A 72089-nucleotide genomic window follows, 5' to 3' on the forward strand; every position below is an offset into this window, starting at 1 on the left:
CTACTGGCCCATTCCCAAGAGATGAAGAAAGGCGATGTTTTTCCAAGTCGTATTACACCATTACAACTAAGGCTGGAATCAAATGCCAAACTAGATTGCGGGTATTGTGAGCCTTGCTGGCTGTTCGGAGATCGGAGTGCCCCTTTCTTCTCTGATGCGTGGGTGAATGGGGTGAGAGATTGGCGCCATCTAACATCTAAAATAGTGTGTCATGAGACATCCCAGATTCACATGGGTGCCTGTTTGGTATATGAAAAATGGAAGCTCAATGGCACTATTGACGAAGAAATGGAGAGAGGCGTGCAGTAACGCAGCAAATTTATGGCAACAGGTGTTGGAGCGCATAGTTAATGTAACTCTCACACTTGCACCATGTAATTTGGCATTCAGAGGGCACCGTGAAAAGCTGGGGCAGGCCAACAGTGGAATTTTCTCAGTATAATTGAACTTCTGGCATTTGCAGAATCTCAGTCCTCAAATCCAAAATGAGCTGATTTATATCTTAGGGAGAGATGCAGGAAGCCCCATTTTTTTATATTATTATGGACGCCACACCGAATGTATTCAAAGTAGACCTGTTAAGCCAAGTTTATTACTATGTGAGAGTGATAAGGGATGCAAATAATGTCGCCACAGATCTGACCATCACAGAATCGTTTTGGAGCTTTCTAGAGACAGCTGACACATCAACAGCTGAGCTTCAACATAAAATCCTAGGCAGCATAGAGGAAAATGGGCTGGATATTTCAAAATGTGGTGGGGAGGGGGTATGATGGAGCTGCTAACATCAGCTGGGTCTATTCGGGTGTACCTGCCAGAATATCCGAAAAAGAGCAGCTTGCTGTTTATGTGCATTGCGCAGAGTACAATCTTAGCCTGGATTTTAAAAAATCTGAACCTGGCTTCAACAGTTTTATGATACTGCTGAACTGTTATACACCTTCTTCGGCCATAGCATAAAGAGATGGTCAATGCTGAGTGTTCTATTTGATTTTGCATTAAAAAAAAAGTAAATGTAACTCTAAAACGACTGTGTCCCACCCGCTGGTCATCTAGATATGAGTCCCTTGCTGCCCTGAGATACAGGTATGTGGACGTAATGAAGGACCTCACCAAGATGGTGCTTTTAAGTGACAAGATGGACGAGATGGACGATGCACCAGCACTGAAAACATTTATTTTTGTCGTTCTGCAGACTAAGGTTTTAGAAAATGGGAACATCGTCTCCAAAATACTACAGGCCAAAGACGCAAACCTGCACAGGGCAGTCAGCCACCTCAAGGACATGATAGAGGTCCTGTCCGGAATCCGCTCAGAACGCATTTGAAGAAGGCGAGGCGTCATTTTGATGAGCTGTGCGAGGACGAGCGACTGTCTGATGGGTCGTTTTTAGTCAACGTCTTTAATGCAAACCTTGACATCGTTATCCACCAGCTGTCAAACAGATTTAATAGTCTGCGGGCAACAGTCTTTTTAACTCCATCCATCCCACTACCCTGGCCAATGCAGATGACGATGTGCTCTATGAGACCGCCAACCGACTGGTTGAACATTACAGCAAAGATTTATCAGCAAGCTTCCCTGGCCAATTACTCTATTTCAGGGCCTGTTTTAAGAAGGAAAAAGCACACTACAGTGAGAGAACTGGCCAAGATGCTCATTGTGGATTACAATTCAGTCACTGCTACATTTGGGCAAGTAGTTACAGCTAGTGCTCCTTTAATTAATTCATACCTGAGGAGCAGCATGGGACAGGAGAGACTGAGTGGGTTGGCCATTCTGTCCATTGAAAACACCAGGGCCAGGACCATGGATTTGAATGCCATAGTCACAGAGCGCAAGGCCCGTCGAATGCCAATCAAATGAGTGAGTAAGCTTATATTTATACAGGGCAGGCCACCCAGACAGCCTATATAAATCAAGCTTTATTGAGATGAATTTACATTGACAAGCAATCTACGACTATGCTCGTATTGTCTTTGGAACCATGTTCTGGTGCACGGCCGCTAAGCCATTTCTTTGTCATCATAGCCTACTTTTGACTAGGCTATAAATATAATAGTAAGCATACACACATCATATACTGTTAAAAGAGCATGCTGCCATTTATGCAATCTGTTTGAATGCTCCACTTGTTTGATTTGCTGGTGCTTTTGCAGATAATTTCAAATAACGGTGTGTCAGTTATGCTGCCGTGCCTAACTTCAGCGATCATGTACTGGGTCATTAGCTGTGTTTCTGTCAAGAGATTGATCTATGTATTTATGTTTTGTAATGTAGGCTATTGCCTATTATTTGCAGATAAAATAGGGTGTTTTTTTGACCGCTTTGTGCTTTCCGTGGTGCTGATCGACTTATACAGGTTCATTTCTGACCGCCTTGCATGGTGCTGAATCTATTGGCTATATTGTGGCTTCTCTGGTAACAGCTTCAAATGTGCCTTTAGATTAGATTCTGATCTGCTGTTACATTGCTTAGTAATATTAACACACAGCCTTGCCAACAAAATTATTTTAATTTTAAGGTAAATATGGGTGGTGATAGGGGCCCGTAATTTGTTTTGGCACCTAGGCCCGTCATGATTAAGCTACTGATTCACACCCTTTGCTATGAGACTCGAAATTGAGCTCAGGTGCATCCTTTTCCATTGATCATTCTTGAGATGTTTCTACAACTTCATTGGAGTCCATCTGTGGTAAATGCAATTGATTGGACATGATTTGGAAAGGCACACACCTGTCTATATAAGGTCCCACAGTTGACAGTGCATGTCAGAGCAAAAACCAAGCCATGAGGTCTGAGGAATTGTCTGTAGAGCTCCGAGACAGAATTGTGTCCAGGCACAGATCTGGGGAAGGGTACCAAAACATTTCCGCATCATTGAAGGTCCCCAAGAACACAGTGGCCTCAATCATTCTTAAATGGATGAAGTTTGGAACCCCCAGGACTCTTCCTAGAGCTGGCCACCCTGGCCAAACTGAGCAATCGGGGGAGAAGGGCCTTGGTCAGGGAGTGACCAAGAACTCAATGGTCACTCTGACAGAGCTCCAGAGTTCCTCTGTGGAGATGGGTGAACCAAGTCTGGGCTCACACATGAGGAAAAATGAGGAAAAAACATATTTAATCCATTTCAGAAAAAGGCTGTAACATGTGAAAAAAGTAATGGGGTCTGAATATTTTCCGAATGCACTGTATATCGGTGTGCCCTATGCCGCCTTCCTCTCTGGGCACGCAAGACTATTTAGTGTGGTCTCAATCAAATTAATCCGAGCCGATAGTCTACGAAGTGCATGCTCGGAGAAATACAGAGCTAAGAGCAAAGTTATATTTCTAAGATCAGTAGCTGCTGGGATGGTGTAAGTAGTAGGCACATTTAAACCATCTTCATTTTAATTAGACTTTAATAACAGAAAGAGGGCTTTGTTGGAGCCTATTTCTTCCTATTTAAGAAAGAAGAGGTAGGCCTTCCTGTTTAATAGACGAAATTAGGCTATAGGCTGCTATGTCCATAGATTTGTCGGTCAATTTCTTTACCCACCATACACTCTTCAAATAGCCTATACCTCCATGTCAGTGAAGGACAGTTAAAACCAAGACTCGCATTGAGGGGTATGAGAGGCTATGCCATAGTCTACCTATGATTAAAGAAAATGGCAAAAAGCACAGGCCTACCCAGTACTAGCGTATTATTTTAAAGAAAATAAAACTGATCCGATTATATGAAGTGATCTATAACAGCGCTTTGTTCCGCAATACTTTTTTTGCTAGAAACCAGCTGTAAAATACCCGGAAACAACGTGACTGATGCATATGGGAATATCATTGTTTAGTTTCTTTGAATATTCAGAGGCTGATCTACAATAGCCTAGGATGCAACAAATAGACTTTGCTGGGAAAGTAATCTAATTCTGTCACTATCAATTGGTTAAGTTATTCACTTTCTGTACAATAGATGTTTAAACACAGACAGCTTTTAGGGAAACACTTGTGACCTTCTCTCGTTGGGTTAAGCCACGGAAGAAGAGTAGCCAGCAGTTAAAGCTTACATGTTTCTGCGTCGGTAGGCCTAACTTTTGAAAGTACCATGCTCAGGGTAGCCTAGTGGTTAGAGCGTTGGACTAGTAATCCCCGAGATGACAGGGTACAAATCTGTCGTTCTGCCCGTGAACAGGCAGTTAACTCACTGTTCCTAGGCCGTCATTGAAAATAAGAATTTGTTCTTAACTGACTTGCCTAGTTAAGTAAAGGTAAAAAAAAAAAAAATTTGTCTCAGATTTAATAATTTGCAAACAGGGAGAGTTTCGTTGCAAACAAGACACTCTGATTTGGCATTGGTCAGGGAGTGACCAAGATCTGTTGCACCTGTCCTTGTGCTTGTTTCCATCCCCTCCAGGTGTCGCCCACTTATCCTCTGGGTATTTATACCTGTGTTTTCTGTCTGTGCCAGGTTGTCTTGTTTGTCAAGGTTACCAGCGGTTGGCCTGTCAGTGCCTGTCTTTTCTCAGCCTCGCTTTTTCTCGGCCTCCTGGTTTTTGACCCTTGCCTGTCCTGACCCTGTACCCGCCTGCCTGACCTCTCTGCCTGAACCTGCCTGCCATCCTGTACCTTTGCCCCTACTCTGTATTATATCGACCCCTGCCTGCCTTGACCTGTTTGCCTGCCCCTGTGGTTACAATAAACATTGTTACTTCACACAGTCTGCTCTTGGGTCTTACCTTAATTCCTGATAATGGGAGAATTATGATAGGCTTGTGTGTTCATCTTATATCTCTGTCCATTCTCAGCCTGTGATTTTGGTAATTAGTGTGGTATTAAGAGATTATGCTAATGCTGAATGTAAAATTACGTAGAATTGCATGAAATGTTTATAAAATAAAACATCTGACATGCAAATACGATGATAGATGCATGCAATGCTTTTACTATGAAGGAGATCTTTCCACCTCTGCTCTTGTCAACTGTGGTCTGCGAACCCATAAACCTTCTGACCTGCAGCCCTTTGTGCTATCAAAACTCCTGCATTGACATGTAATGCCTACAGGACAAAGGACAGTTTCTAAAACTGCATATCTGACTCTGGTCTGTCCAATAAGTGAGGTTAAACGCTAGACATGTTCTCTGCTATCCACTTGGTTTTAATTATTCTTTTGGGAATAAGGAAGGGTCACTTTTTTTCAAGAGTTCAGAGGGTTTAGGTTAAATATATTTTAATTTCAGAGCGACCCAATTTTCTCCATGTAACCCTTATAATAAATAACGTTCACGGCTGTTGAAGGAAGTGGACCAAGGTGCAGCGTGGTGAGGGTACATTTTCTTTTATTATTAAAAATGACGCCAACAAAACAACAAACGAGAAAACAACCGTGACACTACAGGCTATGTGCCATAAACAAAAGTCAACCTCCCACAAAGACAGGTGGAAAAAGGGCTACCTAAGTATGGTTCTCAATCAGAGACCACAATAGACAGCTGTCCCTGATTGAGAACCCTACCCGGCCAAAACATAGAAATACAAATAATAGAATACCCACCCCAAATCACACACTGACCAAACCAAACAGAGACATAAAAAGGATCTCTAAGGTCAGGGCGTGACAAATAGGATTGTGAGTTTGCTCAACATGTGGCATATAGCTATGCCAACATTCATTCTCAAGTTGAGTTGTATGTTCACTAAACTTTGAATTTTATGTTGAGTCAATATAGCATTCAACTAGAGAATTAATTGTATTTCTATCTTATTTGCATATTTTTCAGAGTGCCTTTCGAGTGAATTGTAGTTACCACCCATGACTGCATTTGTTAGCAACAGAGACATGGTTGTTGTATTCAATGCCTTTTCAGTCCTGTAGCCTTCATCAAGGGAGTGTCTAAGTGAATATATCAAATCAATTAAAATCTAAATGATTTATATAGCCCTTCTTACATCAGCTGATATCTCAACGTGCTGTACAGAACCCAGCCTAAAACCCCAAACAGCAAGCAATGCAGGTGTAGAAGCACTCTTTATGACAATACATTCATAAACTGAGTGTACAAAAGATTATGAACACCTTTCCATGGCATAGACTGACGAGGTGAATCCAGGTGAAAGCTATGATCCCTTATTGATGTCACTTGTCTAATCCAATTAAATCAGTGTAGATGGCGGTTAGGAAACATGTTAAAGAAGGATTTTTAAGAGGCATGGATTTGTGTGTGTGTGTGCCATTCAGAGGGTGAATGGGCAAGAAAAAATATTTAAGTGCCTTTTTAAACATGGTATGGTATTACGTGCCAGGTGCATCAGTTTGTGTCAAGAACTGCAATGCTGCTGGGGTTTTCACATTCAACAAGAATGGCTCACCACACAAAGGAAATCCACCCAACTGTGGAAAACATTGTCAACATGGGCCAGCATCCTTGTGGAACGCTTTCGACACATTGTAGAGTCCATGCCCCAACGAATTGAGGCTGATCTGAGGGCGAAAGGGGGTGCAACTCAATATTAGGAAGGTGTTCTTGTTACGTGTGCTCCCTCTCCGGCCTCTAGGTCACCAGGATGCTCGTTATGGGTCACACCTGTCACCATCGTTAAGCGCACCTGCGCGTCAGACTCACCTGGACTCCATCACTTCCCTATATAGAGTTGAAGTTGGAAGTTTACATACACCTTAGCCAAATACATTTCAACTCAGTTTTTCACAATTCCTGACATTTAATCCTAGTAACAATTCCCTGTTTTAGGTCAGTTAAGGATCACCACTTTATTTTAAGAATGTGAAATGTCAGAATAATAGTAGAGAGAATTATTTATTTCAGCTTTTATTTCTTTCATCACATTCCCAGTGGGTCAGAGGTTTAGATACACTCAATTAGTATTTGGTAGCATTGCCATTAAATTGCTTAACTTGGGTCAAACGTTTCGGGTAGCCTTCCACAAGCTTCCCACAATAAGTTGGGTGAATTTTGGCCCATTCTTCCTGACAGAGCTGGTGTAACCGAGTTAGGTTTGTAGGCCTCCTTGCTCGCACACGCTTTTTCAGTTCTGCCCACAGATTTTCTATGGGATTGAGGTCAGGACTTTGTGATAGCCACTCCAATACCTTGACTTTGTTGTCCTCAAGCCATTTTATCACAACTTTGGAAGTATGCTTGGGGTCATTGTCCATTTGTAAGACCCATTTGCAACCAAGTTTTAACTTCCTGACTGATGTCTTGAGATGTTGCTTCAATATATCCACATAATTGTCCTGCCTCATGATGCCATCTATTTTGTGAAGTGCACCAGTCCCTCCTGCAGCAAAGCACCCCCACAACATGATGCTGCCACCCCCGTGATTCACAGTTGGGATGGTGTGCTTCACGGTTGGGATGGTATTCTTCGGCTTGCAAGCCTCCCCCTTTCCTCCAAACATAACGATGGTCATTATGGCCAAACAATTCTATTTTTGTTTCATCAGACCAGAGGACATGTGCAGTTGCAAACCGTAGTCTGGCTTTTTGATGGCGGTTTTGGAGCAGTGGCTTCTTCCTTGTTGAGCGGTCTTTCAGGTTATGTCGATATAGGACTAGTTTTTACTATGGATATAGATACTTTTGTACCTGTTTCCTCCAGCATCTTCACAAGGTCCTTTGCTGTTGTTCTGGGATTGATTTGCACTTTTCGCACCAAAGTACGTTCATCTCTAGGAGACAGAACTTGTCTCCTTCCTGAGTGGTATGACGGCTGCGTGGTCCCATGGTGTTCATAATTGCGTACTATTGTTTGTACAGATGAACGTGGTACCTTCAGGCATTTGGAAAATTCTCCCAAGGATGAACCAGACTTGTGCAGGTCTACAATTTTTTTGAGGTCTTGGCTGATTTCTTTTGATTTTCCCATGATTTCAAGCAGAGGCACGGAGTTTGAAGGAAGGCCTTGAAATACATACACAGATTTGCTTCCAATTGACTCAAATTATGTAAATGTTCCTATCAGAAGCTTCTAAAGCGATGACATCATTTTCTGGAATTTTCCAAGCTGTTTAAAGGCACAGTCAACTTGCATGTAAACTTCTGACCCAACTGGAATTGTGATACAGTGAAATAATCTGTCTGTAAATAATTGTTGGAAAAATTACTTGTGTCATGCTTTCCAAAACTATAGTTTGATTAAGAAGAAATTTGTGGAGTGGTTGAAAAACGAGTTTTAATGACTCCATACAACCTAATTGTATGTAAACTTCTGACTTAAGCTGTACGTCACTCCCTTTGGTTCATTCCCCAGGCAACATTGTTTCTGTTTCATATTATGTTCCATTTATTTTATTAGAACACTCACACCCTGAACTTGCGTCCCTACTCTCAGCGCAACAATGTTTAGTACACTATATCATAATGCCTTTCTTTGAGAGCATAGTTACCCAGGCTTGCAAAGATGATTTATTTAACATGGCAAGTCAGAATAAAGTCTTATATACAATGACGGCCTACCCCGGCTAAACCCTAACTCGGGCGACACTATGCCAATTGTGCACCGACCTAAGAGACTCCCAATCACAGCTGGTTGTGATACAGACTGGAATTGAACCAGGGTCTGTTTTGAGACCTCTAGCACTAAGATGCAGTGCCTTGGACCACTGCGCCACTTGGGAGCACTTAAAGTGGTGTGTTATTGCTATTGGAATCCAGCTATAGTGAGGATACCCAACTTTTGGAAATTTCAATCACCCACAACCTGCATTGAGAATTACTGCCCGGGTAGGGAAGATTGATTATTGAGACTACCTAAATCATATGAACTGGAACAGCCATCTCAATAATGGGTGTGGTAATTCCAACTACTAACATATTGTTTAGTTTAGAAAAATGTATTATGTGTGTATGTGGCATAAGATTCATTAACCAATCAATGTACATCCAAAAAAAACAGGTATTGGAACAAACAAATCTGAAAAACAACCTACAATAGAGCAAGCTGGGAAATATGAGGACGGCATGGTTTTGAGTGCTTTCGAGCAAACATGAATTTGTCATTTTACTCAACAAGCTTATTAAAATTCAGCTCACTTCAAAGCAGAGTTTGTTGAGTAAACAAACTTGAACACATTAGCTAAAATTCTTGTCCTTCTGAAGTCCACTCAACTCACAGAATGGCGCTGATTAAGCAATTGGTTACGTTGGCTTTTTTACAGTGTAGTAACTAAGGCTTCAACCAGAAAAGCCATACAATCCATAATATGGTTTTCACCCACAATCTGAATTTCAGTCTTGAAACTCACTGGAATATAGCAGTCCAAACCAAACAATATTACCTTAATCTCTTTCTCTCTCTATTTCTCTAAGATGGAGCCGACAGAGATGGTCACCACTCTTCGGAGTCCTTAGGAAACTATGCAGTATTTTTTTAAATGTATTATTTGTTACATTGTTACCCCAGGAAGTCTTACGTCTTATTACATACAGCCAGGAAGAACTATTGGATATAGTTCAGGAATACGATTTTCCCGAAGCGCATCCTCTGTGGACAGTGGACAGTGGATCTAATCACAGAAGCCAACCCAAAACAGCGGAGCCACAGAAGGGGCAGACAGAGTGGCCTCCTGGTCAGGCTCTGTAGACGTGCACATCGCCCACCACTCCTGAGTATACTACTCACCAATGTCCAGTCTCCTGACAACAAGGTAGATGAAATTCGAGCAAGGGTTGCCTTCCAGAGAGACATCAGAGATTGTAATATCCTCAGTTTCACGGAAACATGTCTCTCTTGGGACATGTTGTCGGAATCAGTTCAGTGTCTCTTGAGGTTGAAGAGGCTGAATAAATTTGGCTTGTCACCCAAAACCCTGACAAACTTTTACAGATGCACAATTTTTGGCAAGGCCAAAAAGATCATCAAGGGCAACATCCACCTGAGCCACTGCCTGTTTACACCACTACCATCGAGGTCAGTTCAGGTGCATCAAAGCTGGGACCGAGATACTGAAAAACAGCTTCTATCTCAAGGCCATCAGACTGCTAAACAGCAATCACTAACTCAGAGAGGCTGCTGCCTACATTGAGACCCAATCACTGGCCATTTTAATACATGGATCACTGGTCACTTTAAACAATACCACTTTAAATAATGCCACTTTAATAATGTTTACATATCTTACATTACTCATATCATATGTATATACTGTATTTTATACCTATATCTATTGCACCTTGCCTATGCTGTTCGACCATCCATATATTTTTATGTACATATTTTCGAACTCCCCATTAGATTTGTGTGTATTAGATAGTTGTTGGGGAATTATTAGATTACTTGTTAGATATTACTGCACTGTCATAACTAGAAGCACAAGCATTTCGCTACAATCACATGACCAATAAAATGTGATTTCACTCTCTCACTCTCTCTCTCCCTCCCTCCCTCCCTCCCTATCTCTCTCTCTCACGTGCGCTCTTGCTCTCTCTCTCTTTTGCTTCCATTCAGTGTTGCAGCTATGCGTAGTTAACCTTACCCAACTAATGGGAAAGCCTATTAGCCTCGGAGCGCTGAAAGAGCTACTATGACAGAGCCATGACAGCGCTACAATACAGACAGACAAAAACGTCTTCTTCTCCCTGACCCACTTCCAAGGCACAGTCAGTCCATTCTTTCACCATATGAAATAATTACGTCCATTTGAATATGTGCTATACGGAAAAGAAAAGATTTAGAGAATGGGTAATTAAGCATAAAAAAAGACAGAATACATTGGCCTCCACTTGTCCTTTCTTTAAATGGGAGAGGTCTGTCAAGCTCGTTAATTGGAAGGTAATGAAAATGGTATAAATCATGTTCATGTTGACCTGACACCACCTCACCCCCCCCCCCCCTTGCCTTCCCCATTCTGTGTTCACGTGCCTATGCGTGTTTATTGGTACTTTTTTATGTTTATTGGTTTAGATATTGCCTTTTATTTATGAGGCAGGATATGAATGAAAAGTAATCACCAGGAAACCATTGAGAAAACGATGAATTAAGGGAAATGAGGCCTCAAACTGAATAGTATGTGCGCATGTGAGTGCGTTAAAGAGCGAGAAAGCTATAGGAGATGGCGAAATAAAGGCCACATGAAAGGTTGAGGCGACAGAGCTCTAATCAGCGTCAATCAAGATGTCTTCCCATCTCTGACTTGCTGTATCCGAAACAATGAATGAAAGGTTGTTTGGCAGTTTTTTTCTGTCGCCACAGCGATTAGCAGAGGATTAGGACAGATGTTCTCTAAATTGAAGCAAATTTTTTTAGCTCACATTTTACCCAAGCCCTTCACAATAACACGTTGCCCATCTTTAAGAGTTCTCAGATTGACCGAAGTATGGCTGTGCAATGAAATAGTTTTGATGTTAATTTTGGGATGCTTTGTTGCCCATGACATCCATACCTATGTGTGTTTGTGTCAGTGTGTTTAATTAACTGCATCCGTCTGCTTGCAACTTATTGTTTTCTGCTCACTCTAGCTGTTAAACCGCTTCATCTTCACCTGCTACTTTAACAATTGTAGATTGGTGATCTTCGGGTAGCTTGAAAAAGTATTTTGATGGTATTTACACTTTTTAAAATATATTTGCGTAAAATGTCAATGGTCATTTCACTGGTAAAAATAAATTAGCCGGACTACTGCTCTTGAACAATTTAAGCTAGACACACCAAACCGATTTTAAATGTGCTCTGACTGAACTTTTAGAATAACCCTGCTAATACTACTACAATAACGTATTCCACTACCATCCACAAACTTTTAGTTTTATTTATTTAACTAGGCAAGTCAGTTAAGAACAAATTCTTATTTTCAATGACAGCCTAGGAACAGGCTGCCTGTTCAGGGGCAGAACGACAGATTTGTACCTTGTCAGCTCAGGGGTTTGAACTTGCAACCTTCCGGTTACTAGTCCAACGCTCTAAACACTAGGCCACCCTGCCGCCCCAGTTAGAGACCTATCTGAGACCTTGCGATATCGTCTCCTTTGACCTTGAGTAGCCTACCATAAACATGCAATTTCCATAGTTCCATAATTCCTAGCAGAATAGGTCAACAAGGCTTTGCTGTGTCTCTGCTGATTTACACCATACCAGAGCTCTAGTTATTATGCATCCATGTTCTGTCTTGTAATGCTACCAATGTGAATGAACCTTCAAGAAGATACCGTATGGTCGATCTCGTCTCTTGACTATAGACTGAAAAGGAAAACCTGCACAGTGTACAAGTGCCTTCCTTATTTTGAATCTCCTGATTTAATGGAATTGACTCCAACCGTCTTCTAATTCAGTCACCTTCCCCCCCCCCCCATGGTTCCTCTATCTATGGTCCTTCCAGTCTGGACTATAGCAGGTGTGGTTGTTAACAATGTTCTTAACAGCGAGGTACAAGGAGAAAGAACATAATGTCTACGAGTGTCGCACAGCTTTAACGACACAAGCCACCAGAGAGCCCCGCTGCTAATCACTAAATTGTCACCACACACCAGCACTCTTGTAAACAGCTAGCGCTCCGGCAACAGAGGTTAGGCTAGAGCGGCTAAATTATACCAACATAATTATGATCATCAGCATCTCCCTCTGTCAGAAACACAGTCACTCTGTCTAGAGACTTGATCCAGTTTTATTAATCTATTAAAATCGAAAATGTAACAGCTGGCAGCCAATAGTCTATCAATTAGAATACATTATCATGCGCTTGCAAGTTCACTACCTGAGTTTTGTTTTTATTAATAGGAAACGTTGGCACGTCTTGTTTAGGAAGTAGTCCCTTCTGCTGCGAGTACTTTTGTGTTTTAATATTTACACCATTTAACACCACTTTTTTTATTACATATAGGGGCAGCTTCCCAGACACAAGGCAAGCCTTGACATGGAATCCACAGGGGAAAAAGAAGGGAGGACTACCAAAAATGTCACTGGAGAAGTGACATCGAAGTAGAGCAGAAAGATTGGCTACCTCTGGAATGACTTGGTTTTTAATCCAGGACTGTGCCCTCTATGAATCTCTATGCTTTTTACCAAAACGGAATATATTTACTTATAAGTGATAGGTGAAAATTGCTTACAGTACCTAATTCACATATAAGCAATGGTATTTAACCTTATATTTTGGGTTATGACAGGGTAAGACAGTCAGTTATACTGAGCTCATACAATCTGTTATTCAAGAATCAATGGGGATTTAATTACCATTTTGAAGAACTGAAAATATCCCAGATTGTGCCTTTAAATGACACGTTTACATCCCTTACATTCAGACATGTGAGGCAGCAGGAGACTTAGAGCTGGATGCTGCATGGACTTGGTTAGAGCATTAGAGCCTACAGAGGCTTTTTGAAACAAACAAAATAGCAAGAGCACATGTCCTTCCAGAGGCACCAGATGCTCTTTACCAAGGCCTCAGAAACTAACATCTCTGATTTGAGGGAAACCTTTTTGAGAAATGTTCCTTTGCCGTAATTGAGATGCCTTTCAGACTGAAATCCAATTAATAAACCCGCACAAAATACAACCCCACAGTCATGGAGTAAGAGGGGGGAAGAAAATGAACTGGCTAATTGAATGGTTCTCCGCACGTGTTCCCTGAAAAGACTAGTGTCCACCCCCCCACCCCCACCCCACCCCCCATATACACACACACACGCACAGAAACACACACATGGTCAGGCTTTGTACCTGCGTCAGAGCCTTCTACTATTCCAATACTCCTGAAAACAATTAGTTTCCTCTCTTATAGCCGTGTAGTGTAGTGTGGGGGAAGGACAGGCCACATTAACCTCCATCACTTCCTGGAGTTTGCGTGTGTGTGTGTGTGTGTGTGTGTGTGTGTGTGTGTGTGTGTGTGTGTGTGTGTGTGTGTGTGTGTGTGTGTGTGTGTGTGTGTATAGCGTACACACACACTACGGTGACTTTGTCCAAGGGCTGAGCGGAGGCAGAGGCAGTACAAGGCCGGAAGTAGTGGCTGCTGTATAACACCAGATTCAATAAGGAGTCTGAATTGATAATCAAATGCAAAAAAACGTAGAGAATGACACACAAAATGGAGATGTGTATGTCCTGCTCCCCAAAAGGTTTCATGAGTAGAAACAAGAACAACAATACATGTTGCTACTTTACTAGCACATAGACCCAGTGGACCAACCTTAATCCCCAGACCTTTTTAGAGGTTTTAATATCCAATCTCTATTAAGATGTGCATTGAACAGGACGGATACAGTAGATTGTTACCAGGTCCTAGACCCACATCCCCTCTCAACTTAAGACATTGTTCTCCCTAGCCGAAAGCATCCTAATGCATCTTCAAGGGCTCTCGTCTCTCTTATGGACACCAGTTGCCATGGTGACGTTAGTAATTCAACAGGAATATGGTTATATAGGTGCATTTTCACATTTGAACGCTTGGAAACATCTGGAATTACAGAATGCACTCCTTGTGCACTTTAAAATGCTTTTAAAATCATTAAACTGACTTTACTCCAACCAATACTTTATAGCCTAAAATAAATGATATTTTTAGACCAACTTGACCTGCAGCGCCCTTTGTAAAAATGTATACACAAAAACAACAACAAAAACCAGAGGCGTCCATAGAAGGGAACAGGGGCACGAACCCCCTCAGATTTGTCCTGTTTAAAAATGTGTTTTATTTATTCATTAAACATGAATTATTTCTGTGTCATAATACTAGCCACTTAGTCATTTTATGAAGTTGGCTTTAGCTAGCCCAGATAGATGCCCCTTCTCCCAACCTCATAACTAGCTACCAAGAAGCCATTTCAGGCTATCGATCAAGTTAGAGAAGCTAGCTTGTCTAACTCAGGGCTCTCCAACCCTGTTCTTGGAGAGCTACCGTCCTGTATGTTTTCGTTCCAACTCTAACGTAGCGCACCTGATTCAAATAAAAAGCTGGTTGGTAAGCTGAATCAGGTTAGGTACAACTGGGGTTGGACTAAATACCTACAGGAGGGTAGCTCTCCAGGAACAGGTTTGGAGACCCCTGGTCTAACTATCTTAGCTGCCTGTAGGCAAGGTTGGTAGACTTGGTAGAAAAGCAAGCAATAACTAAATGTACTGAATAAGACTCAAATGTCTTTCAGTCTTTTACACAGATTTTAGCAGGCATGCCGAACGCATATTTTGTTTCTTTAAAAAAAGAACCACCAATTCGGAGGATACAGACAGCTCAAGAGGTATGCTTCAATATGCATATAATATATATATATATGTTTTACATAGTGAAACATAATGATTATAGGGGGGCTTGCCTAACCTTACAGTAGAAAGCTGAGTGCCGGTGCATTTATAGGCAGTCAGACACGCCGTAACCCGGGCTTTGGAATACACACATCTAATCAAACTAAGGTGATACAGGGAATTGCAAATGCCATGCAGTAGGCAGAACAAACACACAGCAGTATCTACATGGGGCAAATAAATGTAAATAATTAACATTTCATATTTATTTTTATGCCGCTATATTGGCTGTCCAATGCATTTCCCCCGTGGGGACAATAAAGCATATCTTATCTTAAAATAATAATGAATAAAAACATACATTTATCTGAAATGTGGCATAGAGATGAGAGACAATCTTGACACTGAACTAACTAGACTCTTGTGTTTTGACTTACATCCATCCTTCTGTTTAGGCACATGGGATTCTCCAATATAATTTTGTATTAAGCTCCAATGCCACTGAACACGGCCATGCAATTAAGTGTCAACAACCTCTTATACATCAATTAAGGTTGGTTCAGGATAATTATGAAGTAGTAGGCACTACACAAATCATTGTGTTGTTTATCAATATTTTAATTGCCTGTTTGACAAATACAAACAAAAGTGAATAGAACAAAAAAAAGAAGGTATTTAGCCTACAATATGGTGCATAAATGTCTCTTTGCATTTGTCACCTTACCTGCACACATCACTTTGTAATGCAGCAGTATTAAAGGCCAAATGCAGTCAAAATGCTGTTTTTTGTGTGTCTATCATATTGTACAACAGTGGATGAAACTAGCACTGTAGAAGTGTGATAAAAATGTCATCCGTGTTATTTCCTGATAGTTGCTGCTGGTCACAAATCCAAACTACACAGGACCTTCTAATCAGCAGGTTAAAAGACCAATAGCAAAGAGAGTTCCTAATCTCGCTGCCAAAAACAGCTCATTTTCAGTTTCCCCCTCCACACTCAAAACACTCCCAGTCCTAGCAAAATTCTTGCTTGAGAAAGTTTTTGTTTTGCTATAAAAGCCATTTGTGCACATTTTAATGGAAATCTATTACAGTAAGGTACTTAATTGTTGCCCAGAAATGATTTAATAGTGATATAAAAATGGCTGCATTTGGGCCTTTAACAAAGAAAAAACAGTATACTTATTTAACCACATGCTGCATTTGTAATAAAAGGTAAAACCAATCAGCCAAGCAGTTTGGTAAAACATTGAAACGGTAGGCCACCCAAGGCCTTACACTTTGCCATAATGGCACCAAGAGCTTAATTGGCTTAGTTATACACTTATTATAATCCAAAATATTCAACCCCAGATACTTAGACAATAACTCATGTGGCAGGTCGCAAGTAAAAACCACGCTAAACAGTACACAACAAAATAGCCTATACAGCAAAGGTCGGATGATACCATGATAATGTAGTGTAACTACTGGCCTACCTAGACCATGTACATCTGTACCATCAGACCTCAGTCTTTTTCCTACTTCCCAAAATACACACACTGAACACAAAACTGTTGTTGCCATTTTTTTTCATCAGCTGAAATAAAATATCTCAGAAGTTTTCCATACACACAAAACCATATTTCTCTCAAATTTTGTGCACAATTTTTTTTACAGCCTTGTTTCTGAGCATTTCTCCTTTGTCTATATAATCCCGCCACCTGAAAGGTGTGACATATCAAGAAGCTGCTTAAACAGCATGATCATTACACAGGTGCACCTTGTACTGGGGACAATAAAAGGCCACTCTAAAATGTGCAGTTTTGTCACACAACACAATTCTACAGATGTCTCGGCCGCACAACCACCCAACCGCCCATTGTCGTGCCATTCATCTGTTGCCATCACCTCATGTTTCAGCATGATAATGCACGGACCCATGTCGTAAGGATCTGTACACAACTCCTAGAACCTGAAAATGGCCTAGTTCTTCAATGGCCTGCATACTTACCAGACATGTCACTCAATGAGCATGTTTTGGATGCTCTGGATTGACGTGTACGACAGCATGTTCTAGTTCCCGCCAATATCCAGCAACTTCGCACAGCCATTGAAGAGGAGTGGGACAGCATTCCACAGGCCACAATCAACAGCCTGATCAACTTTGTGTGAAGGAGATGTGTCGCGCCGCATGGGGAAAATGGTGTTCACACCAGATACGGACTGGTTATCTGATCCATGCCCCTACCTTTTCTTAAGGTTGCTTTTATATTTTTGTTCAGTGTAAGTGGCTTCTCTCTGTTCTCTGTGACTATCTTTCTTTGTCCCCGTTTCCCTCCCTTCCTATTTCCTTCCCTCATCTCCCTAAACTATTTGTACTATTCTGTTTGTCTGCATGTCCACTCACACACGTTTGTTTTACTCTCCTTGTAGGGACCAAACAATTGATTCCTATTCAAAATATCCTATTTTTCCCTAACCTCTAAACCTAACTTTCACCATAACCTTAATGGTAAACCTAACCCTGAATCTAACCCCTAAGCCTAGAATAGCCTTTTTCTTAGAGGGGCAGCACCAAAATGTCCCCACTTGTCTGAATTGTCCTTGATTTACTATCCTTGTGAATAGTTCTGGTCCCCACAAGGATAATAAAACACAAAAAACACACACACACACACACAAAATGCACACAAACAAATCCAATAACTCCAGGAAGTTATGGAGGTCAGTGTGGCCTGTCCTTCCCCCACACTACACCACACAGCTATGGGAGGGGGAACTAATTGTTTTCTGGAGAATTTCAATAGTAGAACCATATTAGGAATTAGAATACATGGGTACAAAGCCTGTCCATGGGGAACAAACAGACAGACTGACCCCTGGTCAGCTGACTTGGTCCAAAAACACACATGTATACCAAAAGAGATTGCTGTAGTGCCACCATGTGGTCACAAGCTATATAGGTCTCAGGAATGAATGAATAAAATATAGTATTACAAATAATTCATCTAAAAATAGCAGCACTCTAATGACATCAATATGAAACACACTTTCAATGCTCTGAAATATCTTTAATATCTTGCCATTTAGAAAAAAAAATGTCATTGTAAATGTCATGTAATTTCATTACAAACGTTCTCAAAATGGACAACTTAAACTGTATCAGGATCTTTACACTTGACTTGTGACAAGAAAGAGGTCAGGGTGCTTCCATTCGCCATGCTCCTCTTTCCATCCTTTTCTGTCCATCCTCTGCTCTCCATTCTTTTCTCTGTCCTCCTCCTGCCTCTCAGGGGACCAGGCTGCAGTTGAAGAGTGGGGAGGACAGGATGGTGCAACAGCCATTGAGAGAAGCCATACTGAATCTTCCTTCCAGAGTCATGTTAGAAGGGCTAACTAGCACACTGGGATACACACACACACACACACACACACACACACACACACACAGTGGTTTAGCAAGGTTGATAGTACATGGACACACACACACACACACACACAGTGGTTTAGCAAGGTTGATAGTACATGGACACACATACATACAGCACATGCCCTTTTGCACCTTGCAGCCCTCCTTTTATTTAACACGAACATTCCATTCCATTAGTTTTAGCTACACTTTCTGAATTGACCTTGTGGCAGCTTCCACAATATTGGATGATTTTTTAGATCCCGATCCCGTCCGGATGTCACAGAGTGGCTACAGATTATAGTGGGTGTATCGACAACGAAAAGTGAGCAGCTGATTGGCAGAGTGTCATGTTTCTTAGCATAAATATCGGACCAAGGTATGTTGAGTTCCACATTATTTTAATGATAAAGTGAAACTTAACAAAGACAAAAAACAAATAAACAATAAACTAACAACGAACCGTGACTACAGAGATGCTACGTGCAATAACTCAAACAATATCCCATAACACACAGGTGGACAAAATGCTACTTAAGTATGATCCCCAATTAGAGACAATGATAGCCAGCTACCTCTAATTGGGAATCATACTAAAACACCAACATAGAAAAAACAAACTAGAACCCCACATAGAAAAATTAAACTAGACTTAACCCCTAGTCACGCCCTGACCTACTCTGCCATAGAAAACAAAGGCTTTCTATAGTCATGACGTGACACAGAGTCGAGTGTTATGTGCAGGAAGTTATCCCCTTTCTGTTAAATTTTCGGATGAGCCGAGGAACCTTTCAGGTAATTTGCATGTCAAAACAGCCTCTGTGTTTTGATTAAAGTAGCCTAAATAAAGTTTATCTCAAATGATGTAGCTAGCTATCCAGGGGCGCAACTTTCACTGGGGTCGGGGGGACATTACCCCCCCGCACATTCAGAAATTGCAATAAGCCCCCCCCCCCAGTTTTATAATTGCGCTGTGATACAAAACATGACTCCGATGTGCTTTAGGACCATGTGGACGCCTAAGAGCAGTCAAGTAGGCTGTTTTCCGCCTTCAGCCATCTGGATTTAGGACCGGACAGACACCACGGAGTATGTAGACATGCTATATGAATGGCTGGCATATAGGAAAGCACAGGAGAGATGAACAGAGGCAGCTGCTGTCCGTGTTGCGCTTTTTCTCTGATTTGTAAAGCAAGCAGAGCAGAAACTGGCTACTCTTTAGTTGATCAATCTAGCTGGCAAGGTAACTGCTGTTTGACAGAAAAGTACAGCTTGTACTGTAACTGACATACTACGTTAGTTAATGTTTCATACCATCTCGACTGATGTGAATTAACTACTAGCAGCTAGTTAGTAGCAACCACAGCCAGTTCAGCTCTAGCTAGCCTCTTGGTATTTGTCAGGTAGCAGTATCTATCAGCTGTTGTGTGTATGGAAATGTTTTGTAGTCTTTGTTTTGTCCTGTTTCAACAGAAGTACATTTGATTATGTATCATGGTACCATTAGTTAGCAGAGCTAGTCAAAAGTTAGCTAAGGTTAGCTAGCTAGCTCACTAACTTAAGCTATTATTTTTGCCTCAATCACACGAGACCTGAATCAAACAATGAAATCAGCAGCCAATTGACTGAAGACTGATGTTTTCTGTTGTTTTTTTCAGCTCAATGTGAGTTTTTATTAGTCAGTATAGCAATGTAACGTTAGTGATCTGTCAGTTTCCCTAGCTAATTCCCTACATTTCACACAGACACAGTATAAACAGCTCTACAGGCGTCACTGTCATGGTGCACATGTCTTAGCAGGATGAGATGGTGTCCCTGCAGGGTCAGACTGCCAGGGATGACCACTCTACAGAGCTCAGTGTCACGCTTGGTCTTAGTATTTTGTGTTTTCTTTATTATTTTGGTCAGGCCAGGGTGTGACATGGGTTTATTATGTGGTGTGTTTTGTCTTGTTTTTTTTGTAGGTATTGGGATTGTGATATAGTAGGGTTATCTAGAATAGTCTATGGCTGTCTGGAGTGGTTCTCAATCAGAGGCAGGTGTTTATCGTTGTCTCTGATTGGGAACCATATTTAGGCAGCCATATTCTTTGAGTGTTTTGTGGGTGATTGTTCCTGTCTTTGTGTTTGTTTGCACCAGATAGACTCAGTCACTTTGGTTTTTTCTTTTTTCCTTGTTTTGGAAGAGAAGAGAATGTGAGCCGGGTGCGCCATTCTCCTTGCGGAGATGGTGCAAAATACATCAACACGGTCGGTCCCTGGGATTGGGCTGGCCAACACGATTCGGTTTGCTTGGAAGGAAAAGGAGTTGGAGCCTTTAGGACGGGAAACTTTTGGAAGGACAATATTGATGGGGATTCTAAAGCTGACGGTGAAGGACGTGTTTTGTTTCCAAGGCAACTCGTTGGAGGGTCCATACGACGTGGCACTACATACAGAGGAGAAACACGATGATATCCTGAGAAGGGCAAGAGCAGTGGGAGGTGAGAGGCCGATGAGCCACTATGAAATAACAAGCCTGGCGAGGAACAACTTTAGGGTTGTAACTGTCAACATTTACAACCCATACGTTAAGGACGAAGAGGTGAGGGCCTTTCTGGGGAGATACATGGATAACGTCTCCTCAGCAAGGCACCTTAAAGACCCCCTTGGGTTTTGGAATGGGAGGAGAGGCTTCCAGGCCCTCCTCAGGGAGGACCCAAAGGGACATGGTGGCTACCTCCATCCTCCTGCTATGTTCTCCCTGGGGGCTGACAGGGGGACGTTGTTTTATGCACGTCAGCCTCCATTTTGCAGGCGCTGTATGGCCTATGGCCACATCTTCGCCTCGTACAGCGCAAGAAAATGCAGATTTTGTGGATCTGGGGAGCACGAGGCGAAGGATTGTGACGAGCCTAAGGCGTGCCACGGGTGTGGCTCGTTAACACACCTGTGGCGGGGGTGCCCGGCTTGTCAGAGGTCATACGCGTCTGTGGCTGGGGGGGAGCAGGAGCGGGGGATGGGGGAAGAAGAGGAGGGGAAGGAAGAATGCCTCATGACCAGAGTACAGGTCCAGAGGGGAGGGTCGCAAGGAAGGAGGAGGAGCAAGAAGTGGCGGATGGAAGAGAGAAGGAAACGGAAGGCACGGGAGTAGGAGAACCAGGAAAAGCGGCGGAAGAAGGCAAGCGAGTGGAGGAGCATGAGCAAGAAGAAAGCGAGGGAGGAGTGGTGGAGATGGTGGAAGAGCAAGTGGAGTGGGGGGAAAGTGCCCTGGTGGAAGAGATGAGGGGTATGGTGGAGGAACTGGCGGGGGGGAGGGTGGTATCTTTCCACTGTCGCCATCACCAAAGAAGAGAATGAAGAGGAGGGTGCGATTGGCCGACAGTGAGAGGGAGGGGATGGTCAAGAGAGTGATGGGGGTGGGAGAAACCTCTGGGTTGTTGCTGGTTTCCCCAGGCCCTCAACTTCTGTTGGGTGGGGACACACCTAACAAGTCTCAGGACTGGGTGCAGGAGGAGGTGGGGAGTTTTTTGTTTGGGGACTCAGCCTCCCCTATTTTTTTCCAAAACAGCTGCAGCGCTGGGTTGGGGGAGGAGTGTGGGGGTAGACCCAGGGTGGAGGGCACCCCGGAGCCAAACACTATTCCTGCATCCTGGGTTGGTGAGATGGAGGAAGAGGGGGGGGACGTCGGGTGTACGGATGGTGTTATCACCGGTAGATATGGAGCAGGGGAGCATCGGGTGAGTCTCCTGTTTTTGTTTTTTTCTGTCTGGGTTTAGTATTTGAGTGTATTACATGTTTTTTTTTATTCTTTCATGGGGTCTAATTTTACTTTTGTTAGTTTAAATGTAAGGGGTTTAAGGGATTTTGTTAAGAGGAGGGCGGTTTTTAGTTATTTGGAGGGTGTGGGGTTTGATTTTTGTTTTTTACAAGAGGTTCACCTGAGGGATGGAGGGGATGTTAGTAGGTTTAAGAAGGAGTGGGACAAAGGGGAGTCGGTTTGGGGTATTGGGGGGGTGCACTCATCGGGGGTAGGGATTTTGTGTGGGCACAGGAAGGTAAAAGTGGCGGGTTCTTTTGTGGTGATGCAGGGGAGGGTTATAGGGGTGGATGTCACGATAAGGGATTGTAAATTTAGATTAGTGGTGGTGTATGACAGACAGGAGGGAGATGGTGTACTGTCTGGTGCCCCTGTGTGTCACAAATAGGAAATTAGTGATAGGGGAGGATTTTAATACAGATTTAGGAATAGGGGGGGATAGCAGTGTAGGCGCCATCACAGGGCTAATGGCTTGCCATGGTCTGGTTGATGGTGGTCTGCACACTACTCCGAAAATGGCCGGTCCTACATGGCGCAACTCCAGAGGGAGTTTTTTTGGGGGGGTAAGTTGTCTGGGCGGCTGTTGCCTGTTTTCTTTTCGGATCACGACGGGGTGCTCCTGCAGGTGGGGTCGCCAGTCTGCCTCTTTGGTAGGGGGTACTGGAAGTTAGATCGGGATGTGCTGGAGGAGCAGGCTTTTGTTGACGGGTTTTTTGGTTTCTTTTGGAGGCTTGAAGGCCTCCGGTCCATGTGCGAGGGGATGTTAGAGTGGTGGGAAATAGTTAAGGTGAGGATTAGGGCTTTTATAATAGGTTATTGCAAGAGGAAAAAAAGGGAGGAGAGGAGGGAGGTGGATCGTATCCAAAGGTTAATTGAACTCGAGTACGAGGCAGGCAACCTCGGCGGGTCGTTTGACTGGGAAAGATCCGCAACCCTAAAGGCGCAGCTCAGGGAGTTGCAGGAGCGGAAGGCTCAAGCTTTCCTGGAGCGTGCGCATAGTGGCTTTCTAGAACACAATGAGACTTGTTCTGCTATGTTCTTTAAGTCGGTTAGGGCCATACAGAGTAGGAAGGTAATGCATGGTGTAAGGGAAGAAAATGGTAGTATAGTTAGAGAACCAGAGGATATGGTCAGGGTGACAACTGTTCATTTCCAAGGTTTATTTAAGGAAAGGGAAATAGATGTAGAGCAGGGAAAGTGTTTTTAGAACACTTGTCCAGGTGGTTGCCGGAGGACATTATAGAAGTGATGGAGATTTCACTAGAAGAGGTTGAGAGCGCTCTTAGGAGGATGGGGAAAGGGAAGGTGCCTGGGATGGATGGGCTGCCGGCTGAGTTTTATCTCAAGTTTTGGGGTATACTTGGACCAGTGGTCCTCGAAGTCTTGAAGGCCATCCTTGAGACGAGGGTCCCGGGGGGATCAATGGCTGTTGGTGTGCTGTCACTTTTATATAAGAAGGGGGAAGTAACAGACCTTGGCAACTGGCGGCCGTTGACCATGCTGTGTGTAGATTACAAGCTACTTGCAAAGGTTTTAGCAGACCGGTTGCGCACAGCCCTTCCCTACGTCATCCATGAGGATCAGACGTGCGGGGTAGAGGGCCGCTCTATTAGATGGAACCTACAGTTAATCAGGGACTCCATCGCTTGGGTTGAAGATAGAGGACTGCCTTTAATGGTAGCAGCGCTAGATCAGGCGAAAGCCTTTGATCGCGTGAATAGATCCTTTTTATTCAGAGTGTTAGGTCGATTAGGATTTGGGGAGAAGTTCATAGGATGGATTCGTACATTATATGTCGGAGCGGGGTGCCGAGTTAGTGTAAATAGTCACTTGGGTGACGTTTTTGACCTCTCGTCTGGGGTCAGGCAGGGGTGCCCACTCTCGGCTCTCCTCTTCGTTCTGTACATGGAGCCTCTGGGGGCTGCCATTAGGTCAGACACAGGGGTGGAAGGCTTGTTGATCCCTGGAAGTGGTGGGCTGCGTGTTAAGATGACGCAGTACGCCGACGACACTTCCTTACTGCTGTGCAAGGACTCGTGCCTGACAAGGTCCCTTGCCATCTTTGGGGATTTCACCCGAGCGTCGGGAGCAGTTCTGAACCATGCAAAGTCTTCCGTCAAGTTTTTCGGAAGATGGCGCGGTAGAACGGATGTGCCTCTGTGAGGGGACCCTGAGGATTTTCTGGGTCCATTTTGAGACCTCCGGCTCAGCGACGCTAAACTGGAACATGCGTATCGCAGTGGTACAGAGGAAGCTAGCAATGTGGAAGGCTAGGTATTTGTCTTTTATGGGCAAAGTCCTGGTCCTAAAGGTGGATGTGTTGCCGTCTCTTTTGTATTTGGCGTACCCATTGCCGGCTTGACTGAGGAGGCCTCTAGTGAGGCTTGTGTTTCAGTTCATGTGGAGTGGCAGGTGCGAGTGGGTCGCCAGGGCACGCATGCTCTGTCCCATCGGGGAGGGAGGTAGGGGGGTACCACATTTCCCCCTCAAGCTGGAAGCAATTTTTGTTTCTTGTTAACGGAGCTTGCTCATCCAGTGATACACCCGTCCGGTTACCTCCTGCGGGTGTTCTTCTCGTATCAGGCGAGAAGCGTAGTGGTGTGGTCTAACACGGGTCCTCGGGCGGAACAGCTGCCGTGGCACTTTGGTCATGCGGCCAAGTGGCTGCGTGCGCACCCTGAGGTTGAAGTTGCCCGAGTAGGTTTAGATCACAGGCACCTGTACGAGGAGGTCAGAAAGGCAGGGAGTCCGGCGCCTGTAGTGGGCATCTCGAAAGTGGTCTGGGAGGGAGTGCAGGCGCAGATTGTGACAACAGGCTCAAGGACCTGAATTGGTTGAGCCTCCATAAGTGCTTGCCGGTACGTTCCATCATGTACTGGTATAGTTTTGTGCAATCCCCCACCTGTCCAAGATCCTCTTGTGGCAGGGAGGAGACTGTGCGCCATGTCTTTTGGGACTGTGCCTTTGCCGGAGTAGTATGGGCTAGGGCACGGGTGTTGTTAGGTTTGGTAAGGGGGGATTTTGTATTGACGTGGGCCAGGTTAGCGAGAGGTGTAGGGAGAGCGAGAGGGACGGATAGGGACAGGTTTCTGCTCTGGCTTCTCATGAGTCTCTTTAAACGGAGGCTGTGGGAAGCCAGGCAGAACATGGTGAAGACAGGGAGAGATTGGGGGGTGGAAGGGATAGTGAGGAGGGTGGAAGGAGATTTGAGGGGGAGGATGAAGAGGGAGGAGAGGAAGTGGGGGCAGCATGCTGCCCGGGAGAGGTGGAAGGGGGGTTTAGGGCTGGGTGTCATTTAGATTTGTAAAGGGATAGATTAGGGACGGGGAGATAGGGAAAGGTAGTTTGTCGGATGACGGGGCGGGAAGATGCTCCCCTGAGGTTTTGTTTTGGGTTTTTGTTTAGTTAAATTAAAATACCATTATTGAAGTATGAATGAAAATTATGAGTTGTAAAGAATGAATGGTATTGAATGTAATAAATTATTTTTTCTAAAAAAAAAAAATAAAAAAAAAATAGGTTTCGGTTTTCACATTACGTTTATTGTTTTTGTAATGTTCGTGTTTATTCGTTTATTAAACATGTATCAAAATGACCACGCTGCATTTTGGTCCGATCCTTGCTACACCTCCCCTTCAGAGGAGGAGATACAAGAAAACCGTAACAGAATCACCCACTACAACAGGACCAAGTGGCGTGGTGACAGGCAGGAGCAGCGAATTCCGGATTTCTGGACATGGGAGGAGATATTGGATGGAAAAGGACCCTGGGCACAGCCTGGAGAATATCAAAAGAAGAGGCGGCGAAGGCAGAGAGGCGCTGGTATGAGGAGGCAGCACGGCGACGCGGATGGAAGCCCCAAAAATGTATTGGGGGGGAGGGCTCACAGGGAGTATGGCTACGCCAGGTAGGAGACCTGCGCAAACTTCCTGTGCTTACCGGGGGGCTAGAGAGATCGGGCAGGCACCGTGTTATGCTGTGGTGCACACGGTGTCTCCAGTGCGGGTGCATAGCCCGGTGCGGTACATACCAGCTCCTCGTATCGGCCGGGCTAGAGTGGGCATCGAGCCAGGTAAGGTTGGGCAGGCTCGGTGCTCAAGAGCTCCAGTGCGCCTGCACGGTCCGGTCTATCCAGTACCACCTCCACGCACCAGCCCTCCGGTGGCAGCTCCCTGCACCAGGCTTCCTGTGCGTGTTCTCGGCCCAGTACCACCAGTGCCAGCACCACGCACCAGGCCTTCAGTGCGCTTCACCTGTCCAGCGCTGTCAGAGCCTTCCTCCTCTACACCGCTGCCGGAGTCTCCCGCCTGTCTAGCGCTGCCAGAGCCTTCCTCCTCTACAGCGCTGCCGGAGTCTCCCGCCTGTCCAGCGCTACCAGAGCCTTCCTCCTCTCCAGCGCTGCCGGAGTCTCCTGCCTGTCTAGCGCTGCCAGAGCCTTCCTCCTCTCCAGCGCTGCCGGAGTCTCCCGCCTGTCTAGCGCTGCAAGAGCCTTCCTCCTCTACAGCGCTGCCGGAGTCTCCCGCCTGTTCAGCGCTGCCAGAGCTGCCAGTCTGCATGGAGCAGCCAGAGCTGCCAGTCTGCATGGAGCAGCCAGAGCTGCCAGTCCGCATGGAGCAGCCAGAGCTGCCAGTCCGCACGGAGCAGCCAGAGCTGCCAGTCCGCATGGAGCAGCCAGAGATGCCAGTCCGCATGGAGCAGCCAGAGATGCCAGTCCGCATGGAGCAGCCAGAGATGCCAGTCCGCATGGAGCAGCCAGAGATGCCAGTCCGCATGGAGCAGCCAGAGCCGCCAGTTCGCATGGAGCAGCCAGAGCCGCCAGTCCGCATGGAGCAGCCAGAGCCGCCAGTCAGCATGGAGCAGCCAGAGCCGCCAGTCTGCCAGGATCAGCCAGATCCGCCAGTCAGCCAGGATCCGCTATTCAGCCAGGATCTGCCAGAACTGCCAGTCAGCCAGGATCTGCCAGAGCTGCCAGTCAGCCAGGATCTGCCAGAACCACCAGTCAACCTGGATCTGCCAGTTCCATTAACCTGCCTGAGCTTCCCCTCAGTGCTGTGCTTCCCCTCAGTGCTGTGCTTCCCCTCAGTGCCGAGCTACCCCTCAGTCCCGAGCTACCCCTCAGTCCCGAGCTGCCCCTCAGTCCTGAGCTGCCCCTCAGTCCAGTGGGGTCCTTGGTGAGGGTTACTAGGCCAAGGTCGGCGGCGAGGGTCGCCAATCAAAGGACGCGATACAAGGGGACTAAGACTTTGTTGGAGTGGGGTCCACGTCCCGTGCCGGAGCCGCCACCGTGGACAGACGCCCACCCGGACCCTCCCCTATGGGTTTATGTGTGCGGGAGTCCGGGGGGGGGGGGTTCTGTCACACCCTGGTCTTAGTTTGTGTTTTCTTTATTATTTTGGTCAGGCCAGGGTGTGACATGGGTTTATTATGTGGTGTGTTTTGTCTTGTTTTTTTTTGAAGGTATTGGGATTGTGATATAGTAGGGTTATCTAGAATAGTCTATGGCTGTCTGGAGTGGTTCTCAATCAGAGGCAGGTGTTTATAGTTGTTTCTATTTGGGAATAATATTTAGGCAGCCATATTCTTTGAGTGTTTCGTGGGTGATTGTTCCTGTCTCTGTGTTTCTTTGCACCAGTATAGGTTGTTTCGGTTTTCACGTCACGTTACGTTTATTGTTTTTGTATTGTTCGTGTTTATTCGTTTATTAAACATGTATCAAAATGACCACGCTGCATTTTGGTCCTCCTCTCTTTCACCGCAAGAAAACCGTAACACTCAGGTACATTTTGTAGTATATTATAACAATCCGTGAATGGATACAAAGTTCCATCTTGAGTTGAAGGTGACAGGAGTCTCATCAGGGTCAGGCAGCCAGGGAAGACCAGTCAGTGATGGAGCTGAGGTGAATTTTTGTAGATACAACACTTTATTTTCTCTGTGCAGCAAACACCGGACAAGCAAGAAGCTTCAAACTATTTTAAGGCAGTCTGACAAACCTCTAAAGTTGATTTCCAAACTGTAACAAGGGTTGATATAGGCTTTTCCTGATGAGACACAACAAGTAAAACAAAAATGTGAGGAAGACCTAGGAGATGCTATTGCTATTGATGATGATGAATGGATAGAGAGATATGTTTGAATTCCCAATCATGTTTATATCATCCCAGACATAAATCACTGCAGTTTAAGACCATCCATAGAACGTACTATATGCCAGTGAAACTGAATATCATGCACACAAATGTAACTATTCTGCTGGAGGTGTAAAACATAAACACGGGACCTATTTGCAGACAGTGCATTTGGAAAGTGTTCAGACACCTTGACTTTTTCCACATTTTGTTACGTTACAGCCTTATTCTAAAATTGATTGAATTGTTTTTTTTTCTTCTCCTCATCAATCTACACACAATACCCCGTAATGACGAAGCAAAAACTGTTTTTGAAATTTGTGCAAATATATAAAAAATATTACATATGTATTCAGACCCTTTACTCAGTACCATAAACAATTAATGAACATGCACCTGTGGAATGGTTGTTAAGACACGAACAGCTCACTGACAGTAGGCAATTAAGGTCACAGTTATGAAAACGTAGGGCACTAAAGAGGCCTTTCTACTGACTCTGAAAAACACCAAAAAAAGATGCCCAGGGTCCCTGCTCATCTGCGTGGATGTTCCTTAGGCATGCTGCAAGGAGGCATGAGGACTGCAGATGTGGCCAGGGAAATAAATTGCAATGTCCGTACTGTGAGACGCCTAGACAGTGAGAGGACGTGTCTTTTTTTGCTGAGTTTATATTATTCAGAAAGCCCCTTATCTAGCAACAGTTACCACAAAGGGCAAATAATCCAAATGTAAAAATGTGAAAGTATGATGTAAAAGCACAATGTAGTCATTGTGAACAGTAAGCCCATGATGAACAATACACAACTGTATCGTTGCTAATTGCCTCTGTGTAACAGTGGTGAAGGGCAAACCTGTAAGATGACAGAATCCAATATTTCTTTGTTTTTCAGATATTGTGTGAGGAACTCAACCCTCTGGTTCCCTGCAGAGGAGAACGCCTGAGGGATCACGTGTTGGCCTCTCTGTGGCTGTTGGCAAACCAGGAGAGTTTTTGTGGTGTGGCCTACCGCATTGGCCCAAACGCAGGACAACGGGCTGATTTCGTGAGACATTTGAAGGACAGTGTGGCACAGCCATCAACTGATAGGCCAAACCGGCCGGATGCTACAGATGATTTTGTGAGAAGGCAACAAAAAAAAACGTACATAGTTTTTCGCTGGGATTTTTTACATTATTATGCTAATTAGATTTCTGCGGGCCGCAGACATCGACTCTAGGGTATATTATTAAGGCAGACTTCTAAAACGGAATTGAGTGAAGTAGCAGCGAATAGGGCTGTGTTGAATGATGAACAACTAATGAGCACGGAGAGCTTTTGAAGTTTGAAGAAATTAACTTATAGCCTTTCTTTCAGTCTAATAATGGCCATTCACTTAATTTTTTAGCTTTTCGCTAGCTTTTTGTAAGTTGTTAACTGCTCTCCTCCAAGTTCAGCTGGAATTTAGCCCGAAATGATATGATTAACGTCATTGGTTAAAGATATGACATTGACATATCAGATCTCAACAACAATTGAAGTGTTTAACCCCACCAGTACCACATCTGTATGTTGTCATGACTGCAAAAAATACAGTGACTGAAATACTGGACATATCCATTTTGTTGTTTTAATTTGATAAAATGCGGGACATAATTGTTTGGTAGTGGGACGTGGGACAAAGGGCCAAAATGCGGTACTGTAGCACACAATCTGGTGGTCACCCTACCCCCGCCAACAAACATGCACACTGGTTGTACCTGTGGTAGAGCTCAGTACAGCAGGTGAGGAGCTGAGTGCTGTTAATGACTAATGTGGAGTTGAACTCTTCCTTCAGGAAGTCTTCACACAGCAGCTCTGGGATATACAACATACCTGGGAAGACACACAAACACACATACAACCATGACGTCACCACCGAGGATAATGCATGGTGACAAGTTTATAACGCACACTGTTTTTGGGGTTTACCTGCGATGCACGCTGCCATGAAGCATGCCACCGTGCCTGAGATAAGAGCTCTGATGGCACACCTGGAAATATCACCCCTCCGCTCTGGGGCCATAGCCGCTATAGCAGGTAACGTTACAAAAACGTTTGAAGAAACACTACATCAACCATTCTGCCACAGTACAGCCACGACACTCCAATGAACAGAGACCGTGTTACAGCAGGACAACATTGCAATGGTTTAACATACAGTAAAATCTTTGAAGAACCTCACAAATGAAACCTAATTCTTTCAAAATCAAAGTGGTGTCTCAACAATACTATAATATCAATAGGGACAAAAACACACTGCATTTGGAGTGCCCAGGGGCGAGGTGCTAGAGGTTGATTTGAGATCCAGGATAGGACAGATGTGGCTTGACTCACAGAGGCCTCCGATCATCACACCCACAGAGCTGATGTTCGCGAAGCCACATAGAGCATACGTCACTATGGTTTCAGAGTGGACCTGGGGAACAGAAAACAACCTGGGTCTAAGTCTTTAGATATATATTCAATATGCAACAGCCAATCGTCATCCATGCAATACGCAACAAGCCATTAACATTAACATTACACGTGCAAAAGTGAAATTACCATAAATGATATGCACAAAATGTATCTGTTACTGAAGCACACAATGTTTCTTCACCAAATACAAGCAAATGCAACAATAAATCCTTGATACAGAGAGCACTCGTAATATCAGATCGGACTTGATAATATCAGAACTGATTTAGTGATTTAGTGGTCCAAAAATATTTCCACCATTTATGGAGAGTTTGATGTAGACCAATCATATTTGAAAACTTGAATAAAGAAAGTAGTCTGTGTGTGTTTGTCTGTCCGTCCATCTGTCTATCTAGGAAAAAACAGATATCAATTCAGATATCAATTCAGTGCCCGTATTACCACTTAGTGACCCCTGACATCACTCACAGATAGGTACTGCTTAACGTCATCCACGTACTCTGGGCCTCTGTCCTCTCTCCTCTTGATGAGTTTTGCCAACCTCTCATAGGCCACAAACTCATTGAAGAAGGTCTTGTAGCCAATCAGCTCACCCACCATGAAGCTGTCCTCCCAGGCCACACCCATCAGGAAGGAGAAAGGCATGAATACGTACGAGCAGATGATCTGTCAATCAGAGAGAGAGAGAGAGAAAGAGAGAGGGACAGAGTGTCTTAGAGAATCATTGATTTCTATCCAGCTTGTATTTAGTGTGTCTCTGTGTCTGAGTGCTTCTATGTACATGCACACTTGTGTGTCCTCACAGAGAAGCTGAGCTGGGGGTAGTTGAACATGTTTCCCAGCCATGACAGAGCGGCATTGAGGAAAGTGAGCAGGGCCAGGAAGGCAATGAGGTTGACAGCGATGTTGGCCACCAGGACAATAGAGGAGGACGCTCCGCGAGACGCTGCCTCCAGCAGGTTACTGCCCTCCCTATACAAAACCAGAAAAGACACTCAGGCTCATATTCATTAGGCAGACATTGGTTCTTGTGTGCATACATGCGTGTATGTAGGTGTGTCAGTGTCTCACCCTGTCTCCAGTTTGAGGCCTTTCTTGGCTGTGACTTTGGGGGTCTCTGTCTCTGGCCAGAAGGTTTTGGCGATAGCCAGGGAGGCCGGGGCTGACATTACGGAGGCTGTCAGCAAGTGGGATGCTTCAATCTGTATGTGTGTGTGTGTGTGTGTGTGTGTGTGTGTGTGTGTGTGTGTGTGTGTGTGTGTGTATGTATGTGTGTGTGTGTGTGTGTGTGTGTTGGGGGGTATATGTGTCGAATGTGAGGGGTAAGGAAGAGGTGGAGCTCAGCATTTTAAAGGCCCAGTGCAGTCAAAAACATGAATTCCCTGTGTTTCATATTTTCTATAAATAATAATAATAATAATTAAACAATTTAATAATCAATCTACACGCAATACCCCATAATAACAAAAACAGGTTTTTAGAAATATCACTTTTACATAAGTATTCAGACTGTTTACTTCTGAAGCACCTTTTGCAGCAGTTACAGACTCATATCTTCTTGGGTATGACACTACAAGCTTAGCACCCCTGTATTTGGTGAGCTTCTCCAATTCTTCTCTGCAGATCCTCTCAAGCTCTGTCAGGTTGGATAGGGAGCGTTGTTGCAAAACTATTTTCAGGTCTCTCCAGAGATGTTAGATCGGGTTCAAGTCCGGGCTCTGGCTCTGGGCCACTCAAGGACATTCAGAGACTTGTCCTGAAGCTACTCCTGCATTGCCTTGGCTGTGTGCTTAGGGTTGTTGTCCTGTTGGAAGGTAAACCTTCTCCCCAGCCTGAGGTTCTGAGCGCTCTGGAGCAGGTTTTCACCATGGAACTCTCTGTACTTTGCTCTGTTCATCATTCCCTCGATCCTGACTAGTCTCCCAGTCCCTGCCGTTGAAAAACATTCCCTCAGCATGATGCCGCCACCACCATGCTTCACCGTAGGGATGGTGCCAGGTTTCCTCCAGACGTGACGCTTGACATTCAGGCCAAAGAGTTGGTTTCATCAAAGAATCTTGGTTTCATCAGACCAGATAATCTTGTTTCTCATGGTCTGAGAGTCCTTTAGATGCCTTTTTGGCAAACTCCAAGCGGGCTGCCATGTTAATTTTACGTCTGGTCACTCTACCATAAAGTCCTTATTGGTGGAGTGACCATCGGGTTCTTGGTCACCTCCCTGACCAAGGCCCTTCTTCCCCAATTGCTCAGTATGGCCAGGCTGCCATCTCTAGGAAGAGTCTTGGTGGTTCCAAACTTCTTCCATTTAAAAATGATGGAGTCCAGTGTGTTCTTGGGGACCTTCAATGCTGCAGAAATATTTGGTTACCCATCAATCCTGTCTCGGAGCTCTACGGACAATTCCTTCAACCTCAAGCCTTGGTTTTTGCTCTGACATGCAGTGTCAACTGTGGGACCTTATATAGACAGGTGTGTGCCTTTCTAAATCATGTCCAATCCATTGAATTTACCACAGGTGAACTCCAATCAAATTGTAGAAACATCTGAAGGATGATCAATGGAATCTCATTTTGATCAATGGAAACTCAAGCTCAATTTCGAGTCACATAGCAAAGGCTCTGAATACTTAGGTAAATAAGTTATTTCTGTTTTTAATTTTTAATTAATTTGCTAAAGTGTAAAAAAAAAAGAATGTTGCTTTGTCATTATTGGGTATAGTGTGTAGATTGCTGAGGATTTTATTGTATCCATTTTCTATTAAGGCTATAACGTAACAAAATGTCAAAAAAGTCAAGTGGTCCGAATACTTTCCGAAGGCACTGTATTTCACAGCTATAAGGAAGGTGAAATCTTAGTGAGTCATTATATAAGTGGATTATTCTACATTTAGAAAAAAATATAAGTAATTTCAAGCCTTATTCATACAGTTCTGTTGATTTGGAAATGTCAAATTTGAAATTGTATTTCCTATTTTTACTGTGTACATGAGCTTGTTTGACTACACCAGAAAGGTGAGATTTTAACCTTTCTTGGAGTATGCAGCCTTACTAATGATTGTTTATGGCCCTCTCCTGATAAATATTTACTTTTGGCGATTACATAGATTACATTTAGTTACATTTAAGAGACACACAGTATGGATAAGCAAAAGGTCAATTGGGTGAGAGTTCAGTTGTGTCTTTGGTAGAAAACAAAGGTTTGAAATTGTTTATTGACTTTCCTCCTCTTCTCTCTCCTCGTGCCTCCCCTCCTCCCCTCCTCACCCCTCTTCCACCTCACCCCAAAAGAGATGAAGGCTCCCAGTACACTGCCAGCGATGGTGGAGAACCCTCCTGTCATCACGGCATGGATCTCTGACAAGGTCAGCTGGGAGATGTACGGACGAATCAAGAGTGGAGATTCTGTCTGTGAGAGAGAGAGAGAGAGAGAGAGAGAGAGAGAGAGAGAGAAATACTCCTTTGCTTGACTGTCATGGATTTCTCTTTTGCTGCCTAGCACATCTGTCACTCATACTATTCTCACCTGTCCCACAAATATGTTGCCAGCGGCGACCATTGACTCTGTGGGAGAAGTTCCCATAGTAATCTGCATTATGAAGCCCACCTGGAGGTATGCACAGACAAACATAAACAATGGTGCGAACGTTTCTGTGCCAAAATGATACTAAGGTATGAAATAATAATGCTGGTTACATGAGCAGATATCGGGGGGAACGTGCCCCCCTGTCCCCGGTAAATTACAACCTTGATACAGTACTATGTGGAGGCTGGATCATCCTTGTCTAATTTAGTCACTTGTATGATGACTGAACATGATTTTAACGTATGTGATGTTATGAATACCTTGAGGATGAGCCACTGCATGAAGCCAAGGTGGTAGAGCATAGAGATGACAGTGCTGAAGAACACTACAATAGGCAGAACCTGAAAGCAGAGAATAAAAAAATAACGACAGTGTTGGGTTTCTGTCTTTTCTTTTCTCTTCATGTCATTTTCTCACAGTCTCTCACGTATACAGACATACTCATATGACCCTGTACCTGGAACGCAAAGAAGTGGTCTGTGTATTTGTCCCCGAACACAAACCTAGAGCCGGTGTCAGCGTAAGACAGAAACACCTGGGTGAGAGAGGAGAGATGTTTCAACACAGACTAATGAACTAATGAGGTCACTTTCTTAACAGGTCTACTCTACTGTATATCTGCTACGGGTGCTGGGACAGGGGACAGGGTAATGTGATTATGCTGATGAGAGTGACATTAGGAATGTGGTCCAAATGAAAACGAGGGCCTTTGTGCTGGCTAATATTTGTAATATCAATGATCCAATTGATGTACATTTTGCCCTCTGCTTGACTTTCCCTGGATAGTACACAGTAGATGTATATTATACCTCTACTTGATGGCCCAGCCAGTCTACAGCGGTGAATCCTGCTTTGGTTCTGAGGATGATGAGTCCAAACAAGAACTGTAGCGCCACACCCCACAGTAAAGTTCGCCATGACACCTATAACACACATACACACACACACACACACACACACACACACACACACACACACACACACACACACACACACACACACACACACACACACACACACACACACACACACACACACACACACACACACACACACACACACACACACACACACACACACACACACGGGTAGACACATGCACAAGCATACAGGCTTGCAGGGAAGCACACACATAAACATACACCCACCAGGTCACTCAGAACTATAGCGAATGGTCTTTGGAACGATACAGCGTGGACGCATTAGGGGTGTTTGTGTTTTGTTGGTTTGCCATACCCTGAATGGGTTCCTTGAGAACACCAGCATGAGCATTACGAAGCAGAGGAGTCCGGAGAAAGAGACTAGCTGCCGCGACCCCTGTTTGGCCGTGTCAAACACCAGCCAGCACACCACTGCCACCAGCAGCAGCACACACACCACCCTGCACCGACAGACAGACCAACCGGAGGTAAGAGAGCAGAGGGACAACCACAAGGATCACCAAAAGGACCACGCATGCAGGAAAATGTTCATATTATACGGAAAAGAGAGAGTGAGAAGGAGAGAAAATGCAGTTCTCCCACCATTTGACCCAGAGCCAGTGTGTGTTGAGGGTGTCCCTGGCGGGTTGCAGGGCGTCCCAAAGGCGTTGTCCGTAGCGGCCCATCAGCCAGTCCCACAGAAGAAAGAAGACAGCCAGCAAGGTCACCACCAACAGGGCCAGAGCACGCTGCAAATTCAGCACGCATGCCGCGATCACCACGGCAAAGTAACCTGAAACACATACAGGCTGTGTCCGAAATTGCACCTTATTCCCTATTGAGTAGTACTTTTTATCATTCGGGGTATTAACATACTGTAAGTATAGTAGAATACACAACATGCAATTTAAAAACTTGTTAGCGCATCAGGTGTTTTCCTTGACCTTTTAACAGGCACTCTTATCTGGAGCAACTAGGGTTAAGTGCCTTGCTCATGGACACGTCAACAGATTTTGACCTTGTTGGCTCTGGGATTCAAACCAGCTACCTTTCGGTTACTGACCCAACGCTCTTAACAACTAGGCTACCTGCCACTCTCTTGATATGTCAGTCACTCAGTTAGCCTGTGTCAGCTAACATTTGATTTACAATGTGGTAATTAATGAAAAGATTGTCTTCAATAACTTTAATTTCACAGAAGAGTAGCCTCGATAGGCATCATTGGGCTGCCATTAAACGTGTTAACTCAATCATCGTAATTTACACAGGCAACATTTCCAGTCAATTTAGTGAGCTAGTAGCCTACCTGTCACGTCCTGACCTTAGTTCCTTTTTCATGTCTCTGTTTTAGTTTGGTCAGGGCGTGAGTTGGGGTGGGCATTCTATTTATTTCTGTGTTTGACCTGGTATGGTTCCCAATCAGAGGCAGCTGTCGATCGTTGTCTATGATCTCCAGGTTCTCCCGCCTGTCCGGCACTTCCAGAGTCTCCCTCCTGCCCGGAGCTGCCGGAGCCGCCCGTCTGTCAGGAGCTGCCGGAGCCACCCGTCAGTCAGGAGCTGCCGGAGCCGCCCGTCAGTCAGGAGCTGCCGGAGCCGCCCGTCTGTTAGGAGCTGCCGGAGCCACCCGTCAGTCAGGAGCTGCCGGAGTCACCCGTCTGTCAGGAGCTGCCGGAGCCGCCCATCAGTCGGGAGCTGCCGGAGCCGCCCGTCAGTTAGGAGCTGCCGGAGCCGCCCGTCAGTCAGGAGCTGCCAGAGCCGCCCGTCTGTCAGGAGCAGCCGGAGCCGCCCGTCTGTTAGGAGCTGCCGGAGCCGCCCGTCAGTCAGAAGCTGCCGGAGCCGCCCATCAGTCAGGAGCTGCCGGAGCCGCCCGTCAGTCAGGAGCTCCCGGAGCCGCCCGTCTGTTAGGAGCTGCCGGAGCCGCCCGTCAGTCAGGAGCTGCCGGAGCCGCCCATCATTCAGGAGCTGCCGGAGCCGCACGTCAGTCAGGAGCTCTCGGAGCCGCCCGTCTGTCAGGAGCTGCCGGAGCCGCCCGTCTGTTAGGAGCTGCCGGATCCGCCCATCAGTTAGGAGCTGCCGGAGCCGCCCGTCAGTCAGGAGCTGCCAGAGCCGCCCGTCAGTTAGGAGCTGCCGGAGCCGCCCGTCAGTCAGGAGCTGCCAGAGCCGCCCGTCTGTCAGGAGCTGCCGGAGCCGCCCGTCTGTTAGGAGCTGCCGGAGCCGCCCGTCAGTCAGGAGCTGCCGGAGCCGCCCATCATTCAGGAGCTGCCGGAGCCGCCCGTCAGTCAGGAGCTCCCGGAGCCACCCGTCTGTTAGGAGCTGCCGGAGCCGCCCGTCAGTCAGGAGCTGCCGGAGTCGCCCGTCTGTCAGGAGCTGCCGGAGCCGCCCGTCAGTCGGGAGATGCCGGAGCCGTCCGTCAGTCATGAGCTACCGGAGCCGCCCATCTGTTAGGAGCTGCCGGATCCGCCCGTCAGTCAGGAGCTGCCAGAGCCGCCCGTCTGTTAGGAGCTGCCGGAGCCGCCTGTCAGTCAGGAGCTGCCAGAGCCGCCCGTCTGTCAGGAGCTGCCGGAGCCACCCGTCTGTTAGGAGCTGCCGAAGCCACCCGTCATTCAGGAGCTCCCGGAGCCGCCCATCTGTTAGGAGCTGCCGGAGCCGCCCGTCAGTCAGGAGCTGCCGGCGTCGCCTGTCTGTCAGGAGCTGCCGGAGCCGCCCGTCAGTCGGGAGATGCCGGAGCCGTCCGTCAGTCATGAGCTACCGGAGCCGTCCGTCTGTTAGGAGCTGCCGGAGCCGCCCGTCAATCAGGAGCTGCCAGAGCCGCCCGTCTGTCAGGAGCTGCCGGAGCCGCCCGTCTGTCAGGAGCTGCCGGAGCCGCCCGTCTGTTAGGAGCTGCCGGAGCCGCCCGTCAGTCAGGAGCTGCCGGAGCCGCCCGTCATTCAGGAGCTGCCGGAGCCGCCCGTCAGTCAGGAGCTCCCGGAGCCACCCGTCAGTCGGGAGCTGCCGGAGTCGCCCGCCTGTCCGGCGCTGCCAGAGTCTCCCGGCCCGCTGCAATGGTCCCCAGTCCGAGGGCGGCGGCGAGGGTCGCCGCTCTAAAGGCGCCACTTATGTGGGCCAAGATGGTGGAGTGGGGTCCACGTCCTGCGCCACCCAGACCCTCTCCTATGGGTTTAGGTTTTGTGGCCACTGTCACGTCCTAACCTTAGTTCCTTTTTTATGTCTCTGTTTTAGTTTGGTCAGGGCGTGAGTTGGGGTGGGCATTCTATGTTTTGTAGTCTAGGTTTTGTATTTCTGTGTTTGGCCTGGTATGGTTCCCAATCAGAGGCAGCTGTCGATCGTTGTCTCTGATTGAGAACCATACTTAGGCAGCCTGTTTTCCCACTATGGTTGTGGGTAGTTGTTTTCTGTGTCTGTGTTGTACCATACAGAACTGTTTTGGTTTTCATTTATTTCTCTTGTTCTTTTGTTTTCAGTGTTCATTGCGCATTGGTCCGATATTTCCTACTAAAAACCGTTACACTACCAAGCTGGCTTGACACCATACTAACGTCAGATCAGCTGGTCTGATCAGTTTATTCCGCTGTTCTTTTTGTTGTAAACACAGTTCTTTTCACTCGGAGCTCCCGTTAGTTGCATGTTAAGAAATCCGGCAGTAACCGGCAGGTGAGCGTTATGTTCTGCCTGTTCATTGCAATGCACCCATTGTTATTATACAATTGTAGGCTGCTTCACGGAAGGATGATGACTCCCTATAGAGGCAGGAAATATCCTCCTTTATGTCATGGTGCAGCTAAAACCACTTGGTGCTGAATGGGTCTAAAACTAAAAAGCTGGTGGTAGTCTTCAGGAGGAAGAACGAAAGCACATCACCTGTGATCAATAATGGGGCTCACCTGGAGATGGTGATAGATGACAAGTTGCAGTTGAGAGAGAATACCAGCATGGTTTTTAAAAAGGCTCAGAAAAAGGTTATTCTTTTTAAGGAAGTTCAGATCCTTTGATGTCTGCCCAAAAACATTCAAAATGTGTTTTTGATAGTGTTGTGGCTAGTGTTCTGTTCTACAGTGTGATCTGCTGGAGGGGTGGGTAACATCACTCGGGATGATGCCAACAGTTTTAACAAAATCTTGAGAAGGCTGGATGTGCCATCGGCACCCACCTGGACAATCGAGGACCCGCTTACCCAGGATAAGCGGATCCTCGAGAAGCTCAGGAGCATAGAGGCCAACATTATCCACCCCCTTCACAGTACTTGCTTGTAGAATCACAGTGCGATGACAGATTTATTTGACCTAGATGCAAAACAGACGTTTCCACAGATCTTTTTTTACCGATTTTTTTATACGGAGTGGATGCGGATCCGACTTTTCCTTGACCTTTCTTCCCGATAACTAAAGGTACAAGAGAGCCTGCGCATGTGCAAGATTGTTTACGTAGCTACTGCTCACTCTGCTGCCACTTTCCCCTCCTTCCTCCCCACGGGGATGATCAGACGTCTTTGCCTGGTGTAGTTTGACATAGACATGATCGACATGTTGAACAACAAAAACAAAGAAGTTATGTAACAGTAGGCTATTGCAAACATAAAAACAACACGAACAGGCAGTTTAAATAAGAATCCAAGCCTTTTTTTCAATTTTTGCCTAAAATGACACCCAAATCTAACTGCCCGTAGCTCAGGACCTGAAGCAAGGATATGCATATTTTTGATACCATTTGAAAGGAAACACTTTGCAGTTTGTGGAAATGTGAAATTAATGTAGGAGAATATAACACATTAGATCAGGTAAAAGGTAATACAAAGAAAAACAGTTTTTTTTGTACCATCATCTTTGAAATGCAAGAGAAAGGCCATAATGTATTATTCCATCCCAGGCGCAATTTAGTTTTTGGCCACTAGATGGCAGCAGTGTATGTGCAACGTTTTAGACTGATCCAATGAACCATTGCATATATGTACAAAATGCTGTATCAAGACTGCCAAAATGTGCCTAATTGGTTTATTAATAAATTTTAAAGTTCATAATTGTGCACTCTCCTCAAACAATAGCTTAGTATTCTTTCACTGGAATAGCTACTTCAAATTGGACAGTGCAGTTAGATTAACAGTAATTTAAGCTTTCTGCCCATATCAGATGTTCTGGGAATGTTTTTTGTTACTTACAACCTCATGCTAATCACATTAGCTCAACCGTCCCGGTCAGGATCACCGGTCCCGTAGAGGCTAAGTAGCGATTCATGTTATTTTTTCAGGAGGGAGTAGGCTACATACAGCTATTGAGGCAAGCGATTTAGATGGCATATCAAAACACAAGCAAGACACAGACAGGCAGTCATATAGAGATGTATGTTCTTTCTTCCCCATCATTTCAAACATTGGCAAAGAAGTGGGCGAAAAGCAGTCAAAGTAGTAGTGTTATTTTTCAGCAACTCAGGTGAGGATATGGCAGTATAAAGATGACATCACAAATGGACAGGTGTTTAGAGCGTTGATTGACTATGCCCTGCTTTGTGCTACTCCAATATCCTTAGTTACAACAGACAGAGAAGATCCTAAATGAACCTACAAAATGTATTCATTTTTGCAATGTCCGTTCAAATAGCCACCGGCTTTTTAATTCTGCTATTCAGACATATGAGGCAGTTTGCTACTTGATCATGTCACACAAATTGGTTGAGAAGAGGGTGAGCAAAGGGAGAAACGTGAAGGGGTTGAGCAACAGATGCTTAAGAAACATGAAGGGATGGGGAGTGTGAGCAGCAGCTACAGTGCCTTCAGAAAGTATTCATATTGCTTAACTTATTCCACATTTTTGTTGTGTTACAGCCTGAATCCAAAATCGATTAAATATATATTTTTCTTATTTATTTACACACAATTCCTCACAATGACAAAGTGAAAACATGTTTTTTGAAATTTTTGCAAATGTATTGATAATAAAATACAAAAATGTATCATTTACATAAGCATTTTACAATATTTTGTTAAAGCACCTTTGGCAGCGATTACAGCTGTGAGTCTTTCTGGGTAAGTCTAAGAGCTTTCAACACCTGGATTGTGCAACAATTGCCCATTATTCTTTTCAGAATTCTTCAAGCCCTCACAAATTGCTTGTTGACAATTGCTAGACAACCCTTTTGAGTACTTGCCATGGATTTTCAAGTAGATTTAAGTCAAAACTGTAACTCGGGCACACAAATCCAATGTCTTCTTGGTAAGAAACTCCAGTGTAGATTTGGCCTTGTGTTTAAGGTTATTTTCTGGCTAAAAAATGAATTGGGGCCCACCCAATCAGATTGAGCAAAAACTTTAAAAAGATACATTATTATTTAAAAAAAAATAGTCCTCAGTATTGTGTATAACTCCATTCCATTTATTTATTTTTATCTTGAAAAACTCCCGTCCTTAACCATTACAAGCATACCCATAGCATGGTGCAGCCACCACTATGCTTGAAAATATGGAGAGTGGTACTCAGTAATGTGTTGTATCAGATTTGCCCCCCAAAAAACAACTTTGTATTCAGGAATAAAAAACTTCATTCCTTTGTAAAATGTTTTGCAGTATCAATTTAGTGCCATATTGCAACAGGATTAACGTTTTTTATTCTGTATAGGCTTCCTTCTTTTCACTCTGTCAATTAGGTTAGTACTGTGGAGAAACTACAATGCGGTTGATCCATCCTCAGTTCTCTCTTATCAGAGCCATTAAATTCTGGAACTGTTTTAAAGTCACCATTGGCCTCATGGTGAAATCCCTGAGCGGTTTACTTCCTCTCCGGTAACTGAGCTAGGAAGGACGCCTGTATCTTTGTAGTGACTGGGTGTATTGATGCACCATCCAAAGTGTAATTAATAACTTTACCAAGCACTAAGGGATATTTTTTCTTTGCAAGGCATTGGAAAACGTCCCTGGCATTTGTGGTTGAATCTGTGTTTGAAATGCACATCTCGACTAAGGGACCTTACAGTTAATTGCATGTGTGGGGTACAGAGACGAGGTAGTCATTCAAAAATCATGTAAAAACCTCTAAAAGTCTAAGCCTATATGGAATTGTTTTAAAATGGTCATACCATGGATCATTTAGCAGTTTGATTTGGAATTTTAGGACCCGTAGGTATAAAATATATATATACAGTATATAACTCAGCAAAAACAAACATCCTTTTTTCAGGACCCTGTCTTTCAAAGATAAATTCGTAGAAGTCCAAATAACTTCACATATCTTCTCTGTAAAAGGTTTAAACACTGTTTCCCATGCTCCGTTTGGTCGGACAGCCACCTCTTGGCAGAGTCTGGGAAGTTGTTTTTACCCTTCACCAGATATATGCCAGCTTTAACATGCACGGGGAGCAGCATGTTAAAGCAATTCACAACACACACAAGGTCAGCAAAAAAAGAAACGTCCTCTCACTGTCAACCACGGTAATTTCAGCAAACTTAACATGTGTAAATATTTGTATGAACATACAATTCAACAACTGAGACATAAACTGAACAAGTTCCACAGACATGTGACTAACATAAATGGAATAATGTGTTCCTGTACAAAGGGGGGGGGGGGGGGGGGGTCAAAATCAAAAGTAACAGTCAGTATCTGGTGTGGCCACCAGCTGCATTAAGTACTGCAGTGCATCTCCTCCTCATGAACTGCACCAGATTTGCCAGTTCTTGCTGTGGGATATTACCCCACTCTTCCACCAAGGCACCTGCAAGTTCCCTGACATTTCTGGGGGGGAATGGCCCTAGCCCTCACCCTCCGATCCAACAGGTCCCAGACGTGCTCAATGGGATTGAGATCCGGGCTCTTCGCTGGCCATGGCAGAACACTGACATTCGTGTCTTGCAGGAAATCACGCACAGAACACGCAGTATGGCTGGTGGCATTGTCATGCTGGAGGGTCAGGATGAGCCTGCAGGAAGGGTACCACATGAGGGAGGAGGATGTCTTCCCTGTAACAACAAGCTCAGTCCGATGATGCTGTGACACACCGCCCCAGACCATGACGGACCCTCCACCTCCAAGTCGATCCCGCTCCAGAGTACAGGCCTCGGTGTAACGCTCATCCCTTTGACGATAAATAAAAATCTGACCATCACCCCGGGTAAGACAAAACCACAACTCGTCAGTGTAGAGCACTTTTTGCCAGTCCTGTCTGGTCCAGGGACGGTGGGTGAGTGCCCTTAGGCGACGTTTTGCCGGTGATGTCTGGTGAGGACCTACAAGCCCTCAGTCCAGCCTCGCTCAGCCTATTGAGGACAGTCTGAGCACTGATGGAGGGATTGTGCATTCCTGGTGTAACTCTGGCAATTGTTGTTGCCATCCTGTACCTGTCCCGCAGGTGTGATGTTCGGATGTACCGATCTTGTGCAGGTGTTGTTACACGTGGTCTGCCACTGCGAGAATGATCAGCTGTCCGTCCTGTCTCCCTGTAGCTCTGTCTTAGGCATCTCACAGTACGAACATCGCAATTTATTGCCTGGCCACATCTGCAGTCCTCATGCCTCCTTGCAGCATGCCTAAGGCACGTTCACGCAGATGAGCAGGGAACCTGGGCATCTTTTTTTTGTGTTTTTCAGAGTCAGTAGAAAGGCCTCTTTAGTGTCCTAAGTTTTCATAGCTGTGACCTTAATTGCATACCGTCTGTAAGCTGTTAGTGTCTTAACGACCGTTCCACAGGTGCATGTTCATTAATTGTTTATGGTTAATTGAACAAGCACGGGAAACAGTGTTTAAACCCTTTACAATGAAGATCTTTGAAGTTATTTGGATTTTTAAGAAATATCTTTGAAAGACAGGGTCCTGAAAAAGGGATGTTTATTGTTTTTGCTGAGTTTATATATAGAATTGGGCCTTTAATACTTTACCCTATAGAAACACATTGAAAAGACATTCATGAAATGCAAAACAGACCGTCAAAAAATAAATCATAAGGAATAAGGTTTTTAAGTGTCTTTCCTATATCTAGGATATATAAGAAAGCTAAGGAAATATTTTAGTTTTTTTTGTTGACATATTTATCCCCCTGTTGGCACAAATCTACCTCCATACTTCCAATCATTTAAAAAAACTGGTTACCTTCAGACGAGAACCTTGCCACTTGTGGGAGTCAGAGCAAAACGCACCAGAGCAAAATGGAGAACACCATCGTGTTTGTTAGAGTCTCATCTTTCCATAGAGTGGTCAAACCCTTCGGACGCAACGGATGTTGTTTTCTTGAGAAGACCGATTTTCTGGATGTCTCATGGTCTGACTAACAGCTGTCGTTCGGCCACCTTCCACTGCAGAAGGCCAACATAGGTGGATGCCTATTGTATGCAGTCCATGAAAAAAAAACATTTGTTACAGTTTATTAATATATTACTTAGATTGACGCACTGGTGCATCAATAGACACTTAAGGACACTATTACAGCACACCGAGTGTGTCCACGCAACTTATGTGACTTGTTACGCAAACGTTTACTCTTGAATCTATTTAGGCTTGCCATAACAAAGGGGTTGAATACTTATTGACTCAAGACATTTCAGCTTTTCATTTGTAATACATTTTTAATTCAGGCTGTAAACGCAACAAAGTGTGGAAAAAGTTGAGGGGTGTGAACGCTTTCTGAAGGCGCTGTAGGTAAAAAAAATGTGAAAGTGATTCCGATCTTTAGCTCTGCGGGGGGGGGGGGGGGGGGGGGGGGGGCAAGTTGTTGAAAGGTTTCTTTCTCTAAATACATGTTTGCCAAGGAGTAATGTGGAGCAAGTGTGAAAATCGCAGCCAAGTCTTTGAAGGGCTTTGTCTCCTACTTGGGTTTACAAGTTGATAAACTTTCCAAGCAGTATCCTCAAATTGCAGTGTAATGATACACCCTACTCTGAATCTGAACTTTTATAAACTGTAAAAAAAAACGTATATTGAATTTTGGATGATAAGCTGTGTTAGACGTGTTGAGTCACATTTATTGATGGATGACTGTAGCAGGAAACACCCAGACTCCACATTGAAGTGATAGAAATTCACCCCCCCATGTAATTACAGGAAATGTAACCATCAAACACAGTATCCACTAATAACTATAGTGTTTAAACAGCTCATTACATGTCAGACTGGTCAGAGGCCTGTATTAAATTTTTTACCTGCAGCCAAGACAATGCCCAACACCAGCCTGATCCTAGTCCTGTGCTCCTCCAGATATCGTTGGATCCCTTCCATTCTCTTTTCCAAGAACCTGGAGGGATATCAAGCAGTACACACACTGTCACTTAGGGCTGACTTAGTGTAATTTTGAGGAATTGCTTGAAAATAAATTACAATTGACAAAACCATAGAGACCTTTTCTTTAGCTCCTCTGATGGCGGATGAGCAACTTCTACATAAATGCAGATAGAGTCCTGTGACAGGCAGACAGACAGACAGACAGACAGACTATAATACCCAGAACTTTGTATGTCAGGTGCAAAAGGTATATTGTTAATGATGTGCAAATAGTAGGGTTATTGTAGCTGGTAAATTACATTATGGGCCTGTGAACTCCAAATTTTAGAGGTGCAGCGCTTGCGCTTGGCAACCTTGTAGGCAATTCAAGTCATGTAAACAGACTTGGATATAGGGAAGTATAGTCTGTCTGAATGTTCACTCTCACGGTGTATGTGAAACAGGTAAAACAAATATTATGCAATCACAGGTGTGATTTGTTTGCACATTGTAAGTTTAATCTCGTGTTGAGTTTATTATTAATCTGTTCAAGAAAAACTTCACTGTTTTTCATCGATTTCTCGTAATGATTTCCAGTAACTTTGGATGGGGAGAGCACATCACCTTCTGTCCACATTCAGAACCCACATATTTTAGGCAGAAGTTGTTCTCCCTTAGTCTGTTTCTGCTCTCTTGTCAATTGTTGTTCACCAATTGTTGTTCTGCAAGAGGTAGCAGGTAGCCTAGTGGTTAGAGCGTTGGACTAGTAACTGAAAGGTTGCAAGATTGAATCCCAGAGCTGACAAGGTAAAAAGCTGTCGTTCTGCCCCTGAACAAGGCAGTTAACCCACTGTTCCTAGGCCGTCATTGAAAATAAGATTTTTTTCTTAACTGACTTGCCTAGTAAAATAAAAGAGAGCAAAACAGACTGGCACCCAGGCTATTTCTTCTATTGTTTGAGAACAAACCCACACTCCTCTCTATCAGAGTTTATCTCTTTGAAATGTAATTGATTTCAGACAGTGAATGGAGTGTCACAGGAAGTGAAAGAGTAAACAATTGAACATGAGTGCATGAAAAACCTCATTTTAATCATCCACACACTCATCCAAGGATTGCACACACATAGCACCAGAGTAGTACATTATATTGAATGAGAGAAAGGGTCAGCAAGTGAGTAGCATTTAAGTCTACAGTGAGTGGATATCGAGAATTGTGATTGTGCATTTGTCTGTGTCTGTTTGTGTACCTGCACATCTACCTGTGGATGTATGTTTCTAGTGTGTTTGTCGAGTATGAGGATGTGTGTACCCTTACCTGAGAGTGGAAGGCCTGGTTGTCCAGCCCATTTCTCTGGCTATTCTCTGATAAACCATTCAGCTCCATAGTAAACACCGACTGACTGCAGGTAGGCAGGAATCTCTCTTATAGGAGACCTGCGCCCGCCTATTAGAATTCTTTACTGCAAACAGGGGTGCTTGCGTGTATGTGTGTGCGCGCGTGTGTGTTTCAAGTTCAGTTAGCTTTAGTTTAACTACCAGATTTATTTATTTTTACTTTCAGGATTTTATATAAAATAAATACAATAATAAAACATATATATATATATATATATATATATATATATATATATTTTTTTTTTTAACTAGAATGACGAAGCTGTAAAACATTATCCAAAATAGAATAAATACTGTTTGTGTTCAATATGAGGGTTTCAGCATGAAAGATTCTACCAGCTCTCACAGTCTCACGTTAGAATTAGAAGTTGTTCCAAATGTCACATTTTGAAGTGTCTAAAGTTGAGTTTAGGCATTAACTCCACATTTTTATGGTTATGGTTAAGATCAGGCATTAACTCCAAATTCTTAAGGTTAGACATTAACTCTAATTGGTTAAGGTAAGGGTGAAGGTTTGGGATAAAATATAAAAAACAACTTTCTACAGCTGGATTTGAACTTACAACCTTTGGAATCAGAGGCAGAAGTGTATGTCTATTAGAGGTCGACCGATTATGATTTTCCAACGCCGATACCGATACCGATTATTGGAGGACCATAAAAGCTGATACCGATTAATCGGACAATTTTTTTATTTATTTATTTGTAATAATGACAATTACAACAATACTGAATGAACACTTATTTTAACTTAATATAATACATCAATAAAATCAATTTAGCCTCAAGTAAATAATGAAGCATGTTCAATTTGGTTTAAATAATGCAAAAACAAAGTGTTGGAGAAGAAAGTAAAAGTGTAATATGTGCTATGTAAGAAAGCTAACGTTTCAGTTCCTTGCTCAGAACATGAGAACATATGACAACTGGTGGCTTCTATTAACATGAGTCTTCAATATTCCCAGGTAAGAAGTTTTAGTTTGTAGTTATTATAGGAATTATAGGCCTATTTCCCTCTATACCATTTGTATTTCATTAACCTTTGACAATTGGATGTTCTTATAGGCACTTTAGTATTGCCAGTGTAACAGTATAGCTTCCGTCCCTCTCCTTGCTCCTCCCTGGGCTCGAACCAGCAACACAACGACAACAGCCACCATCGAAGCAGCGTTACCCATGCAGAGCAAGGGGAACAACTACTAGAAGGCTCAGAGCGAGTGACGTTTGAAACGCTATTAGTGCGCGCTAACTAGCTAGCCATTTCACTTCGTTTACACCAGCCTCATCTCGGGAGTTGATAGGCTTGAAGTCATAAACAGCGCAATGCTTGGCGCACAACAAAGAGCTGCTGGCAAAATGCACAAAAGTGCTGTTTGAATGAATGTTTACACGCCTGCTTCTGCCTACCACCGCTCAGTCATTTCATTAATAAGGCAATTTTTTTCTTGAACTAAAACTCATGGACAATATGGACACAGATACACATTGAGAATTTTTTTTTTATATGCATCATTTTTGTAAAAGTTATTCAAGTTTAAATTAGCAAAAATACCATATAGATTGCCAATTAATTACCATAATTACAGATAATGTATTGTAACTTGGATAAATTACAGGTAGTTTTGCAACCCTAGTTCCATTGTTTTAAGAGGGCCTTTCCTTCTATAGTCAAGGGGTCTGAATCCTTTCCGAACGCACCGACTTTTTACACATTTTGTTACAACATTATTCTAAAATGTATTAAATAAGAAAAGTCCTCAGCAACCCATAATGACAAAGCAAAAACAGGTTTACAAATTTGACAAAATTAATTAAAAATAGAAAGCAGAAATACCTTATTTACGTAAGTATTCAGACATTTTGCTATGAGACTCAAAATTTAGCTCAGGTGCATCCTGTTTCCATTGACCATCCATGAGAAGTTTCTTTAATTGAATTGACCATAGGTAGAATCCAATCAAGTTGATTGGACATGATTTGGAAAGGCACACAACTGTCAATAAAAAGGTCCCGTAGTTGACAGTGCAAGTCAGAGCAAAAACCAAGCCATGAGGTTGAAGGAATTGTCTGTAGAGCTTCGAGACAGAATTGTGTCGAGGCACAGTTCCAGGGAAGGGTACCAAAAAAATTGAAAGTCCCCAAGAGCACAGTTCCCTTCATCACTCTTAAATGGAAGAAGTTTGACACCATTAAAAATCCTACAATGTGATTTTCTGGATTTGTTTTCTCATTTTGTCTGTCATAGTTGAAGTGTACCTATGATGAAAAGTACAGGCCTCTCTCATATTTTTAGTGGGAGAACTTGCACAATTGGTGGCTGACTAAATAGTTTTTTGCCCCACTGTACATGGCTGCCCCAGGGAGGTTTAGGAAACCCTCCGGGCCAGTCAATTATTCATGTCAAAATATTGTCATAATACTATTTTTAATCTAATTTCAATATAATTAAAGTAAGAACATAATTTCCAGAAGCTGTTAGTTCGTTATGTAGGTTATCACACACACAGCACAGCCTGAGCGGAATGGGCTATTATCTGTCGAGGTAGCTCTCGACTGGTTTAATTTAGGTTTTTTTAAATAAAATGTTTTATCAGTTATATTTGTATTGCATTGTTCAATAAATCCCTCTTGTAACTAAGGTATTGTATTTTGTCATGCATATGACAGTCTTAAAGAGAAATGCCAACATTTTTCTACTTCATATTCATAATCTCCAGCCTCACAACAACATATGTGAAAATGGTTTCTATGTTTTGTAGTAAAAAAAATGAGAAGGCAAGTTTTTCCAATGACACCATCGGTGTGTATCATGTGATTTTAACCAAATTGGTTGATGATGTCAATGGAAACATCCATCTCCATCCTTCTCCTTTTGTAGATGTTGAGGTGGTGCTGGTGTTGGAAATGTCTCTAAGTAGCCTTTATAACAAGTTTTGTCATGTGCACAAGTACAGTGAAATGCCTTACTTGCAAGCTCTTTCCCAACAATGCAGTAATCAATATCAGTAGTATTATAAAATACAGTAAAGTAGGACAAAAACACACAAGAAATAGAAATAAGAAGAACACAAGAGTGTATGTAAGCTACTGTACATACAGTGTCAGTTCCAGGGTCATAGTCAATACCATATTTACAATGTGCAGGGACAGTAAGACCCCTTGACCTCCTACACATCCCGCAACGCCACAGCCCCACTCCAAAACTGATCAAAATACAAAAAATCAATAACCCTAAGCACACAGCCAAGACACCTTAGGAGTGACTCCGGGACAGGTCTCTGAATGTCTTTGAGTGGCCCAGCCAGACCTCGGACTTGAACCCGATAGAACAACTCTGGAGAGTCCAGAAAATAGCTGTGCAGCAAAGCTCCCCATCCAACCTGACAGAGCTTGAGAGAGGACAAACTACTCAAATGCAGGTGTGTCAAGGTTGTATTATAATGTATTTATATTCTTGGCCATGTAGTGTAGTTCACACACAAAAATCCCCTCGCTGTCTCAGATATTCTAATATATTTATATGCGATTGGTCCATCAGTTTATTATAAAGCCATTATGGTCCCTAATGCCAGCATCTAATCGTAATGTGCATCTAGATTAGTCATAGTTTTACTATTGAAAATGTTTCTGACATATCTTTCCGACCTGGTAAAGGGAATGTAACGAAAGAGGTCTATTGATGGAGGAGATTTCGATCACTGAATTTCTACTGTACCTTCGGGGGGGTTTCGGACACTTGGACTTTTTCCACATTTTGTGGGGTTGCAGCCTTATTCTAAAATGTATTAAATTTGCATTTTTCCTCATCGATCTACATGCGGTGGCCCATAATGATAAAGCAAAAACAGGTTTAAAAAAACCCACTGGGGTATTGCATTTGCATGGGTGTTCCGACCCTTTACTCAGTGCTTTGTTGAGGCACCTTTGGCAGCGATTACAGCCTCGAGTCTTCTTGGGTATGACGCTCTCAACTGGTTGTCTGTTGAGCAGCTCACAAAAGAACGACAGTGGTCGGGTAGGTAGGAAAGACGTTTCAATTTAAGATATCTAACAGTAAATGCTAAGTCAACAATGGGTATGCAAACCAGATATTTTAAAACGTTTTGTCTGAAGTCTTGGTTAAATCTTTGCGATGCGCAATTTAGTCATGCGCTGTTTGAATGACATTTTGAAAATGCTTTCCCAAAAAACCTTCCCGGTTAGGCTACAGTAAATGTTGACTGCAAAGTAGACCTACCTGGCAGAATGATATCATTTTTATGTATTGTAGCCTAGGCTACAGAAACACCACTAGCCAAACACAACTGTCTCTAGCTAGGTGTGTAATTTAATTAAAGGGCAGCTACAGTCTGTGATTTCTCTCTGAGGTGCACTGTCTGTCAACAAGTGGTGCTGGCAGGCTTAAATAATACATTAATGTCAAGTCAATTGCACTAAATTGTTGTTCTTTTTGTTTTTACTGTCACAGTTTACCATGAGGTGTAAAAAATGACCAACCAAAATCTGTAAGTAGTACTTAAGTAGTTTTCTGACCGGATATTATTATGAATGTTTTCTACAATACAAACCTTAAACCTACAAACCACAGCATACAAACAAGCATCAACGATATCACACCAGCCCAGACCCAACCGCTCACACCCTCATCTCCAGCGCCCGCATCAGCGTTGGGCAGAGATGGGTAATAAGCTAACACAAGAGATCCACATAGCACGTTGGGGCGATAAAACAACGGAAGCCCATTCATTTTCAATGAAGGAAGTGAAGTGAGTGATGCAAGCATGGGCGAGGGACGTAAACAGGGCGGGACCCAAGTTGGAATAAACTGAACTTTATTATAATACTCTGCGACATCGCATCTTGATTGACCAATCGAAGCTCCCTATAGTTTCCAACCCCTGCTGGATTGGCTGTTGATACCTAGCACTACCTATCTTGCTTGATATCTTGCTAGCACAACATGAGGGCGAAGATGGGGTGGCTATTCGATATGGTGGCTTTCCCGCAGTCAAATGACCAAATCGTCCTCTAGTGGCCTCATGGGTGGAACGTTTTTAATATTTTTCATAATTTATAGTTAATCAACATTATAGATTAAAAAACAGCCCAAAATCTGGTGTGTCTATGTCAAAGGGTTCAGTTATATTTCAGTCTTCAGTGATTTATATAAAGTGTAATATTAGGATGCAAACTCAAAATGTAATACATTTCAACTCTACATTGGACATGGTGAAGGTTTCTTTTTCTTCAGCCCATAACCATGTGTATGAGGTGTATACTTTTGTTTCAAAGTATATTTGTTTAAGACTAACAAGAAACACTGTGTGACCTTGATTTAGCCCACTGCAATAAAAGGTTGTCATGTTTTTGAGGAACTAGTACATTTCTAGTTACTCTAAGTGGGCTGTACTTGTACTCTTAATCAAGTAATTTCACAAGGAAGGAACTGACTTTTTACTGGGTTCATTTTACCAAATCACTTCAGTGACATAGATGTATATTATTATATATTATGTCACAGGGCTTGACATACAGGGCTGCCTACTGACCCAGGGAGATTTAGGAATCCCTCTAGGTCAGTCAATCATCCACATCAGTGACCCAGTTGGACCGTAATGCTGTTTTAAACCTAGGCTTCATAATTGATGAAAAAACAGATGGCTTCCCGAAGCTGTTAGTTCGTTATGCCGATTATTTAGGCTATCACACACACGCAGCACAGCCTGAGGGGAATAGGCTATCATCTGGCAGGCAGCAAGAGAGCGCAACTCTTAACTGGTTGTCCGTTGAACAGCTCACAAAAGAACGACAGTGGTCGGGAAGGTAGGAAAGACTTTTCAATTTATGATATCTAACAGTCAAAAAAATGGGTATGCAAACCAGGTATTTAAAAAGGTTGGTCTGAAGTCTTGGTTAAATCTTTGCGATGAATAATTCAGTTGTTCATGCTCTGTTTGAAGGACATTTCCCCCCCCAAATTATGATTTGATGATGATTCGTATCAATCATGTCAGCATTTATTTTGCAAACTCTGCCAGGTTACGTCTGTAGGCTCTGTAGGCTACGTCACTGTACATTGTAGCTTTGGCTACAGAAACACTACTAGTAGAGGGAGGCAAGATGGCATCGCTGTGAGAGGGAGTGTTTTCTCGCTTGTCCAAGCAACTTTGAGGGTTAGGTGTTTAACAGTCTAATATTGGCTATCAATGTGGCGAGAAACTAACAATAACTTGTTTTAACTACATAGGTCAAGTTTGGAGTTAGTTTTGGTCAAGTTGAATGGGAAGAACTTGGTAGAAGATGGAATATCCAAGTCTCACTGTCACGTCTACTCCCGCTCCTCCCCTCCGGTGTTCTACGTCGCAGGTATACTAACCACAGGTCCTGGGAACAATCATTACACGCACCTGCACATCAGTCACACCTGGACTCCATTACCTCACTGATTACCCCCCTATATCTGATACTCCCTTAGATTCTTTCCCCGGTCAGTATTGTTTTTGTGTTTCATGTCCATGAGCTACTCGTGTTTGTTATATTGTTCGATGTTCCGTTTATTATTAAACTCAACACCTGCACTTGCTTTCTGACTCCCAGTGTATACGTTACAGAATACTGACTCCAACAATGGAAGCAGCAGGAAAACAGAATATCTCCCAGACGGTCGACGAACAAGGACACCTTGTACATCAACACCCTGACCAGCTGGCACAACTGGAGACGGCTATGGAGGAGGATCTTCGCAGTGTGCAACGTCTCAAACATGCCCGGGAGGCGTTGTCATCAACTAGCGGAGGATACTCTACAACCAGTCGACCCAGCACAAAGCCCATTCTGCAACCCGCTCAGGTCAGCGATGCCTGTTTGTCCCTCCTGGATAAATATGACCGTACCCCATCTAAATGCAGTGGCTTCCTACATCAGTGCTCCCTCTACTTTACACACCAGACGGAAGCCCCCACCACCCGAGAGGTCCAAGGTCGCCACGGTTAATTCTCTGCTGACTGGGCGGGCGTTGGAATGGGCCACGGCCGTCTGGGAGAGAAGAGAGGAGGAGCTAGATTCATATGAGGGGTTCATAGCTCTGTTCAAATGCATCTTCTATCATCCCCCGGAGGGCAGAGAGGGGGTGGGCACTTACTTCAATTACGGCAGGGGGACCAGACGGCTGCCGAGTATGCGCTCACTTTCCAGACAGTAGCAGCATCCAGTGGATGGAATGAGCCGGTGCTTCACACATTATTCAGAAGAGGTCTGTGCGAGGAAGTCCTGGTCTGTCAAGACCACTCCTTGGATGCACTCACTGCGATGGCCATCCGTCTGGATAACTACTTCAGGAGCGTCGGTACTCTCATTGCTTCTCTCCCTCCCTCAGTGAACACTGAATCAGAGCCTGAACCCATGGAGTTTGGGGTCACGCGTCTACCCGCGACGGAGCGGTGCAGACAGAGACAGCTGGGGCTCTGTCTGTCCAACACTTCCCAATCCGGCATCCACAAGAGCAGAGGGACGGTCAGGTGATCTTCCACCTCCTGGGGCAGGAGTGAGTATTCCCTCTTCATCACTTTCTGCTAAGCTCTTTTTGGTGTCCATCACACTAGTTGACTGTCCCTTATATACTGTCTTCAGCGTTAGTGGATTCCGGTGCCACGGGGAACTTTATTTACCAGACCCTTGCCTCCGCTCTTAACATCATTTCATACCCTCTCTCCTCTCCTCTCCTTTCCCGGTTCAAGCCTCGATAGTCGTCCATTAGGATCCGGAACTATCACCCAACCACTCACCCTCACCGTGGAGTCCATTCATCTGGAGAACATCCCCTTCTTCATCACCAGCGCACCAGTACACAAGATCATCCTTGTGATCATCCATCGCCCTCCCTTTGCTCATCCTCAACGCCATAACCCCACCATCTCATGGTCAAGTATAAGAATCACAGACTGGTCACCTGAATGCCGGAGGACCTGCTTCCCCATCCCCTGTGGTTCCACATCAGTAGAGAGTCCCAAGACCTGCGGGAGGTATTCTCCAAGACCCGCACCACCTGTCTTCCTCCTCATCGCCCCTGGGACTGTGCCATCAACCTGCTGGCTGGGTCTGCGCCTCCGTGCAGACGCATCTACCCTCTGTCTGTGGCTGAGACCCAGGCCATGGAGGATTACATCCAAGAGGCACTCCAACAAGGCTTGTCCACACGTCCACTTCTCCTGCGTCGGCTGGTTTCTTCTTCGTGGCCAAGAAGGATGGAGGGTTACGTCCATGTATAGATTACAGAGGACACAATGAAATCACCACGAAGTACCATTACACTCTCCCGTAGGTGCCGGCAGCCATAGAACAGCCCCGGGCGGCCCGGTTATTTATCAAACTGGACCTGTGGGGGATGAATGGAATACTGCATTTAGCATGATGCCTTGGTGATGCCGAGTTCTTGGTGATGCCATTTGGTTTAGCCAATGCTCCGTCAGTGTTCCAGGCATTCGTTAACGAGGTGTTCAGGGACATGTTTGGACACCAGGAGGAGGTTGTGTACATCGATGACATCCTGGTCTACTCGGCTACCCTAGAGGATAACATCACTCATGTTCGAGCAGTACTGGAACGACTCTTGGCTAACCACCTGTTCCTCAAGGCTGAGGAGTGCCAATTTCATCAGAAGGCTGTCTCCTTCTTAGGCTACCAAAAATGTCCCCAGGGAGTGAGGATGAAAGACAATAACCTTATTGATGCGGTCAGGTCATGGCCAGTGCCAACCACCTTAAAGGGGTTACAACGGTTTTTGGGGTTTTCCAACTACTACCGCCGTTTCATCAGGAACTTCAGCTTAGTCGCCGCCCCTCTCACCTCTCTCCTCATGGGTGGTCCCCGTAGGTTGGTGTGGAGCCCAGCAGCCGACATGTCCTTCCGTCTACTCAAGGGATGTTTCACCTCTGCCCCATTGCTCAAACACCCAGGTCCCACGATCTCCTTTGTGGTGGAGGTGGATGCTTCAGAGGTGGGCTTGGGGGCAGTTCTGTCTCAAAGACGGGGTAATCCACAGAAATTGTATCCGTGTGCATATTACTCTAAGACACTGTCCCCTGCAGAGAGGAATTACAACGTCAACGAGGTGACGTGTAGGTTACAGCTTCCCAGTGACTACCGTATCTCACCATCTTTTTATGTCTCCCTTTTCAGGTCGGTGGTTCCTGGTCCCCCATCAACTTGGGAAACGAAGATCTGATGGACCCCCTCGCAATGTCATCCTGCGCTTCACTATGCGCCACCATAGGGACATCATCTGGAAAATGGCCAAGGGCAACAAGTTTCTGGACGAGAAGAAGCTCCGCATCAAAGAGGCTCTGATACCGCAGGATCGGACAGCCAAGGAGAAACTGTGGCCGCTTATATAGAAGGCACGACAAGAGGGAAAGCAGGCTGGGTTCAAGGGCCCAAACGCGTTCTTCGAAGGAAGAAAGATTACTGGTTACTGATTACTGATGACATGAACCACACTTGAACTGTAAGTACTGCCAAAAGTACATTTACTGTACTGCCATGGGTAAATTTACAGTTTGAAATACAATTTATGAACACTTGCCAACTAAAAAATGGAAAAAAGGGATTTGTTATCCTGTTAAGCACCGCTACATCAGCTGAGCATTGTTGACCACTGTCAAGGTTCACTGTTTTGTTGTTCACATTACTACATATGTTATCTAGTTTTTGTCTTTCTTTTTTTAATGCAGGAGTTTGTTTTCAACTCACTCAATATCGTTAGTCTGAATGCTAGGGGTTTGAGAGATCTTACGAAAAGATTTTTTTTTACATTGTAAACGCAGTAACTTTCATGCCCTGACCTTAGAGAGCCTTTTAATGTCTCTATTTGGTTTGGTCAGGGTGTGATTTGGGGTGGGCATTATATGTTCTGTTGTCTATGTTTTTGTATTTCTATGGTTCTCAATCAGGGACAGCTGTCTATCGTTGTATCTGATTGGGAATCATACTTAGGCAGCCTTTTCCCCTTTTGTCATTGTGGGAAGTTGACTTTTGTTAATAGCCCTGTAAGCTTCACGGTTGTTTCTCCGTTTGTAGTTTTGTTGGCTACATTTTAAATAAAAGCGAAAATGAAAATGTACGCTCACCATGCTGCACTTTGGTCCACTTCTTTCGATGGCTGTGACAGTAACGCAGATTTAGTCTTTATTCAGGAAACTAATTCATGTGAAAGTGACGTGAAATTTTGGAAGTCACAATGGGGAGACATGACCTATTTCAGTCATGATTCAAACCATTCTGCTGGTGTTTTGACACTTATCCACAAGGTTAAAGGTGACATTCTAGAATCCACATCTTCACAGGATGGGAAATGAGTCGTAGTAACTGTTCAAATGTGTATTTTATAATGTGTATGGACATGCTCCAAATAAGACCCTTTTTGCCCAACTTACCAGAAAATGACAAGATTTACCCAACAAATACTCAGAGGCTTTTCTAATTATTTCAGGGGATTTTAATGAAACATCTGACTCTGCTGATCGTTTTCCTCCTAGAATGAGTCAAAGCTCTCAAAATAGCAATATTGTCACAACATTATGCAAGGATCTCTGTCTGATGCCTGTCGTGATTTCAATCCGGATCCAAAGGGTTATACCTGGACCAACAACTATGTCACGGAAATATAGAATAGATTTATTCCTAATTTCCCCCATTTTGTTACAATTTGTTAGAGATGTAGATCTTCAGTTGGCTCCCTTTTCTGATCATCGTTTGATTTCCCTGAATTTCCAGGCTACTAAAAAATCAAAAGGTATTCGAGGATAATGGAAATTTAGCCACACACTACTTAAAGATCCTATTCTCTTTGGAAACATCAAATTGTTAGCCAAAGATTTTTTTGCAAGAAAAGACTTGGGTCATGGAAGTAGATGGGAATTCTTCAAATATAAAGTCAGAGTTGAAGCAATTAAACATGCTGAAGCACCTAAGAGAGAAAGATTTAATGAGCAAGCTTGACAGTTTTCTAAAGAAAGATAATCTCTCTCAAGAGTCTGTATTTAAATCTTTAGAATTAGAACAGCTTTACATGGATTTGGCAAAGGGTGCCTTTGTCAGATCAAGAGCAAAATGGATTGAAAAAGGGTTAGAAACACTAGTTATTTTTTGCACTTGAAAAGAGAAACCAGAAAGTCGGTCCCTCTCCTTGTTCAGGCGGAGTTCAGCGGTCACCGGCTTTCTAGCCACCGCCGATCCACTTTTAATTTTCCATTTGTTTTGTCTTAGTCTTACACACCTGGTTTCACTCACCTAATTACCTGTTTATTATTTAACCCTCTGTTCCCCATGTTTGTTTGTGAGTGATTGTTTATTGTAATTCGGTCCGTGTTTGTGGGCTATCATTGTTGCCTTGTGTATTTGTATTTTTTTAGTAAAGTACCTTATTACTCATACCTGCTGTCCTGCGCCTGACTGCCTACACCAGCTACACATAGGACTGCTACAGAATCACTCACCCGAAGAATGGAGTCAGCAGAAGCAGACGCCCTCCCAGTTGCAGTGGAGGAACGCGTTCAGCAGCACGCGGCCATGTTGCAACGTCTGGGCACAGCCATGGATCGCGTGCTGCAAAGGATGGATCGTTGGGAGAGAGGAGGAGGTTTTCCAGCGCCTCCACCAGCGCCACTACAACAGGTCCCACTGTCCACCCCTCTTCCACCTGGTCCCAGCAGGATTCGACTTGTGCTCCCGAGGGAGTATGATGGGACGGCTGCCGGATGTCAGGGGTTTCTACTACAGCTGGAGCTCTACCTGGCGACCGTCCACCCGGCTCCTTGGGGGCGTGAGAGTGTGTCCACCCTCGTCTCCTGCCACTCAGGCAAAGCCCTGGAGTGGGCCAACGCCGTATGGAGTGAGGGAGACCATAGCAGAGTTCACCCGCCGAACGTCTGTTTCACCTGAGGCAGGGAACGAGGAGCGCACAGGATTTTGCCTTGGACTTTTGGACCCTGGCCACCAGCATGGGATGGAACGACAGGGCCCTGATCGATCATTACAGGTGCAGTCTGCTCGAGGACGTCCGTGGGTAGTTGGCCTGCCGAGACACCACCCTCAAATTGGACCAGCTGGTGGACATGTCCATCCGGCTGGACAACCTGCTGACTGCCCGCGGACGTCCGGATAGGGACCTGTCAGTTCCATCCCCCAGCACCTCCGCTCCGACGCCAATGGAGCTGGGAGGTGCTGCACGTATGGCGACTGGAGGAGGGGCCATTCCCTGCACCATCTGTGGCCTCAGAAGGCACACTGCTGGTCGGTGCTGTGGGGGTTGCTCAGGGAGTCGAGGTAGCAGGCAGGGCACTATCGTATCACCCCAGGTGAGTCGGCACCAGGCTCACCCAGAGCCCCCTGTTGCTCACATGTATGTGTTTATTTCATTTCCTGAGTTTTCCCCGCATTCCCAGCATAAGGCGCTAGTAGATTCAGGCACACCTGTGGATATGCCCTTCCCTGTGCATGCCCTAGATAGTCGACCATTAGGGTCAGGGCTGATTAGGGAGGCCACCGCTCCACTTAACATGGTTACGCAGGAGTGTCACAAGGAGAGAATCAGTCTCTTCCTTATTGATTCTCCTGCGTTTCCCGTGGTGCTGGGCCTACCCTGGTTGGCCTGTCATAACCCCACTATTTCGTGGCAACAGAGGGCTCTCAAGGGGTGGTCACGAGAGTGCCCAGGAAGGTGTGTGGGGGTTTCCATCGGTGCGACTACGGTGGAAAGTCCAGACCAGGTCTCCACCGTGTGCATCCCCTCAGAATATGCCAATTTGGCTCTCGCCTTCTGTAAGAAGAGGGCGACTAAATTACCACCCCATCGACGGAGGGATTGTGCGATAAATCTCCTGGTAGACGCAGCACTTCCCAGGAGTCACGTGTATCCTCTGTCACAGGAGGAGACGGCAGCTATGGAAACATATGTCTCCGAATCCCTGGGGCAGAGATACATTCGCCCCTCCACTTCACCTGCCTCCTCAAGTTTATTATTTGTGAAGACGAAGGATGGGGATCTGCGCCAGTGTATTGACTATCGAGGGATCAATCAGATCACAGTGAGGTATAGCTACCCGCTGCCTCTCATCGGCAGTGCGATCGAGTCAATGCAAGGGGCGCGCTTCTTCACAAAACTGGATCTCAGGAGCGCTTACAGCCTGGTGCGTATCCGGGAGGGGGACGAGTGGAAGACGTCATTTAGTACCACCTCAGGGCACTATGAGTACCTCGTCATGCTGTACGGGTTGATGAATGCTGCATCAGTCTTCCAGGCCTTTGTTGACGAGATTTTCCTGGAACTGCATGGGCAGGTTGTAGTGGTGTATATCGACGACATTCTGATATATTCCGCTACACGCGCCGAGCATGTGTCCCTGGTGCGCAGGGTGCTTGGTCGATTGTTGGAGCATGACCTGTACATCAAGGCTGAGAAATGTCTGTTCTTCCAACAGTCCGTCTCCTTCCTAGGGTACCGCATTTCCACTTCAGGGGTGGAGATGGAGAGTGACCGCATTTCAGCCGTGCGTAATTGGCCAACTCCCACCACGGTAAAGGAAGTGCAGCGGTTTCTAGGGTTTGCCAACTACTACCAGAGGTTTATCCGGGGTTTTGGTCAGGTAGCAGCTCCCATTACCTCACTGCTGAAGGGGGGACCGGTGCAGCTGCAGTGGTCGGCTGAGGCGGACAGGGCTTTTGGTCACCTGAAGGCTCTGTTTACCTCGGCTCCCGTGCTGGCTCACCCAGAAGAGGCTCAGCCCGGCGGAGCAAAACTATGATGTGGGGGACCGGGAGCTGTTGGCTGTTGTCAAGGCTCTGAAGGTGTGGAGACATTGGCTTGAGGGGGCTTAACACCCTTTTCTCATCTGGACTGACCACCGCAATCTGGAGTATATCCGGGCGGCGAGGAGACTGAACCCTCACCAGGCAAGGTGGGCTATGTTTTTTACCCGTTTTGTTTTCACTCTATCCTACAGACCAGGTTCCCAGAACGCTAAGGCAGACGCACTGTCCCGGATGCTTGACACAGAGGAGCGGTCCATGGATCATACTCCCATACTTCCAGCCTCTTACCTGGTGGCACCGGTGGTGTGGGAGCTGGACGTAGACATCGAGCGGGCATTACGCACAGAGCTCACTCCCCCCCATTGTCAAGCTGGGCGTCTGTACGTTCCGTCTGCTGTCCGCGACCGGTTGATCTATTGGGCCCACACGTCACCCTCCTTTGGTCACCCTGGCATTGGGCGGGCGGTGCGTTGCCTTAGTGGGATGTACTGGTAGTCCACCTTGGCCAAGGACGTGAGGGTTTATGTTTCCTCCTGCTCGGTGTGCACCCAGTGCAAGGCTCCCAGGCACCTACCCAGAGAGAAGTTACAATCCCTACCCATTCCACAACAGCCGTGGTCACCTGGCGGTGGACTTCTTCACGGATCTTCCTCCCTCACAGGGCAACACCACGATTCTGGTCGTTATGGATCGGTTTTCTAAGTCCTGTCGTCTCCTCCCTTTGTCCGGTCTCACTACGGCCCTACAGACTGCGGGGGCCCTGTTTACACACATCTTCTGGCACTACGGGGTGACTGAGGACATAGTTTCTGATCGGGGTCCCCAGTTCACGTCCAAGGTCTGGAGAGCGTTCATGGAACGTCTGGGGTCTCGGTCAGTCTCACCTCAGGCTTTCACCCCGAATGTAACTGGCAGGTGGAGAGAGTAAACCAGGATGTGGGTAGGTTTCTGCGGTCATATTGCCAGGACCGGCCGGGGGAGTGGGCGGCTGTGAAAGCTACCTTTGCCACATTCAGAATTATATCCCTGTAATTGAGGATGATTTCCACTCAGTTTGTGATTCACCTGTGTCAATGGAAGAAATTAGAGAGGCCCTGAATTCAATGAAAAATGGGAAATCACCTGGCCCTGTTGGCCTGTCAGTTTAATTCTGGAACTTCTATCACTAGATATTCTGAATTATGCAAATCTGCATGGCTTATCCATTTTTAACAGACTGGCTGTGAAATCTTATGTTTATATGACTCTGATGATAAAGAAATAGAAAATATTTCAATTTTTACTAAAATGTCATTATATTCCTGAAGATTACCCACTAAATTGCCTAGGTGTAAAGCTCTGTCGGCCTCTTTGGGTATAGCAAGCCCATCCCCCTCTCCCTGCCTCCCTTTGCCTCCTTCAACTAGGCTGCTGTGGTCAGAGGTCGTAAATTCCTGAGAAGACCTCATGGACACACAGTTATAGAGAGTAGTTTTTCATGGAGACAAAGGAAATCCTTCTACCTCACAGAACTTGAGGTACGAACACATTTCATGTTCCGGAGAAAGTGTAAAAGATCGGTGAAGAATCCAGCTACGAACTGGTCCGTTTGTCACAACTTGGGAAGCTCATGGGAGACGGTGTGGCCACATTACCATAACGCTGTTTATATAATAGCCCCAGATATAAGGTTTACATCTAATTGTTGTGTAAGATGAATGAGTGAGTATGATACTGTTTACACAATTTTACAATGTGATTTTGGACTGTTTAATGAAGGAAAACTCAAAAAGGGAATTGGATTTGAACTAAATCAGAGGACCGCCCCTGAGCCCAGTTGGGGTCAGACATCCTGGGACAGCCCTGCCATTCGGAATAAAACACAACTTTGAGAAATTATCACCAGACCAAGCTTACCTCAATTACGAGATTGCTAAAGGACGGTTGCTGAATCTTTTTAACCATACCATGTGGTTAAACTCTTAGACTATCGATACCGACAGAATAAGAACAAGTCTTTGATACTGATTACTAGTCTGCAGCTAGGAATTCGGCATCATTGAACGCAAAGAACGACAACCACCGAAACATCCATTCTATAACGAATGTCACTCTGAACAATCCCCTATAAACACAACCGAGAGAGAGAGGGAGAGAGACGGACAATTCTACAAAAGAAATGAACTTTTCACCAGCGATCAAGACGACACACTGAGCGTAAATATATATATTGATTGCAATTGTTCCCGACTGAGTGAGCGTTCATGTGTAAGGATTAGCATTTCAATTGTTATAGTTATCACTTTGTAGTGACTTCTTAGTCGACCCCCACTCCACTCCCCCTCTTGTCTAACAAGCCGCCATGCCGATTCAGCCCACTAGGGCACATTCTCCTATCATTTCATGTAACCCCATTTACCATGTTTGTTTGTTTGTTTATGCATTTCTGTGAATTACTTAGTTAGTAATAAATAAATTATTTAAGACAATTGATGTATGGATGACGAATAGTGAAGACTGGGTTCGTGCAGATAACCAACAATTTACGACGTTTGCAATGAGACTAACGTGAGGTACAGTAAATAATTCATTAATTCAAAGACTAATTGATCAGATAAAATATCTGAAAGTTATTTTAGGAAATGATAATGTCACGCGGGACTAGGTGGGTGCAGGAATCAGACGCAGAGAGAGTTTCACTGGGGTTAAGTGCTTTTACTAAGGCACACAAAATAATAAGCCTAACAAATACAGGGCGCGGACATACAACGAGACAATCCAAAAACCACAGGGTGCCAACTTTAAGAGAAGAAAATCCACCACTACCTGTGACTGTGACTTTTACCCAGCCCCTCTGTCACCTACGGTGTTCTCCACTAACAGAGGACACTGGCAGTTCAAGGTCCAGTGCTTCAGGCCTGTGCAACGCTCCAGATACTTTTGAGCGTATAACGGACAGGGTGCTGGATGGCATTCCCCCATAGGAGTGTCTGGTATACCTTGACAACATCCTGGCCCATGACATCTCCTTCCAGTCAGCCTTGGGGGCGCTACGGTGTGTGCTGGAGAGCATGGCTGTCGCAGGCCTGAAGCTCCACCCCGAGAAGTGCCACTTCATGAAGAGAGAGGTGTCCTTCTTGGGCCACCAAGTGGGTGAGGAGGGTATCCGCACCATGGAGGACAAAGTGGGGGCTGTCTGAGACTGGCCCACCCCCTCCGACCAGCGTCAGCTGAAGAGCTACCTGGGCCTGGCCTCGTACTACAGGAGGTTTGTACGGGGCTTCTCAAGCGTCGCTGCTCCCCTGAACCGCCTGCTGCCGAAATACAAGGTCTTCACTTGGACAGTAGAGTGCAAGGAGGCTTTCAACACCCTCAAACATGCACTGATCGAGGCCCCTGTGCTCACCTCCATTGACCTCACCTTGCCCTTTATCCTGGACACAGATGCGAGCAATGTGGGCATGGGTGGGGTGCTGGGCCAGAAGGGGAGAGAGCGGTAGCGTACCTCAGCAAAACAGTCAACAAACATGAGTGCCACTAATGTGTCACCCGGCTGCTCCTCGCTGTTGTGGCTTCCATCAAACACTTCAAGTACTATCTGGATGGCCTGCCTTTTACTGTAAGGACTGACCACTCTGCTCTCCAGTGGCTCATGTCTTTCAAAGAGCCAGAGGGGCAGGTGGCACGCTGGTTGGAGGAGCTTCAGCCGTTCGACTTCACAGTGGTGCACAGGGCAGGGGCACGTCACTCCAACGCCGACGCCATGTCCCGTTGGCCCTGTACTGCAGACGGGTGCCGTCCCTGTGAGCGGAGAGAGGCCCGTAAGAGAGAGAGCTGTGTGCGCAGGAGATGGGTCTGGGCCACAGTATGTCGGGGGAGCGGGCTTGTCTGCTGTGAGCGGCAGACTGTCGACGTGGCTGAATGTGGGCAGCAGCAGGGACGGGACACAGACCTACAGCCAGTGCTGTAGGGTAGAGCCAGTGAGGAGAGGTTCAGCTGAGACCACCGCTCTCACTCGCAACCAAAGTTTAGTGGTCAAAGTTTGAGAAACTGTGGCTGGCTGATGGCATGCTACAGCGGGTATGGAAGGAGCCAGCTACGGGAGAGGAAAGGTGGCAGGTGGTGGTCCCAAAAGCACTGCGGGAGGCTTTGCTCTAGGGCACTCAAAAATCCTCCGCCGCCTCTGTCAGGGCTCTTCCTGGGGGCAGCACAAGAGGGATGTGGAGGACTTTTGCCCCCCGCTGTCACAACTGTACAGCGAACAAGGGCCCTCCAGGCCATTCTCATGCTCAGCTCCAACAGCTCCCATTTGGGGCTCCCATGGAGAGGGTGGGAGTGGATGTGGTTGGGCTGTTCCCCACCACAGACAGTGGAAACTGCTGGGTGCTCACGGCCATGGAATATTTCACAAAATGGACTGAGGCCTATGCTCTGCCTGACCAGGAGGCAGAGACCATCGTCGACGCCTTGACAACAGGGATGTTCAGGAGGTTTGGAAAAACGGAGTCCATCCTCAGCTACCAAGGTAGAAACTTTGAGTCCTGTGTGTTCGCCACCATGTGTGAGAGGCTGGGAATGCACAAGACCCGCACTACTCCTCTCCATTCTTTAAGTGATGGCCTTGTGGTGCGCTTCAACAACACACTTGGACAGCAGCTGGCAGTCGTCTCTGCCAAACACCAGCGTGACTGGGACAAGCACCTGCCCATGGTCCTCATGGCATGCCGCCACGATGTCCAAGACTCCACCTCCTGCACGCCTGCCCTCCTCATGCTGGGGAGAGAGATCCACACCCCTGCAGAGATTCCCAGGGGGAGAAAGGTGGCACTGCACCGGGACAGGTTAGCCCCATACAGAGGGGCCTCTTCTGCCTAAACCCCAGGGACCCCCACAATCCCCCCCTCTGGCAATGACATTTCCCAAGCACCCACACTCAGGCACCGCAGACAAGGCTCCAGACAGCCCACTCACCCAGTCTTCCTTCCTATGTCACTGAGTGGTTCCCCAGAGCCACGGGCTGTATCCCCTGTTTCCTCATCCCTGTCCACCAAGTCCCTGCCTTCATACCCTGGGCCCCAGAGGAGCATCCATTACCCTGGACTGAGCCCCCTGTTCCACATCTGGACACCCTGCTCCCATCACGGCCACGCAGGCAAAGGAGACATCCAGGTCGCTTCAGAGACTTTGTTTGTTCCCTTTGTGGTGGTGGTGGTGGTGGTGGTAGTGGGGGGGGGGGGGGGGGGGGGGGGGGGGGGGACGACCCGCACAGACAACTGTGTGTTATGAGTTATGCTGTTCGTTTGTTGTGTTGTACTTACCAGTACCCAGTGTTCATGGGGTCCGACATGCCAGTCAACCTGCTATCTGCCAGCCTCGGGAGGGGGGGCACCGCAAGTTTAAGACCATGCTTAGCCATTGTTCTCTCTCCTACGTTTTGTCTTGACAAGGGATGGTCATTGTGGTTTTATACTGGGATATTTGATTTATTCGGCATGGGCTACAGCCAAACAGTAGCCTGTGTTGGGTTGGGTTAATAAACCGGGAATTCGTGAACTCAAGCCTCTGTCTGACATTTGTTTATTTATTACCTAGCCAGATCCTTACAACATGTTACTATTGTTCCACTTTGGTGCATTTAACTATATGTCGCAAGTAAAAGCCCTGGGTGGCGAGTTGATACAATTCCAAGTCTGGAAGGTTAAAACCACCGTCAGACTTAGGGAGATGTAAAACTTTCCTTTTTAATTCTATGAGTTTTATTTGCTCATATAAAGTCTGTTATGACCAAGTATACTTTTTTAAAGAATGTCTTCAGTGGGGTAATTGGTATTACTGAGAATAAATATAAAGACTTTAGGAGCCATGCCATTCTGAATAACTGTATTCTACCTGTAAGATTTATGGGAAGATTGTTCCATTTAATTAGATCTGCTTTCATATAGTTAAGTAATGGGATTAAGTTATCTTTATATATTGTTGTTTATTGTCACTTACTGTATTAAGACCCCTAGGTATTTGATATTTTTTTGGTCCACTGTAGATCATGAGTTATTATTTTTCTTATTGCCTTTATTTCATTTTTATTTCCACGTTAATCTTATATCTTGAGATTTTAGAGTATTCTGAAAATATTTTTAGACGGGCATTGACTTTTCAATATTGGTCAGGTATATCAGGAGATCATCTGCAAATAGGTTTAGTTTATATTCATGTTTACCAATACTGATACCTGTTAAGACGCACCCATCCCGTTAGCGGGATCATTTTCATCAACATCCTCTGAATTGCAGCGCGCCAAATTCAAATTAAATTACTAAAAATATTTAATTTTCATAAAATCACAAGTGCAATATAGCAAAACACAGCTTAGCTTGTTGTTAATACACCTGGTGTGTCAGATTTCAATAAAGCTTTTCGGGCGAAAGCATAACAAGCGTTTATGTAAGAACATCTCTCTCAGTAGAGAAAATATTACAAACAGCTAGCAGCCAAGTAGATTGGTCACGAAAGTCAGAAAAGCAATAAATTCAATCGCTTACCTTGGATGATCTTCAGATGTTTGCACTCACAAGACTCCCAGTTACACAATAAATGTTCCTTTTGTTCCATAAAGATTATTTTAATATCCAAATATTTGTTTGCCGCGTTATGTTCAGAAATCCAGAAGCTCGAGCGGTCACGACATCGCAGACGTAAATTCCAAATAGTATCCGTAAAGTGCGTAGAAAGATGTCAAATGTTTTTTATAATCAATCCTCAGGTTGTTTTTACAATGTATAATCGATAATATGTCAAACGGAATGTAGCTTCTTCCATAGGCGAGAGAGAGAAAATGGCTGTTGCGCATGAAAAACTCTGCTGGCACCCAGCCATCCACTGACGCGATGGGTTCTTTCTCGCTCATTTTTCAAAATAAAAACCTGAAACTATGTCTAATTCACATTTTGAGGAAGCCATAGGAAAAGGAATCTGGTTGATATCCCTTTAAATGGAGGCAAGGCATCCAATGGAACAGAGAGTTTTCAGGAAAAACAGCACTTCCTTGTTGGATTTTCCTCAGGTTTTCGCCTGCAATATCAGTTATGTTATACTCACAGAGAATATTTTGACAGTTTTGGAAACTTTAGAGTGTTTTCTATCCTAATCTGACAAGTATATGCATATTCTAGTTTCTGGGCCTGAGAAATAGGCAGTTTCAAATGGGTACGTTTTTTAGCCAAAAACAAAAATACTGCCCCCTACACTCAATAAGTTAAATTTGGGTCCTGTCTAATTCTTTGGGTCCTGTCTAATTTTGGCATGCAGTTCAATTGCCAGCTCAAACAGGAAGGGGAAGAGAGGACATCCCAGTCTTGTTCCCCTTTCTAAAGCAGTTAATCAGATAATGTATTATTTGTGTATTTTTTTGCTTTAGGACATTTATATAAGATTTGTATTTAATTTAAATGATTTCAGCCGGAAAGTTGAAATCTTTCAAGATTTTGAATAGAAAGGGGCATTCAAGATGGTCGAAAGCATTTTCGGCATCAACAGCCATTATTAATATATCTATATTTAGTTTTTTAGCGTATTAAATTGAAACATGTTCTTGTATTTGTTTGAAGTTCTAAATTGAGTGACGTGTGTTGTCTTTTGTATAAATAGGGGCACCTTGTCCCAAAATGTTAATTAGAATTCTATGGGAAAGCCGTCCGTTCCTGGGGCTTTTCTCCTCGTGAATGTTTTAACAGTGTCTGATATTTATTTTTGGGTGATCTCTGTTCTAAATTATTATTTTTTTGTCCTATGATAACTCTGATGTATATACATTTTCATAGAAGTTTTTAATATTGTAATTAATCGCATTGGACTTCCTAATTAATGCATCTGTATTAAATTATAACTAGTTTGGCGTGTATTTGTTTTGTGAGGGCTGCGAGATGTTTACCAGGTTTATTTGCCATTAAGTAGTATGCTTTATTTGAGTTCAACATGTAGTTGTTGACTCTTCAAAAGTAAAGTATCATATTCCTGCTTAAGTTCTGACATTTTATTTTCTTCTTTACCTAGTAAAGATTTTTTATGGGCTTTTTCTAAGATATTGATTTATTTTTTATTTCTAACACAGATTTAACTTTTGCTGAGTATGAGATTATCATTCCCCTAATGTACGACTTAAAAGCATCCCACATTATATTGGAGTTCGGCTTTTCTCTGTCCTCTATGTTTACATTTGTAATGGTTTTTATTTTTTATTTACATATTTAAAACATTTCGGGTCTTGAATATGGCCTGTTTATTCTCCATATTCTGTCGTTAAGTGTATTTTCTGTTGGTGTAATTAAGCATGATACCGAAGAATTATCAAATATCACAGATATTTTTGAACACAGTAAATTCTTGAGTGCATTTTTCGATAATGTCCATTATTTATGTCCAAGTAGCTATTTTTGTTAACGCGTTTAGTACACAAATCCAAAAGCTCGTGCAGGTCCATCCGAACGTCGGACGAAAACTTCAAAAGGTTATATTACAGGTCGAAGAAACTGGTCAAACTAAGTATAGAATCAATCTTTAGGATGTTGTTATCATAAATCTTCAATAAAATTCCAACCGGAGAATTCCTTTGTCTGTAGAGAAGCAGTCATGCAATCATGTGAATTGCGCATGACCAGGACCTGGCTCTTTGCCAGACATCTGACTCATTCAGCTCTCATTCAGCTCGACAACACAGTAGAAGCCTCATTCAAGTTTCTAAAGACGGTTGACATCTAGTGGAAGCCCTAGGAAGTGCAACTTCATTCATATCCCACTGTGTGTTCAATAGGGGCTGGGTTGAAAATCGACCAACCTCAGATTTTCCACTTCCTAGTCACGTTTCGTTGTTAGTTTATTGATTTTTAGTTTTGCTTTTGCTAAGTTTCACTTTATAATAAATATGTGGAACTCAACATCCGCTGTGCCGGATCCAGCAGAAGAAGACTCCGACCATGGAGCAGGACTGGACGCCGTGTTTGGACTGGACATGGCCGGATCCACGGGATGAGCGCTTTCTTCGTCCCGCACCAGAGCCGCCACCGATGCTGGCGTATCTGCAAGCTGAGTGGGTACTTCGCCCCGCACCAGAGCCACCACCGACACTAATCACCCCCCCTACCCTCCCCATTTGGTTTCAGGTTTTGCGGCCGGAGTCCACACCTTTGGGGGGCCTGACCATAGAGAGCCTTTGTTTCTCTATGGTGTAATAGGTCAGGGCATGACTGGGGGGTATTCTAGTTTATTATTTCTATATGGGGTTCTAGTTTATTTTTTCTATGTTGGTAATTTGTATGATTCCCAAATAGAGGCAGCTGGTAATCGTTGTCTCTAATTGGGGATCATATTTAGGTAGCATTTTCCCCATCTGTGTTTGTGGAATATTATTTTGTGTTTTGTGCATGTGCACAACGTAGTCACATTTCGTTGTTAGTTTATTGATTTATTGTTTTGTTTTTGCTAAGTTTCCCTTTATAATAAATATGTGGAACTCAACATCCGCTGTGCCTTGGTCCGTCTCTCCACACGAACGTGACAGGTAGTTAGAGGTCGCTTTGTGAGCCAATGCTAACTAGTGTTAATGCAATGGCTGGAAGTCTATAGGTATGTGCTAACATGCTATAGACATGCTATGAAATATGTACAATATTAACAGAGCTCTCTTCCTAGGCTACCTCACGGTGTCATGGCAACCACGAAACCAATATATACAGTACCAGTCAAAGGTTTGGAAACACCTACCCCTTCCGGGGTTTTCCTTTATTTAACTATTTTCTACATTGTAGAATAATAGTGATGACATCAAAACTATGAAATAACACATATGGAATCATGTAGTAACCAAAAAAGTGTTAAACAAATCAAAATATATTTGAGACTCTTCAAAGTCGCCACCCTTTCCCTTGATGACAGCTTTACACACTCTTGACACTCTCTCAACCAGCTTCCTGATGAATGCTATTCCAACGGTCTTGAAGGAGTTCCCACATATGCTGAGCATTTATTAGACACCCAGTGATGATTTAACAATGAAAAGACTCCTTGGGGGCTTTAAGAAGTGATCATTTCAGCAACAAGTCTGACTGTTGTTTAGATAGTATTGGTTGACTGATACTGAACCCAAAACATGACCAATTAATAATTTATTCCAGATCATAAAGTTAGTACATCATTCCTGAGTCGACCTATTAGAATAAAGGTCAAGCTAAAACATAATACATTAGCCATTGTGCCATCATTGCTGTACAATTCACTTCCTCCCAAACTTTTTAGCGCTGTGACCCACCTAAAGCTTTGGGAGTCTCTCATGACTCAACATGTCAACACAACCACTGCCATAATGCCATAGTGTCTAATATGCAACAACAACAATGCTTCTAGGCAGGACTGGACTATAACCAGCGGGTCCCCTTCCACCATTTGTGAAACGGTGAAGTAAGCACTGGAGAGCTATATTTACCATTGTAAATGGTTAAAAAAAACAGACTGAAACAGTGAGGGACTTCCTGGTATTGTCCTCAAAATATATATTTTTTTTTTACATTTTCCATTGTGTGCCCTTATGAACACTGCCCTGATCTGAAGGGATTAGAGAAGTGAAAGCAACATGGCTGAGATCCAGCTTGTTTCAGAGGCCAGGAAAGGAAGATTGGCATAGACAAACCTTGACAGATATTGATCTGTAGTATCATGAGTAGTTAAGTATGCCTACTACACCCAAGTTTATTTTAATAACACCACATCAAACACCAGAAGGTTTAAATAAAATTTGCTGCAATGGATAATTGGGCAAATATCAACTTAAAGTCTGCATAGAAAAAAATGAAGGACTCTGAATGAATGAAACAAACAATAAAATAAGATTTTCATCATTATCTTAATATATTACACTATAGTGCCTATATGAACCATTAATATAGATATTAAGATCTTACTTTAAATAAATATTGGATATTTGTGTCACTCATTGGATGCAGCCACTTCAGGACAATAGCCTACAATGTTTTTTCTTATCCATTGAGCTACTGTGTGGGCATGCATTCTTGCTCAATGACCACAGAGGGGCAGTACATGATTTGTCTTTAATACCATGGCGATAAGCTAGCTTTGAAATAGACTTGATTTCCCAGTACAAGCTGTAGGCCCATTTTGGGGGGATAATACCACAGACGGAGGGGAAGTCAGTTATAAGCAAAGCCATACATGGCATATTTTCAAACAATTTTGCGAATTAACTAACTAGAGCTGTTGTAACTAGCCATTACAATGAAAAGGCTAATGGGCCTACTGCTTATC

At 44.6% G+C, this 72089-nt stretch overlaps 1 protein-coding gene across 1 annotated transcript; it reads right to left on the reverse strand.

Annotated features, from left to right (window-relative positions):
* Positions 1–18201: 18201 nt before the first annotated feature.
* Positions 18202–46994, reverse strand: LOC139390077 (solute carrier family 28 member 3-like). The gene is made up of 17 exons (XM_071137204.1): positions 46915–46994; positions 45736–45794; positions 45540–45631; positions 36029–36218; positions 35742–35886; positions 35315–35428; positions 34963–35040; positions 34766–34846; positions 34446–34526; positions 34203–34328; positions 31995–32125; positions 31727–31895; positions 31392–31589; positions 30840–30921; positions 30435–30533; positions 30224–30338; positions 18202–18555 (listed from the first exon to the last, which is right to left on the reverse strand). Exons 1-17 carry the CDS (start codon positions 46981–46983, stop codon positions 18441–18443), a joined length of 1944 nt encoding a protein of 647 aa, XP_070993305.1. The 5' UTR covers positions 46984–46994; the 3' UTR covers positions 18202–18440.
* Between the last annotated feature and the right edge of the window lie 25095 nt (positions 46995–72089).

The sequence above is a fragment of the Oncorhynchus clarkii genome, chromosome 30, assembly GCF_045791955.1.
Source record: "Oncorhynchus clarkii lewisi isolate Uvic-CL-2024 chromosome 30, UVic_Ocla_1.0, whole genome shotgun sequence".
Lineage (NCBI taxonomy): Eukaryota > Metazoa > Chordata > Actinopteri > Salmoniformes > Salmonidae > Oncorhynchus > Oncorhynchus clarkii.

Coding starts and splice junctions, on each gene's coding strand:
- LOC139390077 (XM_071137204.1), bottom strand. CDS start 46,983: ATGGAGCTGAATGGTTTATCAGAGAATAGCCAGAGAAATGGGCTGGAC. Junction 45,632..45,735: donor TCAGAGGAGCTAAAGAAAAG/GTCTCTATGGTT, acceptor ATATCCCTCCAG/GTTCTTGGAAAAGAGAATGG. Junction 30,922..31,391: donor ACGTTAAGCAGTACCTATCT/GTGAGTGATGTC, acceptor TCTGTTCCCCAG/GTCCACTCTGAAACCATAGT.